The sequence below is a fragment of the Prunus persica genome, chromosome G8 (assembly GCF_000346465.2).
Source record: "Prunus persica cultivar Lovell chromosome G8, Prunus_persica_NCBIv2, whole genome shotgun sequence".
In the NCBI taxonomy this organism is placed as follows: Eukaryota; Viridiplantae; Streptophyta; class Magnoliopsida; order Rosales; family Rosaceae; genus Prunus; species Prunus persica.
In genome coordinates this window covers 4,743,974-4,816,062 of record NC_034016.1, presented here as the reverse complement: position 1 = coordinate 4,816,062, position 72,089 = coordinate 4,743,974, and the positions used below count along the sequence as shown (strand labels likewise).

At 37.7% G+C, this 72,089-nt stretch overlaps 2 protein-coding genes and 2 pseudogenes across 2 annotated transcripts; 2 read left to right on the top strand and 2 right to left on the bottom strand.

The window, feature by feature from the left end:
• Positions 38,562-45,073, top strand: LOC18766179 (sphinganine C4-monooxygenase 1). The gene is made up of 3 exons (XM_020570597.1): positions 38,562-38,927; positions 39,204-39,568; positions 44,150-45,073. The coding sequence occupies exons 2-3, from the start codon at positions 39,338-39,340 to the stop codon at positions 44,729-44,731; spliced, it is 813 nt and encodes a 270-aa protein (XP_020426186.1). The 5' UTR covers positions 38,562-38,927; positions 39,204-39,337; the 3' UTR covers positions 44,732-45,073.
• Positions 45,469-47,433, bottom strand: LOC18768505 (pentatricopeptide repeat-containing protein At1g34160). The gene has a single exon (XM_007199210.2). The coding sequence runs from the start codon at positions 47,387-47,389 to the stop codon at positions 45,659-45,661; it is 1,731 nt and encodes a 576-aa protein (XP_007199272.1). The 5' UTR covers positions 47,390-47,433; the 3' UTR covers positions 45,469-45,658.
• On the top strand, positions 60,327-61,068 carry LOC109950793 (annotated as a pseudogene).
• On the bottom strand, positions 61,571-68,584 carry LOC18768648 (annotated as a pseudogene).

Genomic DNA, 72,089 nt, shown 5'->3' with positions numbered 1-72,089 from the left:
AAATCACAGAAACATAAATACAAAGCTTAACCATCCTCGAGCCCGAGGAAGTGAAAGAACCTAGTCAAGAAGAGGTTCCTTGCTTGGCCGATCAATCACTTGATCAGAAGTCAGAAGTGTAACACATCAATCTACTCAAATTCCATTCAAACCCAAATTCGTGGCTTGATGATGGCACGCCCCGCACTCAAAAAAAGGACCAAAAGTTCTTCCTTCCGTCGCCTCGATCGAAAAAAGGGAAACATAATTTGGCATGCCCGATGGGACCACTAGGTTTTGTATGGTTGTAAACACTAGGGGAAATCCTAGAAGAGATCAAGAATTTGAAGAATCTAGACTTCAGTAGGAATCAAAGATAATCATGGCTGGTTCACTTCCTATGAATACTCAGCCACAAAATGTTCTGACCGCTCAACAAGAACAATATGGCTTTGGCTGGGCCACGGTCGTCGGCCATTACCACGTGTTAATTGAAGATGTTACAAAAGTCACTGGGGGACTAGTCTTGAGGCCGAATCTGGCCACTTCATTGGAAGTCTAACAACTCATCCTTGCCATAGAGACTTCGAACAACCTCCACCATTAACGAATGAATGAGATGGCCCGAACCATTGCCCAGACAATGGCGTAGACGATGGCTACTCAAAATGCTCAAATCAATGAGAGGTTTGATCGATTGCTAGGGCAACAAGATGGCCAAAATGGGAACCAAGTGGTGCCTAATTGAGTGCAAGCGGCGGGGCCTCAAGCGGAGGCCCAACCAAACATCTTTCGAGTAAATCCGCCCTAACCTAATCCATCAGCTGGGGGCAACCCAGCCCCAGCAGTTAATGTTTCACCGATGGGTAACAACCCATATGCGACAGCCAAAAAATTCAAAGTGTTCCAGCCATATAATCAATTCCGCCCACAAGCTCACCAGAGGGTCAGAGTCAATTTTGTTGGGCCTCATGTCAACCAATTCGTCGGAGTCAGTGGTTGGAATAATCCCGGCATAAATGCAAACAATTCGTTGCTAGGAAACCAAGTAATCGACTGAGGTGCAGTCGAATATATGATTCAAGATATGGTACCCCATGCTAAGAGGATTGGTAGGCCAGTCTATCGGAGGCCATATTCGAAGCATTTTGATCAAGTGGAATTTCTAAGGGGTTTCAAGGTTCTAGATTTTGCACTATTTTCGAGAGATGGGCTCTAGTCGACTGTGGAGCATATTGGCCAATTCACGGCCCAATGTGCGGAGATTGGGCATTACAAGGCCTTAAAACTAAGGCTATTTCCAAGTACCCTCACTGGGGCAGCTTTCTCATGGTATGTTAAGCTTCTGTAAAACTCCGTCCCGAATTGGCAAGTTATGGAGCAAGTCTTCCACAAGCAATTCTATCGGCTGGAGCCGGAAGTTTCGATGGCCGACTTGGCGAAGATAAGCCAGAAGCCAAGTGAGTATGTCCAATAATACTTGGGGCGATTTAGAGAAGTAAGGGCTACGTGCACGTCACTACCTCATCCAAATTCTGTTAGCTTAAGATAACGATGAGAAGAAAGAGTAAGCGGTACACTACCTCAGCCGAATTCTAACGGCCATTAAGAGAAAATACTCGTCGGTGGAGAAACTTTGCTTTGCCTTATACTTTACCACGACCGAGTTAAGCCATTACATGTGTGGTACATATAATCGCCAAGACTAATTTGATAAAATACATGCTCACTCGGCCAATCATTAGAGGGTGTATAGGAAAATGGACGATGGCATTGGTAGAGTTTGCTTTCCGATACGTGCCCCAGCAGGCCATTAAGGGGCAAGCTTTGGCTGATTTCTTGGGCGTTCACCCTTGTGTTGAAATAGAGGAGATGGATTTCCTCGAGGTGGGCACGTTGAGTTTATTTCCATGACACATCTATTTTGATGGGTCTCGAACATCTAACATGGGCGGGGCAGGTATCATCATTGAATCACCCCAAGGATTCCAAACTCGTTATTCGTTTCAATTAGACTTTGATGAGGTGAGACTCACCCACTTACTAAGAGAGCATAACTCTCAGGCCAACGCTATGGCCCAATTAGCATCTGCAGTGCAAATCTTCGAGGAGCTTTTAAAAGTAGAGAAACGATCCCTCACCTCCGTCTTTGAAAGAGGAACTTCGACGAAATTTGTGGTGTTAACTATAGCACTGAAGGATTAAAGGCACGATGTCATGTAATATTTGAAAACTCCAAATGGGTCACATAGCCAATAAGTACGACAGAAGGCCTATTATTATGTGATAAGGGATGAGGTATTGTTCAGCATAGGTTCTGACGATTTGCTCATGAAATGTTTAGGCAAAAAGGAACAACTCGTAGAAATAAGTGAGGTCCACGAAATAATATGCAGCGCTCATCAAGCTGGCATCAAGATGAGGTGGCTTTTATGGAGGCACGATTATTATTGGCCGACCATCCTCAAAGATTGCATTGACTATGCTAAAGGATGCAAAGATTGTCAAAACACGGGCCGATCCAACATATTCCGGCTGGACCAATGAACCCCATTATCAAGGCTTGGCCTTTCAAAGGTTGGGCAATGGATGTGATTAGCTAAATCCACCAAAAGTCATCCAAGGGCCATAAGTACATCTTGGTGGCCACTGATTTTTTTTCACAAAGTGGGTGGAGGCCGTCTCACTTAAGAAGGTTACCCAGGTCGAGGTGACAGACCGAGGAAAGGCTTTCATGGGCGAGGCTGTTCAAGTCGTTGCGAGGAATTGGGGAATTAGGATGGTTCAATCCACTCCGTACAATCCCCAATCGAATGGCCAAGCAAAGACTAGTAACAAGGTGATAAAAGGAATTTTGGAAAAAATGATCGACAATAATAAAAAAGAATGGCACTAGGGGTGGGCATGGTTTGGTTTGGACCAGTTTTCTTAAAAAAAAACTTGAATCAAAAGTGTAGACCGGTTCGGTTTCGACCAGTTCTGTTACAAATCTATACATAAATCTGAACCAACTCGGACTTGTCCGGTCTGGTTCTGTTCCTGCGATTCCGATTTGGGCTTGACCCAAAATTTTATTTTATAATTTTTTTATAGACCTGCCCAAAATGTATTTATATTACTGACATACCCCAAATTTGAGCTTCCAACAAGCTTTCAACACATCAAAATGAATCCAAAATATAAATTACAATCCAAATTCAATCCAACTTCAATAACATATAAATTATAACCCAAATTCAATTCAACTTCAGCAAAATAAGTTCCAAAATAAATTACAACCCAAATTCAATCCAAATATATATTACAACCCAAATTCAACCCAACTTCATTATATTCCTCATAACATTGAAAAGTCGCTCGAGTAGACTTGGTAGGTGTGGATGAACTCATAATATCTACATAAAAAAAATATAAACCCATTAAAATATTAGTCAAACATACATATTATATAATTCATTAATAAAGCACATAAAATTACAAAGACATACATACTAGAACAATAACTACTACTTTAGTGGATGGTGGTGGTGGTGCTGGCGGCGGCGGCATGGCATACTCCTCATAAAGCTTCTTCAAAATTTCCTTGATCTCATTCTTCTTCTTAACCGCATCTTCCGAATTTTCAAACCAGCTCTTCAAGATAAACTCCAAGTTCCCCAATTTGTATCGAGGGTCAAGAACAAGAGCAACCATCAAAATTTGGTTCAATTTATCAAGGTCACCTTAATACTTTTTAAATTTCATCTTCATGTTAAGTGCCATGTCCTTTAAAACCTTAGAGGTTTGGGTTTAACTTAATATCTCATCCTCTTCCATCAATAAATCCTCAATTTCTTCTTCCATTGCAATCAAGTCGTGAAATGTGGTGTGAGAAGCGGGATGCAAAGTGACACTCATCTTCAATGTAGTATCATAAAATACCTTTAAAAAATTCACAAAGGTACGAGCATTGTTCCAATTCTCATTAGTTGGTAGCCCTTCCCTCTTTCTAGAGTAATGAGACATAACCACCTTATCTTCGTGATTCGGTTCATCTTCACTAAACCAAGAAATATATGGGCCTTCATGTAATAACCCAAACCGAAAATTCATATTTAATTAGTAATTTATTATGAGGAAAGACAATTTTGCCCTTGGAATAATTTATTAACGAAAAGTTAACTTTTTGACCAAAAAGAAATTTGACAATTCCACACCGTTGCGTAGAGCACGACGAAATGAGTTCATAGACACGAAGTGGGCTCGAATCGGAGCTTTAACGAAGAAAATACGATTAAAATATCATGAGGGGCAAAATGGTAATCTGAAAAAAATTCATATTAAAACCTCATCTCTCTCTCTCTCTCTCTCTCTCTCTCTCTTCCGTCGACATTGCTCCAGCCAGCACCTTCCAAGCGCCAGAACTCCCGCCACCGACCACCCTTGCCCCTGCCGTTGGTGCCGAAAGGACCAGCTCGGTTCCGTCTTCAAGCCCCGACCACTCTTCGTCGCCGTCAGCCACTCCAGCCGTTGAAAATTGCAAAAATCCGAGCGGGTGTGACTGAAACTTCAAACCGTTCGTTCTCCCTCAATTCTTCTCCAAATTTGTCGAGTAAGGTATGGATTTCTACCTATTTTCCATGCTCTATCTGATGGTTGGGTAGGTTTGCATCAATTTTGACCGTAGATAGCTCGGTTTTCAAATTGGAATTCGGCCGATTTTCGGCCTCTATGTTCGGCCACTTTCGGTCAGTTTTTGGGGTAGGTCCAAGAACAAAAGTGGTTCCAAATATGGTGTTATACCTAGGGTAGGAGTTTGGAGCCGTGGTTTTGAGATTTTCCGGCGATGCGTAATCACTTTGGACACCCAGCGCTGCCGGCACGTGAGGCGGCGCGTGGGTGAGGGTAGTGAAGTGGCACTGTATCTTGATGTGATCCTCAGATTGTCACGAGCACATAGGAATTTGCAGATCTCAATTTGGATACCGTTTGAGCCTCGAACGGATTTTACATATTGTGCGATTTCCGGGTTCAATACGGTTCAGCCGTTGGATCGTAATCTTTTTCAGATATGCTACTCTAGATAATTTCAGAATTGTGTAGGATTCGACGGATTGTGAATCGGAGTCCCGGATACTCTGAAAACGCGAACCCTAAGGCTAGGGTTTAGAAATTATGCGATTACACGATTGTGATCAATCCGACCGTCCGATCGATACCAATACTTTCTGGACATGTGTCCTAGACATATTGGACATTCTAGCGGCTTCCGGATCATATTGTGAGGTCATGAACCCGTGGGGTCCCAAATTGATTTTTTGGGACTTTAACGCTTTTTGAGTCTCAAGATACTGCTAAACTATCCCAAGTGGAAGGAAAGCTTTTATGGGCATAGGGATAACTTTAATTTGACGCACGTACTTTTAGGAGCTGGGGGTCAGGGTTTTTAAATTAATACTATATGTATTAATAGAATATTTTGGTCATTTAATCAGGCACCTGGGCACCAGTTGACCCGCAGGAGGGACCTTCAAGAGGTCCAGCGAGCTCGGACTATCAGTGAGTGGACTCTTTGTTTTAATAAATGAATTTAAGCAGTTCAGTTTCAGTTATAAGCTGTTTTATTATGTTAAATATTTGATGTTGCATGCTGCCGAGTGAAATCTCCTTTAAAGAATATAGGAAAAGATATTCTCGTTACTTATCAGATAAATGGCAGCAGAATTTTGAAAGTTACAGAAAGTTAATTATTCAACAGTTTTTCTTCAGAAACTTTATATTTTCTGAAACCACCTTGTATCCAGATATTAAATGTTGCCTTCAGATTATATTGGTTGCCTTCGGTTTAGTCAGCATGCTTGACAGTTGCCCCAATAGTTCCTTGGTACTCAAACTCGTGTGGAGCGAGTAATGCGGATAAATGTGGACTACGGTCCCCTGAATCCTGCGAGTTGCGGCTCGGATTGACCTCGTGTCACTGAGACCTGCGAGTATGTGTCACTGAGACCTGCGAGTATGTGTCACCTATGGTGATGCAAGGAATTGACGGAAATAAGGGTACATCTAGGTGATAGATTTAAACTGTTTTCAAAAGTGATGTTGACCATGAATATGATTGGTTTATATACATGTATAATTGTATACGTGCATTGATTTCATAATTAAAGAGAATAAGTTAGTTTGTATAACTGTTTTTACAGTGGGGTTAGTATGTTCATATGTTATTTTCTAAACTATGTTTTGGGTCCACTCACCATTTTTCATGTTTTGCGCCTCCAAGCAGTAGACGTGCACAGGAATCCACCAGCGGACCGTTTTCCATCTTCCGCGCCTTTTCTTTGATGTAGGATTTTTGTTTTGTAAAAGGATTAACTCTTTTGTAAATTCTTAGTAGTTGCTCTGATGTTTTGCCCTAGACTGAGAATTGAACTGTTGCAATGTATATATATGTATGCTGGCCGTTGGTTGTATATATATATATATATATATATACTTGTTTTGGCAAGTGTAAATGATGTGGTATTGAGCCAGTTACAAGGGAAACTCTGCCGGTTTTTCGGTAGAAGTCAACCTTGTTATTTTATCGTGTTTTGTATAGAAGGGCAAATAGGTCATTTGTGCCCAACATTTGCCAGGTATCGGACACGCACAGGGTCCGGCTCAGATTCCAAAACGGAATTTGGATATGGTCCTGTCACTTCATCATCTTCTCCCATTCTTCTTCATCATCTTCTCCCATTCTCCAAAAGGCTTTTTCAAACTTTAAAGCGGCTTCCAACATCATATATGTGGAATTCCACCTAGTTTGCACATTTAACACCACAAGCTATTTGCATTCAATTTGCTCATTCTTAACACAACTCTTAAAGTGCATGTACTTTCCCTCTAATATCACAAGATCTTACATACTTTACCGCATTTCTTATACACAATATGCTTTTCTCCAACTTCTTCAACCCATCACAAACTATCAAATTCACAATATGAGCACAACACCTAATGTGCATATACTTTCCCTTTAATACAAGACTACCATTTCCCCAATGACCCATTTTCGACTTCAAGTAATGTATAGCCTTTGTGTTTGAAGAAGCATTATCGGCCGTGATGGTTAGTATCTTCTTCATACCCTAATTAAGCAAACATGACTCGAGGAGTTTACCAATTGAGTTCCCCTTATGATTGAAAATGACACAAAAGTTCAAGACTCTTTTGTGCAAGTTCCAATCGCTATCTATGAAGTGTGCCATGATTACCATGTAATTTATGTTTTGAACACTTGTCCAAGTGTCCGTTGTGAGGCACACTCTACGAGACGCTAATTCTTCTTTCAATTTTTGTTTCATAGCATCATACATTACCATGAAATGCCTCACAAGTGTCCTACGAGATGACACTTGGAAATGGGGGTTCAAAGAATTACAAAATTGCCTAAACCCTTTTACTTCAACCACACTAAACGACATCTCATCCATTACTACCATATCAACACATGCATTTAACCATTCTTCTTTACCATGCACTGTTGATGTAAGAACCTCATGTTCTTGGTCAAAAGATAAGAGATTTTGTCGTTTATTTTTAGGAACCCTCCCCAGATATTTCTTACATAGGTTTTCAATATGCTTCCTCAAATTTAGCTCTCTTCTTAGTGATTGCATATTTGCTCCCATCCTCCTTCACTGTGTCAACCACATTTTCATATCTCTCAAAGTGTTCCCATACTTCCGATTTTTCTTTCCTTGGGCTGGAATAGGGTAATGGTAGAAGACCACTCGGTTAAGGTGGTGTTTGGGCATGAGGTGCACTTTGAGTTGGTGTTTGAGGGATGGGTAATGTGGGTAAAGGTGTTGATGCAGATGTGGATGATGAACAAACTTCACTATTAGTAGTGGCATGCACCTCTCCAAATAGGTTTGACTCATTCATGATTTCTTTATGTAACAAAAAACAACTTAAACATGATATTAACAAAAAACAACCCTTCAATTTAAAAAAAATAGAAAATTAAATATTATACAATTGAACTAACAAAACAAAACACTTAAGTAAATAAATAACTTTGTACATCATATTTATATTTACTTTCATTTCCCAATTAAACATGATGCATGTATCACTGTATGACCGAAGTAAGGCCTCAACCCTGAATCTGATAAGGCCCAGCTGTGGTAGAGGAAGTGACAATGCGAGTGGAAGCCTTTATCGAAGATATAGATGCATCCCACTGATTGAGGAAATCGAAAAAAGTCATCCAAAGGCTGCAAGAAAAAAAATGGGCATTATATTTTTTCAAGTCAAGAAAATAAATTTCCTTTTTCATACCTGATCATGGAATGGTAGAGGGGCTCCATCATGAGGGACCATGGCTAAGCCTCTTCCATCCTTCGTTGGTGGATTTACGATAATCTAGGCGATGATAAGAGATGAAGATTCTCCAACTTGGCAAAAGAGTATAAGAGTTATAATAATGGCCCATCATTTGAAACAAGTATGAAGACATTGGGGCTTACCTCAAGTTGATGTTCTGGTATAATAGTATCGACCACCAAGGCGGGAGCTCCCAAGGTCAATATAAGAATGGGTTCAAGTGTTGGACTTCCGTTAGTGGGAATAGTGGAAGGCGCATTGCTGGTAACGATCGTTTGGTTGATTGAGATGGCTGTAGACTCCACCATATATGCCTAAAAAAAGGAGGATATAAGTTTTTTGACAAAATGAAAACTTCGAAAAATATTAAGGGAGAGTAAGATCACCTGAAAGGTCGGGCCACTTCAGGGCACCTCGAGAGGGCAAGTCGAGGGAGGGTTCGAACTTATGGCAAAAAGAGGCTGAAATGTGACCTCAATGGCTGTCGTATTGGCCGAAGAAAGTTCGGGACCTAAAATGGCCTCCTTACATGTTCAAGCATTGAAAGTGAGGAATTGGGGGCAAGTGTAAAAGAGATTTTGAAAATACGAAATTTCAATGAACCTAGGAATTTGGAATGTGAGAGAAGTCTTCGTCAACCAGCACGGCCACAGGCTCTAGGGCGTGATCCTCGGCCATGGGAATCATCTCGTGTGACTCCATTGAAACCCCCTCCGGGTGCCCCGCGGTATTAACCTCGACCGATTAAGTTTGAAAATTTAGTGAGCATAAAAGAAGTGTTGCGTAAAGGAAAATTCAAGCAGCTAAAGAGATGAGCTTACCTCGTCCTTGACCGCTGGGGTCATAACTTACGCCCTAACTCCCATCTCAGGTACGGAAGGTTGAGCTTCCTACATTTTTTAGCGCAAGGGTGAGTTTTGGCCCTTCAAAATTAATAAATGAAAGTAGAAAGATCTTGCAACAAGTTTAAGTTAGTTTATTTATAAAAAAAATTAAAAGAAAAAAGAAAGGGTGCATGGCCAAACCTTGGGGCGAGAGGTTCCACATAATTTTTCTGGGCTGAAGGAACAGTTGTGGGGGCACGATATATCCGGCCGGGGTATCTCCTAAAAAGTTGGGGTTAAACTCTCAGTGGTGCCCATCAAAAAATTCAGAAAATCAAAAGTGCAAATCTTTAGACGGGCAAAAATAAAAGTGTTTTACTTTAACGGATAGGAAGTTCAAAAGTCCCTCCAATTTAATTGGTGTCTTCCTAAATTCCAACCCGATTCAACATATTAAATAATGTGCAAGGCAAGCAAAAAGTCTCAAACTTCAGAAATTGATAGGTCTCGGGTTTCGATTTGCTTACCTCTACACCAAATTCGAGCTAAACAAGCGAGGGGTCAATGTTTGGGGGTGGTGAAAATTCATCTAACTCGGACACTTTTCGAAAATACAAGCAGCTCAACTCTATGAGTTACGGCCGGATGAGAGAATACCGTCGGGGGTGTTGAAATCAAATGGCTCGGGGTGTTGAAAGCTGGCGACCCAGATTTTGAATTTGGCAATCGGGTTTGACGGATTCGAGTGGCTGGGAGTCTGCAGAGTAATCCGGGTTGCACTCGAAGGCAACTGGATTGGTGGAGCTGTGCGGCCGGAGTCAAAGCTATGACTGTGTGGATGGAGGATGCGACTGGGCTGCGTTGGAACGTGGCTGGTGAATGTGGCCAGACTGCGTGGTTGGAGGATGCAGCTGGGCTGGGAGCTCGAGATGCGACCGGGACATTGAAGCTTGACGGCCGGGCTAAAGCAATTCGGGCTACACTCTACTACGACCGGATGGAGCTTGAACGTAGAACTTTGCCGAAACTGCTGGAGGGTTTGGAAAATTGATGTTGGGTTTGGCGGTCGGTGCCTAAGGGTGCGCGACTGAGTTTTAAATGGCTGAGTTGCGGCCGGGTTTTGAATGGCTGAGTTGAGGCCGGGTTTTTGGGCTGGAGTGTTAAAGTTGTTGCAGCTAGAGTATTTTAGTTTTGGAGAGGTTTTTGCAGTTGCTCATTTTATTTTTATATATATGTGTACAAGATTAAATGGTTTAAACAATAAAACCCAAGTGGCTACCTCCACACACATTATATATATATATATAATTCATGTTCTGTGAAGGTGCGATCGATGACTTTAATAATCGAGGGGCCCGCACGCATAAATAAATAAATAAATAAATATATATATAAACGAATATGAAGATTAAATGAGGTTCTTCGGCGGACCAATTTTAGAGCTCCAGGAATTCAAAGGTCATGAGGGGCATCCCTATATCATTCCAAAAGCTTGGAGGTCCAAGCTCAAGCCACGGATTCCAGCCCAGGATTTCAGGAGGATATATGGACGTGACGGAGGCTTCAAAAGGAAAGAAATCATGGAGGTTGATAATAATTCAGAATATTCCAAAGCAAGAAAGAATCAAGCTGATTAGAATATCTCCATCAATGCAATACCACATATTTAGGGGCCTCGAAAGGAAAGAATTTTAGAAGAGTTGACATTTGGCCATTCAATGGCCAGCCCATGGGCCAACGGACGCCCTATATAAACCTCACCACACGAAGGCAGAAGACACAGATCATCAAACACACAAACCTATTTTTCGTCTTGTACTTTTCTTTCTCTAGACTTAGGATTTTACTTTTCAAGCACCTAGTGTAGCAAGTTCTTCCCTTTCCTAGTGTAAGTTTAAATTATTGTTCAATTTACATTTTCTTGTCATTTAAATTCAAGTTTATTTCAATTGCTTTACTTTTAATTGTTATCGCATTTTAATTAAGTTTAATTTAGTTTATTGTTCTTATCATTATTATCGCTTTTATTTCGTTCTTGCTTTATTTATCGCTTTGATATTTTTTATCGCACTTTAATTCTTGTCTTTACGTTTAAACACACATTTAATTTAATCGCACGTTTTTTCACTTAAAAACCTAAAAATCACAAAAACATCCATACGAAGCTTAACCATCCTCGAGCCCGAGGAAGTGAAAAAACCTAGGTCAAGAGGAGGTTCCTTGCTTGGCCGATCAATCACTTGATCAGAAGTCAGAAGTGCAACATATCTATCTACTCACATTTCATTCAAGCCCAAATTCATGGCTTGGTGGTGGCACACCCCGCACCCAAAAGAAGAATGACCAAAAGTTCCTTCCGTCGGTCTCCTCGGTCGAAAAGAGGGAAACAATACCATAATCTAATTCTCTCATCTTCTACTTTTTATACTTTCTCTACTTATATTATAATTTTGGGCAATGGTTCTGTGCTCATAGCGAATCTTGAGCTTGTGTGGTCATATCTTGGATTCTTGCAGACCGCTAGTACCTACATGTAGGGAGGCTACAAAGGCTTTAGGACAGCGTCTTTGACGTGCTTCACCGTACCAAGCTCACCTTCTTACTTATAATTTATTTTGCTTTTACTTACCTATCAATTTGTTTTTCTTCAGTTTCATTATACTTTAGCTTTTCAATTTGTTTATATGTTATTTATAATATAAAGTTTTTGTATTTGTCTTTACGGAAAGAGAAAACCTATAATTTTTATAACAATCTAAAACCTTTATAAACGTTTAATTTATTCTGTTTCAGTGCTATTCTTTGTAGTTTACAATTATTGCAATTGCATATCTATATTTATGTAAGCTTAGCACGATTTAATTTTATATCACATTTATTAAGTGTGTTTGGTAAAAAGCGTGTTGATTTGAAAATGCTAGTGTGATGATTTGAATTTACTGTTTGAACAACCAAACATGTTCTCAACCTTTTGCTCAAAGACCCGTTTATCCATAATTTTCAAAGTTCTATCAAAATATATTTTTATTATCTTGTTGGTTAAATAAAATTATTGGTTTGTATAATTTTGGGGAAAAATTGTTTGTTTTGTTGTATCGTTGTCATGGTATATATATTGCACTGTTTATTTTGTATATTTGAAACTTTGTACAATTCATTTTGTCGTTTGGGTTTTAGCCCCTTTTCAGAAGAAAAAAAAATTAAAAATTAAAAACGCATTTGGCCGATTTATATCATATAGATGCTATATAATTTGAATTAGTGCATTGAAATTGTCACTCTTATAATTATGATATTATTCCTCTAAATTTTTATTAACATTATGACATTATAAATTTTAGTTACATATGTGATTTGTGATTCGCAATTGTGTACATTATTCAATAAACACTTGTATTTTGAAATTGAGAGTTTGCTTTGATGAAATTTAAGAGCCAATTAATAATTTACGTTGAACTTTCACATTGGCCATTCATTTGGAATGACTAATTGATATTTTGAAAGTTCAGACTGCAACTTATTTTATTAATATGTTTAATTAATGACTTTATTTTAATAGCGTTGGTATATTAATATTGTATTTATATTATTGTTGATGTTGGATATCAACTATCTTTGGCTTTTGGAAATATAGATTTATGTTATGTGTGGTGTCTTTCAAGTATTTTATATAACTATTAGGGATGGCAATTTTCCCCGTGGGTAAGGGTCTTCGCTGGGATTCGACCTCGGGTATGAAGGACATAAAACGGGTATGGGAAATTTTTTGGGTACGGTGTTCGGAGAGGGGCGGGGATGGTATTTAATCCCCAACCCGGACCCTTCCCCGTTTAGGATATATATATATATTGATGAGGTATATACATTATAGTATATATAAATATGCTATTAAAGTGATTGTACCGAATTAGTTTTATATTTTATATTGTTATATTATATACTTATATAATTTATACAAACCTTAAGCCACACTGCTTATTTATTTAGTTAACTTCCAGTACATATATAAACATTCTTATATTGTCTTATAAGTATATATTATATATATTCATTATCTTGCCTTAGTACATTTTTTTCTTTCGACAAAGTCGTTATATATTGGTTTTTACTTCTGTAATGGGGCGGGTCGGGGAACCCATTCCCCAACGAAGGTGGTGATGGGGAATCCCCGATATGAATATTGCGGGTATGAAAGCAGGGATAGGGGAAAAAAGCTTAATGGGGATGGGGATGGGAATGACATACCCACCCCCGATTCGACCCATTGACATCCCTAATAACTATACATATATATTGCACTAATGATCTTGCCCAAAGCTTATTTTATTTATGGGAATAGAGATTTACGTGATTTCAAGTGGGAGTTATGAGGGAATCGATATATCAGGGGTCCAATATCTTATACAGCAAGATAAGTGTTACCAATTAGTACTCTATCTTATGCAAGTGTGAGTATTGCTATAAATGTATGTGACTCCAGGAAAATAACTTAGTTTGAATTTTGTAAAATAAGACAGTACAGAAACTTATCATTTTTCACTTGTTTAGTTTTGTCAAATTTTAAATAAATAAATAAATAACCTGAAATGGAAATGAAAAATGGAAATCTATTTCTTGATCTTATATACATTGTCTTTTGTTATTTACAAATTAGAGTTTGTGTTGTGTTTGTTTATTGTTTTATTCAATCTAATGTCAATTCATGGAAAAATGCCTTCTTGATTACATACATATTGGTATACAAAAAATGCCTGTTCTATTTTACGTGCATATGCATATAATTTTTAAAAATACAAAAATAACTTTTTTGTTGAAATTAATTTTCGAGATTTGGCCTAATGGTCACAGATGTTTTCAATTCCTATATTTATTTTTGGCAATAAAGTTGTTAATAATGTTGGGTGATTATTGCCCTTTGCCCTTTGCCTTTTTGCCCTTGACCTTCTTCAACTCTTCAACTTTCTCATCCTTTTCTCTGCTTCTACTCCTATTCACATTCCTCTTCTGCTACATCCCATTGTAGTCTACCCTCTCTTTTGCTACTTTCGCCCTTACCTTTACTTATGTTATACCCTATTACTAGTGCCATTGAGAATGAATCATGGGTCTTTGCGTATGAAACAGCTTCCCACGGATACCGGTTCCATATTATCATATTTTCTACGAGCTTCAAATACTTCAAGTTTATCTAATTAGTTATTTCCTGACCTAACAACACTACTTTGACGAAATATAAAAGACATAAATGCAATGATCGGGCTCTACAATGCAAGACTTAAATGTAACCTCTACATCACCGATAGTATTTTTCTTCTTTAGTTTGAAGTACGTGTCCTGCAGCCTACCATGATCATTGTCTGTGTATATTTGGGAAACTTCACACAAGACAGACATGTTATTAAGCAAAAGTCATGCTTGGTGAATTATATGACACCTTCCCCAAGAAGAAAACTAACACCATCCATTTCTTTGAAGGCCTTTCTGGTAACTTTTCGAACCATTAAACCATGCACAATGGAATTGCTCCACTTCAACTCATCTATATGAAATAGATGCCCAAAATACGAAGCTTTGAACTGTTTTAGCAACTGGTCAGTAAGCTTATTATGAATAATTGGGAGCACGCGATTCACTTGGCTTTCACTCTGTATCTTCGCACAAAATACTTGGTCTTCGGGAATAACTGACTTCATATCCTTTTGGTGCTCCATGTTTGTGCTAAAACACCATCGATCTCAAATTGCAATCTCTGCATGTCAACATGTAAGGGTATTACATTACATCATCGGATGAGTACAGATATTGCCAAAGGAAAATTCAAAATTAATAGAACAATTAATTCAATAAGTTAAATGAATCTTCAAGCTCCACAAATGGATCTTCAGTTAAGTTTGGTCATCATTATGCTCTATATCAAGTTCCATAAATGAATCATCAATTCGTTTAACAACCACAACACCTAGAATTGTATCACTCCAAACTATATCAACGCTCCACATGTTTACTCCTACGCCAAATTTAAACGGGTACCCAACACATTAATATGCCAAAAATTTCCATTACAAAACCCTAAAAGGAATTACCACACCCATCCCTAATCATTAATGGATAATAAGGAAAATGCATTACTTATGCTTCCATATGCTTCAATCCAAAATACTCTACGCCCTTATTTTACCTAGAGAAATAATGTGTTCACCTTCGATTTCGCGACACCCCCTAGGTGCTGTAGGCATCAGCAGACTCAAACTCGTTGCCTATCTCTTCCACACACGCTGGAGAAATAGAGGTATCGCGAAACTCTCAATTGTTATCAAATTTAGGTTAAGTTTAATTTCAATTTGAGATTACTTTATTTTATCATCTTTATCATTCTTATTTTGTTCTTGCTTAAATTTACATTTGTTATCTCTTTAATCTACTTTTTCAAACTTTACGTTCTTGTCAATTAGTTTAAATCACATTTTAATTAAATTTTAACATTCTCACTTAAATATCCAAAAAAAACCCGAAAAATATACCTACAAAACCTAGGCCAAGATGAGGTTCCTTCCTTGGCTATTTTTTTTAATAGCTAGTATTGAAAACTGGAAAGAATAAAAAGCATTTTCCCCTAAACAATTGATCACAACTTCACTACTACAAAAAAGCAAAAAGACGACGGTAAATCACCGTCGTGTATTTGGTTTTTCAATGGTCGTGGAATCCACCGTCATCTTTTCCCTCATAAACCACGACGCTAAATAACCGTCGTTGTTAAACAATACAACGTCATCAAAAAATACAAAACGACGTCTTTGTACTGCAAAAAGATCTAAAAAAAGCAATCGAGGATGATAATAGACGACCAATTCTCTAAAAACACCGTCGTTAAAAAGGGAAAATATGACACATATTAAGAGAACAAAGCCGCAAGATAGACATACAACGACGACAATAAAAATACGCCGACGTTAAATATAATTTTCACGACAATAAAAAATATGACGTCTTTAAATACATTAGAAGACGACGTTATTGATACCTACTACGTCGCACATATAAACACAACCGTCGTACAATTAATTTTCCACTTCGATTTTTCGATAAAAGATGACGTGGAAATAGTTGTCAGTGTCATTATTTACGACGTATGTGTTTCTATAGTAGACGTTGAAAAACTAAACAACGTCAGTTACAAATATATGAGAGTCGTATTAAAAAATTTATACGTCCTATTTTCAGAAACAAACAACGACCATAAATATTAGACGTTGTTAAATACAACAACGTCGGAAAACAATAAAAACAGACGTGTTTAGTCTGCTAAAGTTCTACAACGTCTCTTATTTACAAAAAACCGTCGTGAAATAAATTTTCCACTTCGATTTTTCTAAAAAAGATGACGTGGAAATAGTTGTCAGTGTCATTATTTACGACGTATACATTTATATAGTCGACGTTGTATTTATATGTATTCATTACTCACGACGCACTTAATAATATAGACGACGTTGAACGTCTAAACAACGTCGGTTCCAAATAAATGAGAGCCGTATTACAGAACATATAGACGGCGTAGATTATGATGGGAGCCGTATTACAAATAACGTCGTTTAATTGTTATTAGACGGCGGTTATAATGAATTTCCGTCGGAATTAATTTCGTTCCTCTTCGTTTATAAAAGAACTTGCGACGTGGAAAATGTATGATGACGTCGTATTTTTTAACGTTCAGATTATATATCTCGTTTTTTAGACGTCGGTATTATGGGATTGGAGTCGTGTTATTTTGAATTACATGGCGGTTCTTTATCCTTCACCGACGTGATATCCTGAATAATTGCTTCACAATAGCGTCGTGGTTCTTCATTGTTACGTTGCTTTAAGACGTCGGTAAATATGCTGAATAACTGATTCACAATAACGTCGTGTTTTATTTGAACGTAGAAAGTGAAGAAATCACATTACAATATATTACAAAATTAATGTCATACACTGCCAATTACATAAGCATCATTCAATCCATATATCTTCACACCCATCTCGAATATTTTGACCGCCTAACTCACCTACCAGTTCATCAAATGTGTCAACATTTGGCATCCCTCTAGTAAATGGCTCACACTCAATTATCACATCACCTAATACTTCATCACCAATAACATCATTATATTCTCTACTAGGCATTGATAACACTACCGACCAACCACGATGCATCGGGTCGTCAACAAAAAATATTTGTTTGACTTGAGAAGCCAAAACAAATTGGTCATTCCTATATCCAATTTTACTCAAATCTACAAGGGTAAATCCAAGTTCGTCGACTACAAGACCAGAACTATCTATCCAATCACACCTAAAGACTGGGATTGTAAACTTTTGGTAGTCAAGGTCCCAAATTTCTTGAATGACACCATAGAAACCCATATTTGAGAGAATTGGGTTTTTATCCTTGGCACTAGCAACTTGCATGGTATGTGCAAGTAAATAAACTCCACTATTTTGAGTTGTCCGCACATCATCTTGTGCCTTGATATTGAATTTAATACCTTTAATAAGATAGCTCCTATATAATGGCACTGACATGTTTGGACCAGCTGCTAGCCACCTTAAATTTTCTGATACGCCATGATTGTCTTCCTCAACTTCACTTTGAACCTGCAAATTAATCATATCTTAATTCATCCTAACATATAAATAAGAAGAAAATTAAAAGAGAAATACGTTATTCAACAACATATACCTTGAAGCGTAGCCATTGAATGAAAGTGCTATTGTGCTTATCCTGCAGCCACTTTGTTCTCTTTCTAAATTTTGGATAAGCAGTCTTGATGTGGATCATATGTTGCCTACATGACACGAAAAATTCAAGCATTACGGTCCCAAATATATAAGATAAACATAAGAAATAATTTTAAATGGAAACTTAAAGAATAAAACTCATACGTACTCGATATAAGGTAGGACTTCCTCCGTATTCTCCAAGACATATAGATGTGCTTGATTCAACAGGTCCTGATCAACTACGCTCACTGTGCAACCTGATAATGGCTTTGAAACTCCCATCTTTTGGCTTGAAGGCACTCCAACTGTACTAACATCAGATAAATGCTGAGTACAAAACTCTACCGCTTCTTCAGCTATATACCGCTCAGCAATGCAACCTTCGGGACGAGTACGATTCTGAACATACCCCTTCAGCACTTTCATATATCTTTCAAACGGATACATCCACCTAAAATATACTGGCCCACATAGACGAACTTCTCTGACAAGATGTACTACTAGATGAACCATGATATCAAAGAATGAAGGGGGAAAGTACTTCTCAAGCAAACACAGAGTAACTACTACATCTTCTTCCAACTTATCTAGCTTGGAAACATCAACAGTCTTTGCACATATAGCATTGAAGAAGAAGCACAAACGAGTTATTGCATACCTTGCAGGCTTCTCCAAAACAGAACGAATTGCCACAGGGAGCAATTGTTGCATTAAGGTATGACAATCATGTGATTTAAGGCCAAGAAGTCTTGAATCTTGTACAGATACAAGATTTTTAATATTTGAAGAATAACCTTCAGGGACCTTCATACCATAGAAAGAATTGCAAACCTCTCTCTTCTCTGCTCTTGACAAATTCCAAGGCCCAGGAGGCAAACGAGTACGTCTTTCTCCATACTCGGGTTGCAAATCAGTTTTGACCCCCATGTTCAATAAATCTAATCGAGCAGCAATCCCATCTTTATTTTTTCCAGGGATCTCCAGCAATGTACCAATGATACTATCGCAAACATTCTTCTCAATGTGCATAACATCTAGGGCATGCCTCACAGGAAGGTATTTCCAATACTCGAGATCAAAGAATATTGATTTCTTCTTCCAACAAACTCTGTCACCATTTTCAACCATATGCAGCACTTCTTCTCCGGTTAATGGCTCTGGAGGTATGCCATATTCAGGTTTCCCATTAAAAGCTGCACGTTGCCTCCTATATGGATGATTGATTGGTAACCATTTTCTATGCCCAATGTAACAAATTTTGTGGCCATTTTTCAACCTGTGACTAGGTGTATCATCGCCGCATATTGGACAAGTGCATCATACACTCCTCTAATCCCAACCCACAAGGATTTTAAATCATCAATCAAAGGCTCCAAGTAGACGTCTATATCATTTCCGGGTTGTTTAGGACCGGAAATCAATAAGGTTAACATCATGAACTTTCGTTTCATGCACAGCCATGGAGGGAGATTATATGTAACTAAGATAACCGGCCAACAACTATATCTGCTACTTAGAGAACTGTGGGGATTGAATCCATCAGATGAAAGAGCCAATCTCAAGTTTCTCGGCTCATTACCAAACTCAGGCCATTTATCATCAAGAAGTTTCCAAGACGGGGAATCCGCCGGATGAGACATCTGACCGTCAATTGATTTTCTAGCAACATGCCACCAAGTCAAACTCTTAGCTGTCTCATGTGATTGAAACATCCTTTTAAACCTTGGAATTGGGGGAAAATACCACACCACCTTCGCTGGCACACCCTCTTTCAAGATTGCATCTTTGCCTTCCTTCCACCTTGAGATACCACAAGTAGGACAATTAGTTGAATCCTCATACTCCTTCCTATACAAGATGCAATCATTGGGGCATGCGTGCATTTTCTCATAACTTAGCCCCAATGCACACAAAGTCTTTTTAGCCTCATACATGGAGGTTGGTATTGTATTTCCTTCTGGAAGCAAATCGCCTTGAAGTATCAATAATTCTGTAAAACAGACATCACTCATCCCATGTTTTGCCTTCAAATTATACAACTTCACTAATGCCGATAACTTCGTGTACTTTCTACAACCAGGGTACACTGGTTGATCTCCATCCCCAATCACATTGGCAAACTCATACGGATCCGAACCAAAATCACCAAAATCATTATCATCCATATCAATTTCTTCAGACACAAAACTGTACCTACTATGGCCATCATCTTCTTCAACATTTCTGCTAGCATTAGTAGTTGCTTCCCAAGGTTCTCCGTGAAATGTCCAATTCTTATAGCTTTGGTCAATTCCATTAAAGTATAAGTGATCCCTTATAATTCCAACCCCAAACAACTTCAAATTAACACATTTAACACATGGACAACGGATATGTGTTGTAGTTAGAAGATTTTCTACAGCAAAGTTCAAAAATGCTTCCACCCCAAACTCATATGCCTTCGATCTTCTATCCGAGTGCATCCATGACTTATCCATCTTCGACACTATAACCTATTATCTATAATAAAGTGAAAATACAGGCAATGACCATCACTATAGCAGATTATACAATGATCTAATCGCAAGTAATAAACAACAGAGACGACGGGTTTTAATCAAAAACAGACGTATTTGGCATATATAGACGACGGATTTTCAACAGACGTCGTCTATTATACGTAATACAAACGACGGTTTATGAAAAAACCGTCGTGTATAAGTAATACAACGACGGTAGTTTAAAAACACCGTCGTGTAATCGTCGTCGTACGCCTTAAAATTCGTCGTGTCTCAGTTTATTTTCAAGAACACAAAACCCATTAAGAACACAACATATATATGAAACCAAGCAAGAAACCAACATATACATGAAACCAAGCATGAAAACAATAAATCCATTCCCAATTCAACATAACATAGGGTGATTAAAAGATACGACAAAATTAAATCCATTCCCAATTCAACATAACAGATAATGTAATCCATGAACCCATTAAACAGAAAATCCATGAACCCATACCTATAAGCATTGGTGCACTTTGCACCTTCTCCAGAGCGGAAAATGACAAGATCAAATAAAGGTGTCCTTTTGCTGGAAATCATTTGGAAGTTGGTGATGTGTCTTTTTGTGTTGATTTCCAGCAAAAGTACACCTTTATTTGATCTTGTCATGAACCCATTAAACAGAAAATCCATGAACCCATACCTATAAGCACATTATTAACAGATCGCAAAGCATATACCTAAAACCCTTTAACAAAACAACCTAATATCATTCAATGAATTTACAAGGGGAAGATAGGGTTTGTACTTACAGGTTGGACGAGCTCACAGATTCGACGAGCCTGGAGAGTGCAACTTTTAATTAGAGCAGAAGTGAGAGAGCGAAATGTTATGTCGCGTGAAATCTGAAATTTTAGGTTTCAGGGATCAAAGTATAAGACTAAGAGCCAAATCTAAAAAAATTTATGTCGCGCGAAAATTTTTAGAGCGCGCGCGTTATAAAACGTCGAAAGAAAAACCAAGGCGAAAGTTCTACAAGTACCGACGTAAATTTAATATTCCACGACGGAAACTTCTTTTTTCGGATTAAGAACGTAAGGCCGTTCATTTTTCGGATTAATTTTAAATTTATTTTGAATTTTTTATATAACGACGACTGAAAAACCACGTCGGTGTTAAGAAATTAAAGACGTTGTAAATTATATAAACCGACTTACATATTAAAATAACGTCGTTTAAAGCGTAAACCATGTCGTATGTTTTACTGTACGACGTAAAATATGTATTCCACGACCCAACCACCGTCGTTAAAAATTAATACACTAAACCCATAAAATTAAATTATACAATTTAAAAAATTAAGTTTATAAAAGGTTTTATGGTTTTAAAGCCTAACATATAACATAGACTACCCAAAAATTATACTTTAAAAATAAACCCCAATAAATAACAACCCTAATCTCTAAACCCTAGACTCTAAACCCTAAACCATAAAACTAGAAGTGATTTTATGACTCATCAAAACAATTTTGTTTTGGATGGTCATTTTAAATTTTTGTTATTCAAAATGAATTTTTTCAAGGTTTATGTGGAAGAAAATATATCAATGACTTCATAGGAGTTGACTTTTCAATTTTCTGATTTATTTTATATTTATTTTGAATATTTTGATATAAAAATAATAAAATATTCTTACCATACAACAAACCACGTCGGTGTTAAATAAATTGTAGACGTTGTAAATTGTAATAGACTACTAAGTCGTTAAAATGACGTCGTTAAAATGCGAAACCACGTCGGTGTTAAGAAATTAAAAACGTTGTAAATTATATAAACCGACTTACATATTAAAATGACGTCGTTTAAAGCGTAAACCATGTCGTATGTTTTACTGTACGACGTAAAATATGTATTCCACGACCCAACCACCGTCGTTAAAAATTAATACACTAAACCCATAAAATTAAATTATACAATTTAAAAAATTAAGTTTATAAAAGGTTTTATGGTTTTAAAGCCTAACATATACCCTAGACTACCCAAAAATTATACTTTAAAAATAAACCCCAATAAATAACAACCCTAATCTCTAAACCCTAGACTCTAAACCCTAAACCATAAAACTAGAAGTGATTTTATGACTCATCAAAACAATTTTATTTTGGATGGTAATTTTAAATTTTTGTTATTCAAAATGAATTTTTTCAAGGTTTATGTGGAAGAAAATATATCAATGACTTCATAGGAGTTGACTTTTCAATTTTCTGATTTATTTTATATTTATTTTGAATATTTTGATATAAAAATAATAAAATATTCTTACCATAAAACAAACCACGTCGGTGTTAAATAAATTGTAGACGTTGTAAATTGTAATAGACTACTAAGTCGTTAAAATGACGTCGTTAAAATGAGAAACCATGGCGGCTATTTAACTATACGACGTAAAATATATATTTTACGACTTAACCGCAGTCGTTACATAAACGTCGTCGATTATACCCTGAACCCTTAAGAAATTGAAGATATTGTAAACCATTAACGACTCAATTGTTCAAAGAACGTCGTCTAACTATTTTTTTACGTCGTATTTGTTTAAAACACGCAACAACAAAATACGACGGTTATTGACTTTATTAGGTCGTTGGAAAAGTATTACACGTCGGTTAAGCAATTTGTATGTTTGTTTTTTTTTTAATTTAAGAAAACCTCAACAAATTTTTACATTACATATTATAGAGAAAATTGGTACATTATACATAAATATCAAGTGTTCAATAATTGCCCTGTTTAATAATTTGGAAAACAAACTCTGCCCATTCATTCCGGACTTCATCAATGGCTTCTTGGGGGTATGAAGCTTCCTGGTTTCCCTTGGCATACTGCATAAACAATGACTATTAGGGTTTATAAATAAAAAGAAATTCAATCACAGACGACGATATTTTTCATAACCGACGTAGTATATCCATTCAACGACGTTAATTTTACACGACCGTCGTTGATAATACAAAAAACGACGTGAAATGTATGAAGGTAATTTCTTCTTACCTTATTCTCAAACCCCAAGGAAGGATCCATGATGATGTCCCTCATGAAGCGCATCACATAATACCCGCATTCGACATTGCTGGGTTGCTTTGGTGTGCCTGAGAGAGTTTTCCAAATTACATTTTTACGTCCTGCTCGGCCTATGTGGGTATTATATATTTTTAAAGCACTGTTCACGATGTTTTTCGCCTCTTCGTCGACCACACGATGACCTGGCAGAGGATCCAGAAAATAGACGGTCTCCTTCTTTGCTCTTACAATCAGCAAGATCCAATGACGGCTGCACAAAATTAATATAAAAACGACGGTTATTTACAAAAACGACGTATTATAGTATTTCACACGACGAAATAAAGTAGATAACGACGACATTATATATTTATCACGACGATAAATAAATACCGACGTGGTTAGTAGTTTCAAACGACTAAATAAAATAAAACACCGACGTGGTTAGTTTATAAGCTGTCATTTATTGAAAATCATAAAAACAAAATCCTAAGGAGACTAACCCTGGATTGTAAGGCATCATGAAAATCTGTTCACCGTCTGTCTTCTGAAGTCGAGCTGCTACAAGTCGTGATCTTTCAGTTATTGTGCCAGAGTTGGCACTAACTGTAGCAGGGTCGATAAAGCCAACCATACTGCACATATTGGCTTTTTTCAAAACATCGTGTAAGTACCTAAACAAATAAAATAATATAAACAAGTCAGCACACAAAACACGACGGTTATGTATAAAAAAACGACGTATTATAATATTTCACACGACGTACTGAAATAGATGAGGACGTTATAATATATTTATCACGACGGTTGTTAGTTAAGACGACGTGGTTAGTTAGTTAAGACGACGCAATATATAAACCAACGAGTTATTATTTTAGAAGTACAAACCTCATATATACAGCCAATACAGTAGCTCCAATTTCTTCCATGCCTGCAAATTGTGTAATATCTTCAGGCAGGAGGAAGGTATCGCGCTCACCACCAAACACCTCCTTATCAATTGTAAATTGGACTGTCTTATCCTCAGGCAGGAGTGTCGTTTCCACAAAACGACAAAGGGTTTTTAAAGAAGATGGCGCCTCCATTTTTGAATAAGCACCAACTTCAATAACCTGTTTAAAGAAATAAAAAAAATGACGTGGTAATTCAATAAAGACGACGGTTTAAGTAATAAAACGTCGTCTTAAAAGTATTTAAATGACGGTGAAAAAACTGTCGTGGTAATTCAATAAAGACGACGGTTTTATGAATAAAGCGTCGTCTGAAACCATTTAAACGACGGTGCAAAAACCGTCGTTTAAATATTTTATTACGTCTTAAAAAAATTCCGCCGTCTAAGTTTTAAACAAACGACGGATTAAATAAAAATATCGACGTCTGAAATTTTGAAAAACAAATAAAAAAGGCAAAGTTATGTGAACATACCTTGTCGTCATGCTTTTCTTCATCTTCTTTCTCCTTTTCTTCTTCCTTCTCTTCATCTCTTTTTTCTTCTTCCTTCTCTTCATCTGGCTGATGTTTCCCCATTTTGGCAGTATCATCCTCCAAATGTAGGGATCTCACATCACCTCCAGAGCAGCTAGCTTTGTCAGACATTGGATTTTTGGGGCTTTGGCTAATTCTTGGTTTAAGCATGCTTGGATCAAAATTGGGAATTAATTGGGAAAGCTGACTCAGGAAATGCTCCCTCTCAGCCTCTACCAATTGTTTTGTCCTAGCCTCCATCCTTAAGGCCTCTTCCCTTGCCTTAGCCTCCATCTTTTTAGTCTCTTCTTGAAGGAGAACTCTTAAACTGTCCTTCAAACGGTCGTCAAAGCTCACCCTCTGTGGTTTGGGCAAATTGAAATATTGCCTTGGGGAAACACCAGCACCAACTCCCCTCAGTCTGCCTGGATGCTCGGGGCCCAAAGCCATGGTCAGCACATCATTGCTGCCATCTACTCTGACTTTGCCTTCCGAGACTTGTTTCTGCAATTCATCCTAAAAAAAGATAAACAAAAAAACACACGACGGTTATTTATGTACAAACGACGTATTATATAATTTCACACGACGCAATAACGTATAAACCGACGTTATTATAACTTATCACGACGGTAGTTATACCGACGTGGTTATTTATTTAAAACGACGAAATGAATAAACAACCGACATCTTATGCTATAATTAAAGATAACAGAGTAGTGATTCCTATTTAGACCGTTAACGACGTTTTTAAAAAATTTTCGACGTGGTAATATCATTCACACGACGCGAAAATGAACCACCGACGTCTTATGCTGTAATTACAGAAAACATAGTAGTGATTCCTATTTAGACCTTTAACGACGTTTTTAAAAACTTTTCGACGTGGTAATATCATTCACACGACGAAAAATATAACATACGACGTAATAAGAATAATTCACAGTTTAATAAAAATTTAAAACAGAGTGATAGTAGGCTTACAATTAATTTTGCTTTCTCTGCCACCTTTGGATCAGGGATGTTACCATGTTTGTCCTGTCTAGCTCTCTTCCATAAGGTAGATCGATCAATTTCTACCCCAGGCATGGTTTCCTCCAATTGATCCTCCAATCCAGCATATCCTTTTCGAGACAATCGATGATTGTACTCGAGTTTCTCCCTAATCTGTGCATGTTGAGAATGCACAGACTCAAAATCTTTGGATAGCCTTGAAGCTACAAAGGCATCCCATTGTGCTTTCTCTATGAATTTATATGTTTCAGGGGGTTGGCTTAATTTCTCCCTGTCATTGGTGTATGGAAGGATATAATGCCTCGTTAGTGTAGACTTGAAATCCTTCCATTTCTTGGAAGCAGAAGCTAAAACAGAGGTCTTGCCCCCTTGGCCTACGACAAAAGCCATGTCAACTGCTTCCCAAATCTGCTCCTTTATATCCTTGGGGATTTGGGACCATTTCTTGTCCACAAGTGGGATCCTGGAGCGTGCCAACACACCAATATACGACTGCATCTCAATATGTGCTTGGCCAACACCTTTCCCCCTTTTATTGTACTCAACAATTGGCCTCAGTTTCTGAAGCTTTCTCTTCACAACACGAGGCATTGTGCTCATACCTCGACCAGTCTTTGAATCATCTGAGATTGTTGTCTGGCTGGTTTGTTCTGTCTCAGCAGATGATGAAGCAAACTTCATCTTCTTCGAAGACTTCATCTCCTTCGAAGACTTATCTTGAGGAGCTACCATTCCAAGCTTCTTGGAGCCAGAATCCTTAGTTTGTTGTTGAGAAACCATTTTAACAGACAAAACTGCAAGTGAAAATATTTCAGGAAAACATTAAGAACACAAACGACGGTATTAAAAAAATACGACGTATGATATGATTTTAGACGACGCAATGAAATAATCTCAGACGTAATAAATGTTTAAAACCATTATTTATATAACGTCGTGGTATATATGTTCACACGACGTCAATAGTAATACACCGTCGTGGTAAACTATTATTTATATAACGTCGTGGTATTTATGTTCATACGACGTCAATAGTAATACACCGTCGTGGTATTAACATTCACACGACGTAAAACAATAAGATATTTTGTCGTCTATATTAGATACCAACCCTAGTTTCTTTTTCTTTATATTTTATCAAATAAGGGAAAAACAAAAACCATTGTTCAGCGAAATCAAACCTGCAATTAAACAAGCATATAAAAAAAGACTATTATTTTAAAAACAACTTTGTCAATTTTCAGACGACGCTAGAACAACTGACGAACCGTCGTGGTCTACCGTCGTCTTATTTAGTTGATGTAGTTGTCTTCAAAGTTGGAAACTTTCTCTCTTTGTCTGTATATTTTATCAAACTTGGAAAGAAGTAAAATGATTTTGGCCAGAAAAAAGGTAAAAAGATTTTTCAAACAAAAAACGTATGAGCATGCAAAACAGTAACCAAAATAGTGAAAATGAAAGCTTACCTTTTGCGTGCAATGAAAGCAAGAGGAAGATGATCGATGTTTAAGTTCAGAGACGACGAAGAAGACGAGAGGAAGACGATGAGAAACTCTGACAATGCTCTGACAAGGAAAAAAGACGAAAAGGTTTCTCTGGGAGATTGAAATTTTTAAGCGGGTTTGGAAACAGTGCATGTGTAAGTCGAAAAGTTGCTTACATATAAAACCATTTCAAAAAAATAATACGGCGGTTACATTTAACTACGTCGTTTTTAACTAAAACGACGCAATATTTTTCATTCGACGTGGAATCATTTCATTTAACGTCGTTAGGTTTAATATAACCGACGTGGATTTTAATTTTTAAATTATGAATAGAATTTTTTTTCCCGTGACCTTTCAGTTTATTTTTCAATTACAGTGCGTTATAAATAGAGTTTTTTTTCCGGAGGAAATTTAAAACGAAGGAAATTAATATTCTGCAATATGTAAAGTTTCTTTTTTGGATGACAGATTTAAATAAAATAAGAATATAAAAACAACAAATGTGTAAGTCAAGTAGACGAAAAGTTGCTTACATATAAAACCATTTCAAAAAAATAATATGGCGGTTACATATAACTACGACGTATAAATTACAAAATACGACGGTACATTTAACTTCGGACGTGGTAAATAAATACGACAGTAGTTTGTAGGTACCGTCGTAGTAAACTCAAAAATTAAAGTACATAAGTAATAACTCGCGTCATGGTATATTATTTAACACGTCGTTTTTATTAATTTACCGACGTGGATTTCTGTAATATACGTCGATCATACCGACGTTGATTTTACAATTTAAACGGCGGTTTTTTTGTAAGGACCGCCGTTGGTTTTAAAAATTTATTCTATAAATTTGTCGCTTTCATTCATTTTCGGTTTACATTTAAGGTTCCAAGTTCTTCCTCTCTCAATCTCTCATGTCTCAAAGATAATAATTTGGATGTTTTCTCAAAGAGAAATTGAGCTTACTCGCATCAAATATATGTCCACAAGAAGAAGCTTGTCAACTAGCCTTCTCACTTCCTTGATCAAGCCTGATAGGACACTTAGTGCTTCTGAATACTCCTTGCTTTCCATCAAAAGAGATGCAAGCCTGGCCTCCACTCGCTGTCGAAGGAAAGTTCGCTTCTCAGGGAAATCTGAAGATCAGATGTGCCTGATCCTCTGCTTGATTTTCTTGCCTAAGAAGATCCGTCGGATTTATTGTGATAGCCTCTTCCTTTATCCGTAGAGCTTCAGAAGAAGAAGATGGGTTTCAAGAATGCGATAAAGAATAGAAATGGCTTCAGATGGCCTCTAAAGCATGAGCAATTGAATCAGTAGTTTCTGGGAGATATGATGAAGACATTGTCAATGCTTTGAACTACACAAGTCCTGCAGAAAGATATGTTAAAGAAATTGAAACAACGGCGGTTTTCTGTTCTACCGTCGTCTTTTCTCGTCGTCTATATTAAGTTACGATGGCGGTAGATTTATAATTACCGACGTAGATTATTTTGTTAAACGTCGTTAAGTGTACTACAACCGACGTGGATTTTAATTTTAAATTATAAATGGAGTTTTTTTTCCCGTATTCTTTCAGTTTTAGTTTTCAATTCCAAAGCGTGATAAATAGATTTTTCTTTCCCGAGGAAATTTAAAATGAGGGAAATTAATGTTCTAGAATTTGTAAACTAACATGACGCAATATTTGCAAATCTGTGTCATCTGTTAAGATTATGATGTGGAACAGAGTTCCATCTGGTAAGATTTCGTAACCCTTGGGATCTCAGACAAAACTGATTATGTCGGCGGTGTTCTATATAAACCGTCGTGGTTATTTCAATTCTTGTCATTAAGTAGATCTACCGACGTAGGATAAGAAAATCAAAGAAAAAAATTGTTAACAAAAATTCTTATTAAGACGACCGTTAAAATTAAAGGTACGACGTATAAAATGAATAAATACGACGATAAATTTTATTGTACGATTTAAAGATAACGTAGTAGAACTATACGAGAATGACGTCGATATATTTATATTTTCCGTCGTTGTAAATTAATTTAATACGGCGATATTTTGTATTTTAAAGCCGTGGATTTGTTTGTAATTATACGGCGTCTTATACGAAAACCTCGTCGTCTTATTTTATGAGTAAAAACGGCAGTTTTTATTGAAATCGTCGTCTTTACTTTCTACGTCGGTCGATTCATAACTTCTGCCGTTCTTTGTTGGCATTGATTTTACACTGCGGAAATCTGTTTCAAATAGACGTCGGTTGTTTAATTATGTACGTCGTTGTTTTTGAACAGCCATTTGAAACTCCATTTTTTAGTTGTCTAAGGTTGTATTACACGACGGTGTTTTTAGAACCGTCGTCTTTTTATAAACCACGACGGTTTTCACTTAGACCGTCGTTGTTTTCTGGTCGTCTTTTTCACTTTTTGTAGTAGTGCTTGATGGTGGCACCCCTACACATCCAAAAGAAGAAGGACAAAAAAGTTCATTCCATCAACCAACTCGGCTGAAAAGAGGGAAACACTCGTTTCCATTTTATGAAAATATTCATTGAAAAAGTTACTAGACAAGCCCTTAGTTATTGGAATTTGAAGTTTTATGACATGTTGAGTTTTAAGATGGCTTGATATGCTAGGAAATGAAAGAAAAAAGAAATTATGTAGCAAGTTGTGAATTTTTTGTTGTAATTGCGCTAACAATGTTTTTAAAAAAATGGGTAAAAATATTTTTTGGTCAGTGGAGTTGGGCTTGAAAACAATTTTTGTCATTGAAATTCTAATTTTCCCAATTTCGTCATCTCATTTGCAGTTGTTAACAAATTAGGTCACATCTCTCAATTCCGTCATTTTGAGTGCACGTGATGTGTGTGTGCATGGTCAAAATTGTACTTCCACCATTTAAACAATTAATAAATAAAAATAAAGCAAAATTGTAAGCTTTGGGCAAGGGGTGACCATTTGGTCTAGAACAATGGCCATATCTGATAAGGGGATGTTGTTATTGTAATTGAATCCATGAGATTGATGTGGGGATTTGTGCATCTACACTTAACATCCAAACCAAGCTTCTCAACCACCTCAAACCTCACCATTCCCCTATCCACAAGCAGTGGCAGATCCATTATGGGGTCAATGGGGTCAGACAACCCCATGGCAGATCTGGATTTTAGTGGTAGGGACTGGTTTTTGCCCTTGGCAGCTATGGAAGTGACCCCATGGAGAAGAAGAAGCTTCGGTGGGCAGCTGAGGTTCTTTTTTTATATTATAAATTGCTTGCCAAAACGACGTCGTTTTGGCCAATGCAATTTTTTTTAACTAACCTAGCCAAAACGACGTCGTTTTGGGCCAGGACTTAAAAATTAAAAAAAAGGGGTTGCAGCTTCTTAACAGCACAAACTTGAAAATAGACCTTCAAAATCCCATTTTTCATATTTCTCCTCAATAATAACACTAACCCCAATCTCCCCAAGACCTCCACTAGCACCATCTCCTCTCTTGCCGATGTCGCCAAGGGTGCTAGCAGCCGTTCACCACCAGCCGTCCCCGTCCCCACCACTATTTTTGTGAAAATTTACAATTCAATTCAAGTAAGTTCTAATTTCTAAACCCTAAGTCTAAATTAATGTTGAAGTATGATATATTTAATTAAATTGAAATCAAATTCGTAATTATTTAGGTGAAATTGATGGTTTGAACTTTGATTATAGGTTACAGATTTATTAAATGATGTATGTATTGATTTGTTGAATAATTGGTTATTTTTACATATATTGGTTTAATTTATGAATTTTGTTGTGGTTAATTGGTATAGGTTTGGTGTGTTCTTTAATTGATTGAGTTTTTATTTTGATTAATTTATGTGTAGAATTATGGAACGATTTTATAAGAGAAAATCATCTTCGATTAGTAGTTCGGATAATGTTGGTACTTTGGGTTCAACTTCAAGTTCAGGACAAAGTGAGTTCGATGAAGTTTTGGCTAATCTTCAGGCAGACCCTGGACTAAGAACTCGAATGATTGATTATGATTCTAATATTAGAGATGAGATCCGAAGAGCATATCTACAAAAAGGACCTTGTCAACCTAAAGGTCATAATTTCCCACGAAGTAATATTTTAGGAATTAATAGATGATTCATTCCTAAATGGTTTGATGAATTTGATTGGTTGAAGTATAGTATATCTAAAGATGCTGCATCTTGTCTTTATTGCTATCTCTTTAAGTCCAATTTTGAACAAGTGGGTAGTGAAGCGTTTACTGGAGCAGGTTTTAAGAATTGGAAGAAGGGGAGAGAAAGAATGAAGACACATGTTGGACCGGTTGGTAGTGCTCATACTCAAGCTAGAGAAGCAGCTACAAATTTGATGAATCAAAATGCACATATTGAAACGGCCATGAACAAACACTCTGAGCAAGCTCGTATGGCTTATCGCACATGCTTGAATGCATCAACTAAGTGCACTAAGTTTTTGAAGACATGAAAGTGGCGATGGACAAAGATTTGGGCAAGCAAGTATTCGCCTACTTCTTCAATGTCTTTCCCAACTTCGCCCAATATGTCCTTGGCCCATTTTTCTGCACCTACCTGGAAGAGGTGGCAAAAGTGTGGGCAGCACAACTGAGAAATCGCCCAAATTACTTCTCAGACTTTATATAGGCAACTGTTTGGGAGAGTTCCAAGCCATTTAAGGGTTGGCCAATGGGAACCCCCATCAAAATGGATCCCGCCACAACTAAAGAAGCCCCATCAAAGAAAGCATCATCCGCACCAGGAAATCTGACCACTCAAGCTCTGCGGAAGGTAAATTTGATTGGTATCAATGGTTCAAAATTTTAGAACCAAAATTGTATCATTGGTTATAAATTTTAGAACCAAAATTGAAGGATCATTGGAAGAAGGTCGGAATATATGATACGTTGCTCCTACGGCGCTATTCTTTTGGTCTTCATCCACCAATTGCATAAGGCTCCGCTTCTGGATGATGACACCCAACTTGCTAGACTTGGCCTCTATCGTCGGCCTTTGCCCTCATATAGATGATTTCTCGACCGCTAACCATGCCAAGGTGGGCTTAGATTTCCACAAGTCAAATAAGACTTCCGGGAGTTGGGTGAAGACATATCTTGGTCATGGTGGAGAGTTCATTAACCCCCTTCCACCAATGGCGTATCTTACACTAAGCATGTGGATTTTCTTGTAATGTGGTTGTGCAAGTTCTTGGCTTGCCCAAGATCCAGCGAGATTACTAAGGAATTCCAAGCCCTGGCGGAAGTACTTATGAATGGCCATCAAGTGGCCATGGGCCCTATCTTTCTTGCCTATCTTTATATAGGGCTCAGCGAGGTAACCACTAAACCCATGGATTATCATGCTTCTGGCCCTATATGGATTTTTCAGTTGTGGCTCCAGATCTTTTTTTGGGATATGAGTTCCACCAATATTTGCCCCAACGACAAAAGGCTCCTTGGCTCACCCTTGCTAAACACCCCACCCCGAAAGCATTATATCAAGGATTGCTTTCGATTCTTCAATGAGTGCTAGGAGAGGACTAGGAAGCATCTCTTCATCTACCTAGATCATCGTTTCTCAGACTGTCTAGCCTTGGATCTCTCTTTATTTCCTACGGTGGAGACGAAAGAGGAAAGGCATAACATGTGGGCAAGCATTCTCATCAGCCAAGATCTTCCATACAGCCTAATGGTGAACAAAGGTAACAACCATCATTATGATGGTGAGCTCTATTATCCCGCCGTCGCCAGCTACCAACTTGGTTTTATACAGAGCATCTAGATACTTCCCATGGATTTCGTCAACCTGCTTTCCTGTTAGCATGCGGAATTTAAAGAAGTGAAAGAAGTCACCACCTTTACGAATTTCAACCAAGAATTGATTAAATCTTTCAGTATTCCAATTAGAGATTCCTCGGTTTGGTGACCCTAATATTTTCATCAACATGAGGAAAAAGATGTTGGTCGATTGGTTTTCTCATCCATGCTCAAAGATTGAAGATAGGATCTTCAGGCATTGCCCATGCTCATTGATCTATCAATAATAAAAAGAAAAGAAGAAAGCCCAAGCTAAAGGTAAGATACTTCTTTTTTCCTAATTTTGACTATCTTCTCTTTTGTTCTTACCTATCAAATCTCACAGCCGACACTGCGGAGAAAGAAAATCCTCCTGCCAAAATTATTGAGAGAGAAGGCTCTGCGAATCCCCCCAATGCTAACTCTGGGCGGGGCAAGAAAATGCCCAACGTCCTATCCAAAGTAGGTTACTTTCCATTATTGCGACACGGTCTTGCTTTTTGTGGCCATGATGAAAGCGCCACTTCAAGCAATAGGGGAAATTATTTGGAGCTATTGCAATTTCTTGCAGACAATAATGAGAAAGTTAGGGCCGTTGTGTTTGAAAATGCTCCGGGAATCTCAAGTTAGTAGCTCCTTCCATTCAAAAAGATCTTATCAATTCATGTGCCTTTGAAACACTTGTTGCTATCATGAGTGATTTAGATGATAGATTCTTTTCTATATTGGTGGATGACGCACGTGATATTTTGGTAAAAGAGCAAATGGCTATGGTGTTGCGTTATGAGAACGACTAAGGACATGTAATTGAAAGGTTTGTGGGCATCCAACATGTTATTGATACCACTTCAACTTCATTAAAGGATGCTATTGACACATTCTTTTCTTCCAACGGTTTGAGCTTTTCCAAGCTACGAGGACAAGGTTATGATGGAGCGAGCAATATGAGAGGTGAGTTGAATGGCCTTAAAACGAAGATTTTGAGAGAACAACCATGTGCTTATTATGTTCATTGTTTTGCTAATCAACTTCAACTAGCTTTTATTATCGTGGCAAAGAAAAATATTGACATTACTTCTTTTTTTGCAACGGCTAATAGCATTGTTAACTATGTTGGAGCATCTTGCAAGAGACGTGATGCACTAAGAGCTCAACTCCAAAAAGAACTTGTGATAGCTTTTGAAAATGATTATTTTATAATGGGTTGAGGCTTAAATCAAGAAACAAGTCTCAAACGTGCCCGTGACACATGATGGAACTCACATTATGGTACCTTAATTAGCATCACTTCTATGTTTTCATCTGTGGTTCATGTGCTTCAAATGATTATTGATGATAATCCCAATGATATTGCCGGTGAAGCAAATAAATTAATAAGGGAAATGCTTACTTTTGAGTTTGTATTTCACATTTTCTTGAGAAAAGCTATATTGGGAGTGACAAATGATTTGTCACAAGCATTGCAAAAGAAAGATCAAGAAATTGTGAATGCGATGACTTTAATGAAATTATGCAAGGAAAAGCTACATTGGATGATGAATAATGGGTTTGATGCATTGGTTGATAAAGTATCTTCATTTTGTGACAAACATCATATTGAAGTTCCTAACATGGATGAGGCATTTGTACTTCCCGGAAGGTCAAGGCGTAATGCTCCAATTAAGACAAATCGTCATTATTATCATGTGGAGCTCTTTATTTATGTCATTGATGAGAAACTTACGGAGTTAGATGATGTTCACCCGTTTTATGTTTATTCCTGTGATGGTAGGGTAAAGTTCTCCATTGCCTTGAAAGCCATTGACTGGTCAACAAGTCAACTTTTTTAGCGTGCGAGCGTGCCACTACTAGCAATGAGAATTCTAGCAAACTTCTTAAAAATAGATAACTTGTGCCCCAAGTTACTAATTTCTAAACAAGTGATTGTAAATTTGGGTGAGGAATATCTCCCAAGTAAATTCTTTTCTTGCCTCTGACTGGTGAGGACTTCACAATTTTTCACAGTATAAAATTGGTAGTTCTGGGCAGAATAAATGATAAGAAAGTGAAATGTTTTTAGGTAGAACTGCCTTTTACAAAGCTCAAAAAGGAAAACCAATTATAAAGAAGACAAAAAGGGGGCTGGACTTCCATTTCTGCCTGGGTAGATGTTTCTGATCTGGGCTGGATTGGGTATGCCTGTGCTGGACTGGACTATTAACACCTTCAACTGTCAAGTTTTAGCTGTAAATCGATGCCAACGTTCGAGTTTGGCAGAGCTTTAATCTATTTCAAGCCCTGGAAGGCTTTTGAATGGGCAGAATGGGAACCTCTTCAGTCTGGAAGGGACATAAGTGGCTAGACTTAATGATTACTGAGCTGGAACTGCACTGTGGTACCTGTTTTGCCTTATCAGGGCTCTCCATAAATTTGTTGAGGTTTTCATATTTGATAAAAACTTGAACTCTGCTTGACTTGGCTTAAGCTGAACCGAATTTGTAACGAGAGAAATCTCGCTTTGAATTACTATTTCTCTGAAATTGAATTGAAGTTAGAGATTCTGGATTATAGCTGACTTGTTTCTTGTGGCTCAATGAGCTTTTGGTCGCTTCAGTGTTTTGAAGGCTTTTGAGATCAAGTGATCATTTTGAGTTTTTGTTTTTGATTGATTTTTTGGTTGTCCTTTAATACGTTCATCTCCTCTTACATTTATAGAAAATGCTAGGGTGGGTTTTTTAATCTTTAAAATGGGCGACAGATTTTCTAAAAAACAAGATCTTTTATTTTTTAAGTAAGAAAGAAAATAGAAGTTTATCTATTCTGGCAAGTAAACTGTCAACAGTCAGTTCTAAGGCAATCACTTCCCTGTTTTTCTTTAAAAGAAAACCTAATCCTTTCTTTTAATCTTTAATTGCTTTTTGCAAGAGTTCGAGACTGCTGGGATGGTTAGTTTGATTTTCCAGATGAACAACTCCATGCACCCTATTTATCTTTTTAGAAAATGTAGTCTGCTTATCCCTTGGGAACGATGCCTACCGAATTTTTCTGTATATAGAAAAGGATTTTGATCTTTTCTTTGTCTGTGGAAGATTGGAGAAATCTTTCTGCAAGAGTGCATTCATTAATTCCCTGTCAAATTCCTTTGTGACTAGTTGAAATTGCTGACTTTTCAAAGTCAGGTAGTCACATGGACTTCCTTGAGAATAGGTTTTTCCAGAAAAAATCTGTTGACTTGTTCCTGGGCTTTTTGAGAGAAATGAGAGGTTTTTTAGAGACTGGTCCCAATTCAATTCTTTTTTCACCGATCTGCTTAGTTGTAACTGCCATTTAATTTGGCATATTTTACAACTCTGCCATTTCGAAAAAGACGTGGACATCTGACGTGGATTGGTCTTTCCCTTTTTTGGTAATTAAAGCCCAGTCTTTTGTTCCTTTTTGTTTTGTGGGTCTTTCCCTGCGAAGATGGGCTGGTGCTTTTTTAGATTTCTTTTGGCCCAAACAAATGATCGATTCAATGAGGTAAATACCGAGTTGCTTAATTGTTTGGCATGTTTGAGTCCAGATGATTCATTTGTAGCTTTTGATAAACAAAAGTTACTTCACCTTGCTCAATTTTATCCTCAAGACTTTTCAGATAAGGATCTTTTGGCCCTTGAAGATAAACTTGAGCTTTATATTCATCATGTGCATTTGAGTAGTGATTTCTCTTAATTGAAAGGGATTAGTGAACTTTCAAAAAAAATGGTGGAGACAAGGATGCATCTAGCATTTAATTATGTGTATTTGCTTATTACATTAGCTTTAATTTTACCATTTGCAACAGCTTCAGTAGAGAGGGCATTTTCCGTCATGAATATTATTAAGGGTCACTTCGGAACAAAATGGGAGATGAGTGGTTGAATGATAGCTTGTTGGTTTATATTGAGAGAGATGTTTTTGCTTGTATTGAAAATGAAGCTATAATGCTACGTTTTCAAATTATGAAACCTCGTCGTGGACAATTGTAACTTGTAATATTGTTTTTGACATTAATTATGAATGAAAGTACTATCGTTTCATTTTCAATATTTTTTTTTCATCTTAAAAAATTATTGGGTAGTTTACACTATGACCCCATGAGTGGCAATTCCTGCATCCGCCACTGTCCACAAGCAGTTGATCCCCCACTTTCACATCTGCCAGCATAATATTACATCAAGTTTTACCATTTTAGATGAACTTGGTGCACCACGTGCTACAAAAGCCGTTCTCTCTGAGGTTAGCTTCAGTGATGGAGTCGACCTCAATAGAGCCCCAAAAAGGAAGTGCGGTTTTTGGTGACCAGAATGGAACACTCACGAGGTTGGGGAGGTTTAAAGAGAGGTGGGCGGAGTTGTGAAAGAAAAGAGAGAGAGCTTTGGAGGTGTTTCAGGGTCAAAATATTTTATGGTGTTTTATCAAAGGCAAAAGATTTCTGGATTTTGATTCAAAGTGCAAGATTTATGGGTTTTTATTAAGAGATTATGGAAGAGAGAGAAGGGTGGTCGAAATTGAGGAGGAAAGGTGTTGTCACCGGTGAGGTTAGTTGTGACCTAGGTGGATGGGTGAGGATGTTGTGCAGGTGGCTAACATGGGAGGGAGAGAAAGAGGGGGATTGGCAGCGCTGGGATGATGATGATGATCAAGATTGAATTGGAGTTCCAATTTTGCCTCTGCACACACGCAACACGTGCACTCAAAACTGATGGAATTAGGGGATGTGACTTAATTTGTTAACGACTGCAAATGAGATGACGAAATTTGAAAAATTGTAATTTCGGTGACATTTTGTTTTCCATCCTAACCCCAGTGACCAAAAATATTTTTAACCCTAAAAATGATGCACAAGGAAAGAAAATATGGCTTAGGCCAAATCGGCCATTTTAAAGCGAAATCAATCCAATCTGGACTATGCCCACCCTTATTTTTATCTACTACAAAATCAGATCCAAAAAATAATTTTATCAAAGCATTCGTAATGGACTTCCTAAACCACATTTTTAGATAAAATTTAGAAAGGAAGTGAGAAAACCTACCTCTAATTATGCTCCTTATTTAGCTTTTAAATAAGAAGACCTCTAAGAGCTTCTAAATCTGAGGAGAGAGAATGGACTTTTAGTGACTATCTATAATTTAATACTGTCTCATTTAATGAATATTTTAAATCTTTAATGAATATTTTAAATTTTAAATTAATATTACTTATATTTTATACAATTTTTTTATAATAGAGATAAATCATTTATATTGAATTAAAAAATAAATTTTAACTAAAAAATAGATATTACGTGAACATATTTTCAGGACTTCGTGCGCAAGCTAATGGCCAGAATTAATTAACTGAAGCAACAAAAAAAGTGGGCCTCACAAGTATCAAAGCTTGGGGATCCTGGCGGTCCTTGCAGAACTCAAAATTACTGCCTACGCGACACCACAGAAATCATACGTGGCCTAAAAGTATTTTAAAGCCAGGATTATAAAAAAATTCCTTAAAAAAAGAAAAAAAAAAGGAGGTATAAAAAGAGAATGACGGGAAAAAGAGAGAAAATTCAATCATTAATTTTCTTGTCTCCCAAACAAGATCACAGAACCCTTTTTATCGTGTTTAATTTTTTGGAATCTCACAACTGTCACCGGAAAAGAGTTTCGCATTGCTGTGCGCCAAACAGGGCCTTAGATCTGAATGAGAACCCACATTCTCTGTAAGTCGTAGCAATTTCTTCTGCTGAATTGTTTCTGAAAACATTCATTTCATTACATTTCAATGTCTTTATGTTTTTGTTTTGTCTAGTCTTCTAGGAATACTATTTTCCTGCTCTGTTTGGTTTTCCGAGAAAATTTGAAAATTGTGAAAATAGTAACTTCTGCATTCTTGATTGATTATTATGAAATCATGTTGGTTTGACTGAAACCGCTCCTGATTCAGAAACAATGAGAAACTCTGGCATTTAGTTATTCTTCCTTCGTTTCCTTTTCAGGGTTCAGAGAATGTGCATTCGAATTCTAGATCTTCAACTGTAAATGTAGTGGATTTTGTTTGGGAGTAATATATGATATAAGCTTGAATTGGATTTGACTTGCGAAAGAAAAAGAAAAAGAAAACAGAAAAAAGATGGTGTTTTGGGAAGGATATGTGAGTGATGAGGCAATGGGGACCTTTGCCCCAATTTTGGTTTACTGGTTGTATGCGGGGTTATACCAGTTGTTGCCGCCTTTGGACAATTACCGCTTGCATACAAGAAGAGAAGAAGATGATAAGAACTCGGTTCCGCTTCCCTCCGTTGTTAAAGGTGTTTTGCTTCAACAGCTTGTCCAGGCCACCGTTGCTCAGGGCCTCTTCTTGGTCAGTTACTTCAACTTGTCATTATATCAATTTATGGAAATTTATGCCCAATGTACTTCATTTTCATGCATTCTCGTGTGTATATAAATAAATTGTGTACATATGCCTACCTAATTATTGAAATCTGTATCAAGTGACCGTTCTTGAGAATAAGACATGACTCAGTTGGAGGCTTTTTGAGAAATTGCCTTTAGATACACTGACGTAGAAAGTTGCTCAGAGAGATCTCTATTCATTGTATTTTTGCTTTCATAAATTTTTTTTTTTGGGTCTACCTTGTGTATGCTGGTCAAACTTTTTGGCCTCAATAAATTGAGGGCATCTTCTTTATTTAACCAAACAATTTATGTAGGTTTGTCTTTCATTGTCATATTTTTATTTATTTTTCCTCAAAAGAGTCCTAGAAATGTTCTCAACTCTGTAAACACAACCTACCTTACTTGAAGTGTTCTGAAGGCCTGACGATGTCCTGATCTTGTGTTCACTGTCTTGGTTCCATCTCGACTCTGGCTTTAGTCTTAATGCTCTTTGAGTCTCCAAGTGCCCCACTCATGTGATGTCTTTGAATAAGTACTTGACAGAATAGGTTCTTTTCGACAAAATAAATAAACCTTTGACAATAGGTTGCTCTAAACACTAACTGCATTACATACCTGCCAAATGATACTACTGAGGAGACCTGTTAATTCTACAATTTCAGTGGTTAACTTGGAAGAGAAGCATAACAAAGTTGAGTAAGGTCTGAAAGGTTGTTCCTTTGGATTCTCCATAACATGCATTCATGTGAGACGTTCTTTCAATTCATAACAGTTCCTAGTTCAAGTCAAATTAATGTACAAATTTATCTTAGCATGCTCATGACTAACTTGGAAATTTTAAGTCGTCATTTGTCTCATCTACCTTCAATCCTGTTTGCTTCTTTTTTTGTTCTGCCACACAGAAGGCTGGCATGTTCATAGTTTTGCATCATGTTGTCAGTGTCACATAATCATCTTTTACTGAATACCCACCTTCTGGCCCAAACAAAAGAAAGAAATAAAATTGAACAAAAAAAGCAAGGTTTTTTACCTAAACGCCTAGTGAAGAGAGAGAGAGAGAGAGAGAGAGAGAGAGAGAGAGGGGGGGGGCTGGTGTTGTAAATTAAAAGGCTTCCTAGGAAGATCACCAAAATCTAGGTGGTTCCAGATTCAACTGTATGCAATGCAGTGACCAAAAATGAAAAAAAGAATGTGTTAATTCTGTTGGGCATATAATTTATACTCGTAGCAGCAGTTTCTCTCAATAATTGTTCAGCCTGACCTAGTTGATCGTATTGGTTGCCATCACTAAGCTTTATCGTACACTACTGAAGTGATTTTGTGTAGTTGTACTTTTAAGCAAATGGTTGTAGTATGTGATGCTCTGTTATGTATTCAATTGCATGTGCCTGTAGGGTGTAGGCATCCTGGACATCTAGCTTGTTTGCCGCTTTGCTGATCCCATAAAAGTGTCAAGCTTTTCTGCAGTTAACTATAATCCTTTAGGCCTTGCAACCTAATGTATTGACTCTTTATGCGCTTTGCTACATTGCGATATTCGTAAAAGTAAACACATGATGCTGTTTAAGATATATCAGATTCTAGGTTATTGAATAATAAAGTTACTGCACACCATATTTTGGAATTTTGTTTGTTATTTATGAAGTCATAGTTTGATTTGCTTAAGAATTGAGATACAGCAGTGCATGTCAGGTTGAGTATGACCGTTGCATCAAAGCAGATACTCGAAAAATTTATTTTCTTCCCTCTTTCCCCCTTTTAATATATTGATTGGGCAGAACAGGTGCTGCACTTTCCCCAACTGACAAGGATTTGACCAGAAGTTGTGAACAGAGAGCTTAGGGTCTAACCTAGTCCTGTTTTCAAAGGGATAGATTCTATAGGTTGTTTTTCTAGCCTTTTTAAGATGGAGTTACTTTAGGCACCATTGTCTTAGATCAATTGCTTCCCTTTCTTATGGTTCAACCCTAAAGCAGACAGTCAAGCGCTATGAGATTTGTAGTTAGAATTGTCATAGATTAAATTGAATAGATGGTTTTCCTTAGTTAGTTAATAAGAAGGAATCTAAACTAATTGTTTTAGCAATGATCAAACGGGAAAAAAAAGGGTTCTGTTATATGAACATTTGGCATTTTCTGTTGCAAATAAAAGACAATTTATGTCAAAGAGGTTCAAAAAAAAATTTGGGTTGTTAGCATGATATACATTGTTGGCCCATTCCCTAATAGCTTAAGCTTTTGGTCTCTAGTGGTTGTCTATCATCATATGAATGCTCTTGTTGCAGGAGCTTCTGGGTTGGAACCTAATCTCAACCACCCACTTCTTTGTGGTTTGGAGGGTAGGGCTGCATCTATTTTTTTTTTCCCTCTTTGTCTTTGTATGTATCAAAAGCTCAGAGTACTGGTTGCGGGACGTATTGGGTTCAAAACCTCTAATCCTAATTCCCCACTTCCTTCTTGTTTGCAAGGTGCATGGTGGGATGCGCCTATAAGTTTCTTCACTGTCTCCATTTCTTTGCCTCTCCACATGCAAGATGGGGTTGGGGTGGTAGTGTGATCTATAGTGATGGCCCATTCCCTAAAAGTCTATGCTCTTGGGTTCTAGTTAGGAATTTTGGATTCAAATTCCCAGCCTAAAATCGTGCACACAAAATTCTGGATTAACGTGTTCGTGATGAATCTATTATTTAGATTTGTTACTGAATTGAATTAAGAGGATTTACATGTGCATAAAATAAATTGTGGATACAACAATTTTGTTTTAGAATTATTTCGTATACTTTACTTTACCCCAACTGTGCTACACCCACGAGCGGAGTCTCTTTCGATCGCTCACACTTAAGCAGTCTCACTCTTTCTCAATAGAGAACCCTAATTACATCCAGAAAAACTCAAATAACTCAAACTCATAAAGTTTTTCTCTTAGTCTATTTCAAATTTAGAAGAGGCAAAATACTCAAAAGGTTGAATGATCACATGCATAAGGCCAAGACCCTAGTAAGTATATAAAGGCTCTATAAATTCCCATGTTACAGTTGGAAAAGGAAGCGAAATCCCAATTAGAAACCAAAACCAATTATAACTAGGAAACATACTAAAAGGAAAGTTACTGAAAAAGTGATTCTCTCTTAATTGAGACCACAAGGAACCATGCTAGTGGTTGTCTAATATGGTATCGGAGTCGATGCTCTTTAACAAGGGAAAATCCCATTGCTGCCATATTTGTCCAACAAACTTCAAGTCTGCTATGAATACCCAATTAAATGTTATCAATCTGATATTCAGGATGATAAGTTCAGGGATAAGAAGCATTCTTTATTCTCTTTTCTCTCATCTGTAGGAAATTATGCATTTTGTGCATTGATTTATCAAAATTATCAGTGTTTCTTTTTAATAAACTATACGGATGGTTGTTTTCTTCAAGAAAAATCATTACCTCCTCGAACATAATCTGATTGCTTCTGCCTTTCTTTTGAGCAATGCAAACTTGTTCACGTGAGGTAATAGCATTTTTATATAGTAGAATTTTCAAGTTATTTCTTCTACAGTGTAATTTTCAATAACACGTAATTATAATTATTAGGAATAGCATGTTGATGAAATTTTGTAAAACCCACTTGCTTACTTTCCAATTAAGGAACTAATAATTTTTTTATTTTTTTATTTATGTTCTGCTTGCTAACTATGCTTTTGATGACCATAAAGCTGTTCAACATAGCTAATACGGAAGTTACCTGCAGCACATGTAACTTAGATCATGGGATCTCTTAGCATATGGTGTGACCTAAATCTTAACTTCTTAACCTCAGATCGGGTTGGGAATTTACTGGGTAATTTTGGGGTTGTATAGTCAGGTCTAATGTTTGAGAAGAAATCATATTTCCTTATGTTGTTTAGGGTGAAAAGGCCATTGTGTAGATGACTTGATGTTCTTTATTTATACGTATCTTAGATGGCTTTCTTTGCTTGTTTTTTTGGCCCTTTTGGTTTATCAGTTGAAGAGTTTTGAACTTCAAATTATGTATATGTCAATCTTGTTAATCTGCTAAAGATTTGAATTGAATGCCTTGGTTGGTTGTTTGGTTGATTCCATAGCTTTACTATCTTACGTGAGGTGTATGGTTTACCTGCTGTATAATTTGGACTAGTGATGTAACTTAGGCAGTTAGGCATTAACCAATTGATATTTTGTAATGATTTGTGACTCATGGTAGGACTTTATTCTTAGGTAGTATTTGGTTCATTGGAATCAATGAAACTGAAATGAAGTAAATATTCCTAGTCCATTGTTTTGTTGGGAAAAAGAAAATAAAGGAATGGACAATCTAGGATGTCAATTTCCCCAAAATGATGGATAAGACCAGTTACATTCCTTAGCAATTTTCTATGCTTCCTACTTTTCCTCCAACTCTCTCAATATTCCATTCTTGTTTTCATTTCATTTCAACATTTCGTAGTGAACTGTTACTCTTATGTGTCAAATTTGGAAGGTCCTTTGTATCAACTATTTTTATGACTAATAAGTTCATGGCTTTTTGCTACAGTTGACCTCAAAGGCAAATAGCTTGGGGATCACAGTTCAGCCCTCGATACCTGTCCAGATTGTGCAGATTGTTATCGCAATGCTAGTCATGGACACGTGGCAGTACTTTGTGCACCGCTACATGCATCAGAACAAGTTTTTGTACCGCCATGTTCATTCTCAGCACCACAAACTTGTTGTTCCATATGCCATTGGAGCCCTTTATAATCACCCCCTTGAGGGTCTCTTGCTCGACACTTTCGGTGGGGCCATCTCTTTTCTAGTCTCAGGGATGACGGCACGGACGGCGGTTATATTCTTCTGCTTTGCAGTGATTAAAACTGTTGATGATCACTGTGGACTTTGGTTGCCCGGTAATATCTTCCATATTTTATTCCAGAACAATACTGCTTATCATGACATACATCATCAACTTCAAGGCTTGAAGTACAACTATTCTCAGCCGTTCTTCCCTCTATGGGATAAACTTTTTGGGACCTACATGCCTTATAATCTTGTGAAGAGACCTGAAGGGGGTTTAGAAGCAAGGGCAGTGAAGGCAATGAAAGACTATTTGAATCACAACAATCTGTCAGTTAACTAATTCAAGCTCACTTCACGCAGGGAAATTATTTTGCTGAGGTTTTGTCATCCTTGGGAATCTGGATTAGAATTGTTATATCAAGTCTATGTTCTAGGTTCTAGCAGGAGGGTTTTGTGGTTCGAGTTAGTCCTTTTTTGGCTGTGGCAATATTTTGTCTTTGCTTGGTTGTGTTAATTCCACCAACCTGCCTTATTCATTGTAATTGTGAGATTCTCAGCTGTCTAATTTGTAGCATATTTGTTCATGGTTATGCAACAGTAGTTTTAAGGCAATTATTCAGCCTGTCAAAGATTGATGTACTTGGATTTGTATGTGGTGTGAGAAGTTCAGATTTTTTTTTTTTTTTAATAACAGAGTTGAACTAACACTGAAGATTAGTGTGATTATAGAATTCGTATATTTTTCAGAAATTACACTTTGCACATACCACAACAGCACCCTGTGGGTCTTAATTTTAAACAGCACCCTGTGGGTCTTAATTTTAAACAGCACCACGGGATAGATAGTAATGCTCTATTTTCATACAATTTGACTGTGTTATGTTACCAGCCAGTTTAACTTAGTAACCGGTTGGCGCTTGAATGCTCTTCTAAGTACAAATTACACATGAAGCTACGGTTCTTCTTTTCAGTACTCTAATCAACCATATATCCAGTTACTAGTTTTTTGGATTATATACAAGATGAATGCATTTCAAAATGTTTATTTTGGCTGATGTGCGTGGACAGATTTCTGCATTGGAAGAAACACGAAAGAGATGCTTGCACTGTACCTGTATCTGCAGATTTTATTTTTCAAATCATCTGTGTTTTCCTTTAAAAGGATAAATACATAACGAAATTGATCAACAACACTTTCTGTAGATCCATCAGAGAGGCTTCAAACCCTTTAATTTCATTCTCCTTCCGATGTTAGAACAAATGAATGTCACCAATAATCTCTGCAGGAACAACATCCTTCTTTAAATCTGTGAAACCGGGCTCGATCCCTCACAATTATTTCCCTATTATAAATCTTTGAAATAAGTTTGATCACAGCATGACAATCATCACATATTCTTAGGTTCTTAATCACCTGAATTGGTGTCCCCTCACTGGTACTAATCAAACCAAAAGCCACAGCCAACTTCTCACAATGATAACTCAATGCATTTTCTTTCTCCTCCTCCCCTATATCATGCAGCACATTATTAGTCTTGGCCACATATCCATAGGCTTTGACGCTCAACATAATCTCGTCTAGCTTTGCATAAATCTCACGCCATTTAACATGGCTTTGATCACCATTCACAAACTTGTGTATCACACCGTCCACTTCTATGTAACCGAAACCTGGTATCTTCTTCACATCCCTTCTCTTCATCGCCTCCCTCACCCTGCCTACGTCGTCCCATCTCTCATGAGCCGCGTAAACATTTGATAACAACACAAAATCACCACAACCCTTAGACCCCATCTCAACTAGTTTCCGTGATGCCATTTCTGCCATTTCCACATTCCCATAAGTCTTGCTAGCACCAAGTAAAGTCTGCCAAAGCACCACATCAGCAAACATAGGCATAGAATCTATAATCTGGTAAGCCTCTTGAAGCCGCCCCGCTCGTCCCAACAAATCGACCACAGTACCATAATGCTTAACATTAGGGGACACCCCTTGCACCTCCATTGAATTAAATAACCTAACCCCATCTTCCACCAGTCCTGCATGATTGCACGCACAGAGAGCAGCAAGATACGACACTGCATCAGGGCACACCCCACTTTTAGCCATCTCCCCAAAAAGCTCAAGCGCTTTACCACCATCGCCATGCATAGCAAACGCCATTATCATCGTATTCCACGTTATCAAATTCTTCCCACATTTCATATTCTTAAACACCCAATATGCTTTATCCACAAAGCCGCATTTGGCATACATATCAATAACCGCATTGCACACAATGACGTGCATATCAAGCTTCTCCTCCATTATATAGACATGTATTTTCTCTCCTCCTTTCACTCCACCCAATTGCGAACAGGCCGAGAGCGCACCCAGGACCGTGACTTCATTGGGCTTCAAACCCTCTTCTTCGCTCATTCTTTTAAACAGAGCTATAGCTTCAGTGGGCCGACTCCCCTGAGCCAACCCAGCAATTAAAGCATTCCAAGAAGCTATATCCCTCTCACTCATTTCATCGAACACCTTCTGTGCAAAACCCAGGTCGCCGACTTTAGCATACACGTCTAGCAAAGTGGTTTGCAGCAACACGTCGACCCCAAACCCAAACCGTACAATCTGAGAGTGAATCTGCATGGCCTCAGAGAAAGCCAATGCACGTGCGCACGCTTTCAAAGCGAAGGAGCACGTGAGGGCGTCGACCTTTTGGGAGGCTTTTGACATGGTCTTGTACCATGAGATGGCTTGGGTGGGTTGGAGGCTTTGGGCGAGGCCCCGAACGACGGCGTTCCATTGATTGGTTGAAGGCTTTCGCAGTTGGTGGAAGAGAGTTATGGCATGAGAGAGGTCGGCGATGGGGGAGAGGGCACAGAGCTCGATGAGTTTGGTGGTGAGGGAGGGGTAGAATTGGAATTTCCCACTTGTTAGGAGGTGGGATTGGAGCTGCTTGATGCGGGCGAGAGAGGTGCATTTCTGTAACAAGGACTCCAAATTGGCCATTCCATGCTCATTGCACCTGTTTTTCTTTTAAGCGCAATGCTGTTGAAAATAATAATAAATAATAATTTTAACTATATAAAACTCGTCAAACTTGGAGATCATTTCAAATTTGTATCCAAACCTGTAATACCCTACAAATTCATACAACGAAAAACTTACATGCAAGTCCCTCCATTAGTAAATCATTGGAGCATCCACAATGGTGGTTTGTGTAAATTTAAGAGTGTAAAGTCATTTTTACATTCACTTTACATTTCTGGAGATGTAAATGTGATTTTTGCTCTAATAAGAGCATTCACAATGGAAATGTGTAAATTTGGGGGTGTAAAGTCACTTTTACATTCCCTTTACACCTCCAAGGAATGTAAATGTAATTTTTGCTGAGGTTTATTTGATAAGTAAAATAAACAAGTTTAATCCTTTGTGTTTTTTTATTTGTTCATAGAGTTCCACCGTAAAACAAAAAAATATGCTGATTAGGGCCGGGCATACTATACTTAATTAAGCCGTCATTAACGATAAATAAATCAAAAGAAAAAGTAAGGCCATTCCATTTCGACAAAAGACCCACGCCCAAATTCCATAGCTTTGGGTCCGCTATCCCGATCATGATTTTCCTACCCCCAAAGGGAAAGGTCCTTCCAAAGGAATGTTGTTATGTTGCCTTGAACGGTGCACTAATCCTTTGAATCCGGTACCAATGGGTATCATACCCCCTAGAACAACGTTCTCTTTCAAACCTTTCAACCAATCGATACGACCCCGGAGGGTGGCTTTTGCTAAAACTCGAGCAGTTTCTTGAAAACTCGCTTCGGATATGAAACTTTGGGATAGTAATAGGGACAGCTATTCCATATATTTTGATATTGAAAATAAAAATTTTGAGATTGACAACGACCGTTCTTTTCTAAGTGAACTAACAAGCTCTTTTTATAGTTGTCAGACTTCTAGTTATATAAATAATGCACCTAAAAGTAACGATACTCGCCATGATCGTTACGTGTATGATACTAATTCTCATTATATTTGGAATAATCATATTAATAGTTGCATTGACAGTTATCTTTGTTCTCAAATTTGTATTGATAGTTATATTTTAAGCAATAGTGACAACTACAGTGACAGCTACATTTATAGTTACGGGGGAGATGTAAATATAAATATGTATATTTGATTTTCTTGTGTTAATTCGATTTTGTGTGTGTGTTAATATTTTGAAATTAAATTTGTGTGTGTTATATTTATTTTATTTTTCTAAACAAATAAACCTAAAAATATTGAAATTCGAATAAGTTATGAAGAGTGGTGATTTTTGTGAACAAAGGTTGTGCTTATATATAGAAAATTAGAAGAAGAAAAAAATTAGGCCTTTTTCGCATCAATTTCAAACAATTAGATGATTTTGGGGTTTGTATAGAAATTGTTTGGGCCTTTAGATTAATGATTTTGGGGTTTTTTAAAAATTAGAGCCATAGGATGTTTTATCTGTTGTAGCACCAATTCAAATGCCATTAAATCAAGTGCACTAAGGCACAAGTTGGGCCCTAACTAAGTTATGTTGGGCGACTGAAGTCGTATTTGCGAGTGTGGGGCTCGTAATTCCAAAAACTTTGCTACTCTTCTCTCTCCTCTCTCCTCCTTTATCAGTCATGGAACCAGCTTCTGGGATGTAAAAAAAGATGTAAACTTCCATCTTTTTTTGCATCTCAGCCTAAGAATGCAAATGTACAACCATTTACATACGACCATTGGAGTTGATTCTAGCTATAGGGGGTGTAAATATGATATACACCCCCTTTTACATGCGACCATTGTGAATGCTCCAAGGATGATGTAAATCGAAAGTTGTATATTCGATTTTTGTGTGTTAATTAAATGCAATTAAATATGAGCCATTGATTTTCAAAAATAAACAATTTGGGCCACTCATTTGGTGACCGTTAGAGGCTCTATTCAGCCAATTTGCACTTTGTCTTTCATGGGACCTGCTACTTTGCTTTTTATTGAGAGCATCATTCTACTTGCGCGTATAGGGAGAGTGGAATCACCTTTTCAAATGCTCTTCTCTCTCTTCTCTCCTCATTTCTTGTTTCTGGGGTCTGCAAAATGGGTGTAAAAATGGATATAAATTAGCATCTTTTTAGTAACTTTCGGTGGCAATATGTGTAAATTTAGCATACATCCACCTTTACACACTACCATTGTGGATGCTCTTAGGCATTGAAGTACCTACTTGACAAAAATGAATTTTCTTTTCTTGCAACGTTTTAGACCAAGTGTAGAAGTAAGGTCATCCCCAATGGGGGCTCTAAGGGGTGCATCACCACTTTTGGGCTCCAATAAATAGAAACCCATCCACACAAAAAAAAACCATCTCCAGTGGTCCAATTTTGAGGCCCTAAATGCTTGAGCCTCACCAGAGCTCAACCGGAATATAGGTACATGGTTGAAGCTCTTGAAACTTAGTAGGATCCGCATAAAAGGAAAAGCTACGAGCCCATGCGTGTTGTCGGTGACGCTCCTTGCGACTGTAGCATATCTACTCGCCCAAACAAAGGTTGCTAACCACTTTATTTATTTATTTTTAATAATTTGACCAGTGGCTACATGTAGGGGTATAAAAAGATCAGATTCGGATCACATACCTCAATTCAAATATGAAGTCATTTATAATCGGATTATTAGATTTAGATTGTATTCGGACTATCGGATTGTACCAATCAATCCATATCCATTAAGCATCGAATTCGGATCAGTCAGATTATTATCGGATTTATTTTGATATGTACAAAAAATCAAAATTTCATTAGTAGTCTCGTTCTTTTATTGTATTTATCTACTTTTTCTATCAACTTTTGATATTTTATCATAAAAATTAGTTTTAAGTCTATTCTTAGTGCATATAAAACTAAAATTACTCATTTACACATATCAAATATTAATATTAAGCATATAAAAATTAAATTGTACTTCATACTAAGTTGGATCGGATTGTAATCGGATTGTCAGATTGAGAAGTCCAATCCATCTCCTATTAATTACATCATATTTGAATCAAAATCTAATCCATTGACAACTCTAGCAACAAGCTCTCAACAGCTAGTTCCATTGTTTTTTTTTTGGTCAAGTGGGCCAACGGCTACAAGAGCTCAACGGCTAGTCTGAATTTTTGTTTTGTTTTTTATTTTTTTAGGTCTCATACCAATTCTTCCTATAAATGCCCACCAATTTTTTTATTATTATTTAAAATCTTGTCCAAATTTTGATTTTAAAAAAGAATAAGTTAACAAAAACAAAAAACAAAAAAAGCACATAAATCAAATTACATCATAAAAAAATATATAAAACCCAAGATATAGAGCTTCCCATTGTGAGAGAGATGGCTTTACAGCCCCAAAGATTCCATCAGAGTTCTAAATGAGGCTCTATCAACCTCTTTTAGAGTTCCAACCATTGGGGATGGCCTAACATGGCCTTTTGTCTGTGTGACTCACTAATTTTTTTGGGCCTTCTCTTTTAGTTTTGAACTTTTGTATTCGAAATCAAAGAATTGAATAACTTTTTACAATTAAAGACTAAATTTTTATTGCAGACACATGTTAGGCTAGTTGGTAAGGATAGCTTGGACTTTAATTATCTTTTTTGAAGATTATGGCAAGTTTACTAATCTGAAATTGGGTGATAAGAAATTGAATTAAGGAGAAGTTGGATTGAGGAGTCAGACTTCGGATTCACATTGAAGATGTTTTCTAACCTATCTAGAATTGGAGTATGAATCATATTGATTCCTACGAACTACTAACCCAAGTGTCTTTAGGCCTAAAGGGATTGAATTGTAACACCCCGACTCCAAATTTAATTCATATTTTAAATTATTTAAGTGAATTTACGAATTTACCCTTGGGGTAAGGGTACAGTGGTCATTTTCTTACCCGGAAAGTGTTTGGGAACATGACTGGTATTTTTAGGAAGATTGTACTGAGACGAATTCGTAGACACGCAGTAGGCTTAATTCGGAGTTGTAACGAAAAAGTTACGATCAAAACATCGACAATGGTAAAATCGTAAATATTTCAAGATTTGGGTTTAAAATATCTAAGTTCTCTCTCTCTCTCTCTCTCTCTCTCTCTCTCTCTCTCTCTCCGCGGCTGAAACCCCCCTCCCCGATTCTATTTTTCGCCGGAATTTCAGACGGCAAGAACTTCGCCGTCCGACCTCCATTTCAGGTGCCGTTTCTTGCAAAAGCTTCCTCTCTTCCTCCTCTACCCAGACCACCCTCGGCAAACGGCTGTGGCAACGACGTGAAAAACCAGCCAAAACTGCCGATGTTACCGGCGACGTTTTCGGCCATCGCGAGCTGTGCCGTCGATTGGAATAGGTAGCTCTCCTCCCCTTTTAGCTATTTCCTAGGTTATGCGACGACAATGGCGACGGTGGTTGCCGGATCGAAGCCGTGAAGTTTCGGGGTTAAACAGTGAGTTTTCGACGCCGATTCCGGCCACTTGTCGTCCGAATTGGACTTGGGTGCAGTTTAATAAAGTGTTTCACTCATCGAGTAGAACCTGTAGCCGGGAGGGTGGCTTGTAATTTGGAGATTTTCCGGTGAAGCTTTATCGCTTTGGACACCCATGCTCTGCCAGCGCATGTGGCGGCTCGTGAGCACTATAGCAGAGGGGCATTATTGTCCCAATGCGATCTCCTGGTTGTCACGAATGTGTAGGATTTTGCGGATCTCAATTCGGACATCGTTTGACTATCGAACGGATTTTCGCATATTGTGCGTTCTCCGGGTTCGATAGGTTCTGACCATTGGATCGTTTCCCAATTAAAATATGTTGTTCTAGGTATTCCTGGGATCATGTAGGATTTCACGGATCATGAATCGGCGCCCCGGATGTTCCGATTCAATAACTTAAAGTTTGCGGTTTATAATAACCGTCTGATCGTGCGATCGTAAGCGATCTAACCGTCCGTTTTGGACCAAACTTGCGAGACGGGTATCTTAGGCCTTGTGAAACCTTTAGGAACTGTCGGATTGTAAAAAGGAGGTCGTGGGTCCCGTGGGCCAGGTTGACCCGAATTGGAAAGTTTGACCGCCGATATCCTAGTGTCTCCCGAAGTTGTTCCATCGTCCAAATTGGGTAGTTGGACCTTAGAATGTCTCATTCCTAGTACACTTACTAGAAACCTGGGAAATTAGGATATTTAATTCAAAGTACTCATTCGAAACACTTCGTATTAATCTCGTATACGTGTTCTGAAATAGGTACTCCGACCACGCATAAGCAGCTGGGACCCTCTTAGGGTCAAGCAACATGGAACTACTTGTGAGTGGACTTTGTTTTCAAATCTTATGCATGGTTTTATTGATGAAAGATTTATGCATAATGTTTTTAATGATTTATTGAATATATTATAGGGAGACTTTGGAAAAGCCCAAAGGAGAGAGAAAAAATTTAAAAGAAGCCAAAATGGACAAAATTATCCTTATTTATTTTTTGATTTCCTAAGGAATCCTTTACATTTGCATGTCTTTGGTTTGAAAGTTGAGAGGTTTTTCTGTCTTTTTTGAAAAAGCTTTGGCTTTTTCCAAAAGTGAAAGTTTTTTTATGGGTAAAACCTAAATTTACTTATATTATTTATTTTATATTCATGGGTTGAATTTGATGTTTTTATAGCGCTTTGGCATAGTTGGGTATTGAAAGTATATTTTATATGGATTTTGGGAAATATTATGCATGATGTTTTAAATGGTATTTTGGATATATTATTTATGCAATTGTTGAAAGTGATATTTTTATGAAGCATTGGAAATATATTTTGGGTTTTGACATATTTGAGTATCTTGAGTATGACTATATGGATTTTGAAAATTTCTATATATGTTTGGCTATGTGTAGGGTACTTGGGTTGTTGAGCTAAGATTGTGGAAAGTGATGAGTATAGAATGTTAGTTTGGAGTGCTATAAGCACTACCCTATGTACCTCCCCGGATTTTGAACTTGGATACGGAAACTTAAGATACTTGGAATTGTCGGAACCCGAGGCATCCTTGACGGGATGTTACTGTAGACCCTTGATTGGGTAGTCTGCGCACGTAGGACTAGTCACAGATGTACGGGTTTTGAGGCTATCGACGGTACGTGCTGGCTGAGAGTTGGTCCCCCAGTTGGACGGCTCGTTCCCTAGTCACATGGTGGATTGAGGACTCTTCTTGAGGACTCTGCCAGGGTGACTAGTCAAACAATCCCTCCCGGTACAACTAGGTGATGGTCATATTTATATTATATATATATCTCTTATATTATATATTTATATATATATATATTCATTCATTCTTGTTTTTCGGTGAGGATACTTCCTTGCTGGTTGTGCCAATAGGTATGCTTTCGAGAGTTTAGTTATGGGATTTATAAGTTTTGGATGGTGGGTTTTGTAAAGCGTTCTTTATGGATTTCGGACTTGGCATCTGGTATTGATTTGTTTTGATGTATATATTATATATATATATATACACTTGAGTATGATGGTTTTGAGATGCATGGGATTTCTTGCATGGTTTTCTAAACGATGGGGTTATATTACGTTGGTTTATACGGAACTGAATTTATTTTTGTCCACTCACAAATTCCTGTTTTGCGCCCCCCAGCCAGTAGTTGATTGAGCTCCGCAGCAGAGCCGGATTGTGTGCTTCCGAGCCTTGAGCCTTCGTAGGACTCTTCCTTCATGTTATTCCCTTTGAACTCTGTTTTGTAGAAATTGAAGTTCTTAGACATGCTCTGTTATCGCCCCTGTTAGGGTTTGATTTGTAAAGCCGGAGGCCTTTATTGTAAACTGCTAATTCGTTTTAAAGCATGCTGCTGGTTGGGATTATTTTGTATTTTTATGCAGGTTGAATTTTGTTGGATTTGTTCAATTTACAGGGGGGACTCTGCCAAAATTTTAGTAGAAAGTCTTGATTTTTAGTAAGTGGGCCCGGCATCGGGGTGATGTCGGAACAAAGACGGGATTCGCCCCGGTTTCTGGAAAATTCTGGGGCGGGTCCTGTCACTTAGACACTTCTATGAACTACTAAAGAGAGAGTAGAGATTTCTTTATACCTTTAAAGCATTACCTTGAGCAAAGCTCAAGGTTGATCACCCATGGAGGGCCTTCACCAAATGATTCTCCATAGGAACTAAAAACCTGAGATGCTTGCCACCCAAATATTTGGCCTCTAACTTCATACACACCAAAGGAAGAGGATGGAGGAGGAGATGAAGAACCACAAGGAGGTGGAGGTGCTAGTATCCCTCCTAGTGGTGGCCGACCATGGTAGAGGGGAGGGAAGAGCATGGTGTTGCCTCTTTAACCTCTCATCATCCAAAATCCTTGAGAAAGATGATGCCCATCTCTATCTATATATAGGCTAGGCATTTCAAGTTGGGTCACCCATGACCCATTTCACTTGAAATTACCCGTGTGGGTCATCAAGTGGGTCAAAACCATGTTGGCTTGAGTCAAAGTCAAAGTTCCTATTAGGAATAGAATTGTTCCTATTAAGAATAGAATTTATATTTTATCGGAGCAGAATAAACATATCAGTTTAAACCCAGATTACTTTTGAGTTGGTATCAGAGCAGGTTTGATCTGTCTTTACAATATCAAAACCCTAATCCTAAAAATACTTATTTATGTTGCACCTAGCCTATACACCTAAAACTGTGTCGCCTATACACCTAAGCCTGAGTCATCTCATATCACTTACTATCTTTGTCGCCACCTAATCTTTAGCAGCCGCCGCCATCTATCACCATGCCGGATATCATTGAATCTTCTTCTTTTACCCCTATTGTGATGGTTCCTATTGAATCTTCCACCAATCTACTTATGGGATTCGAATTGAATGGATCCAACTATGAGATATAGGCTTCGATGATCAAACTCCATGCTACTACACAAGGCAAATTAGGTTATCTAACTGGTGACACTGCTGCCCTTTATTCGCAGGACCTACAATATAGGAAGTGGAAAATTACTGATGCTACTATGAAAAGTTGGATGCTACGAACTATGAAACCCAATTTGTTGAATATATTTCATACTCTACCTAATGCTAAGGAAATTTGGGATGCTGTTAATAAGATGTTTTATAATGGTTCTGACATATCCCAACTATATGAACTGCAGGGTCAGGCTACCCGTCTCAAGCAAGAGGGTCGTCTTGTCTCTACCTATTTCGCCGAACTTAAGGTAATCTAGCTTGAATTAGACAAGAGACATCCTTTTCAGATGAAGTGTGCTAATGATATGAAGACTTTTCAGGCTGCTGTTATGGCAGATCATGTGTATAAATTTGGCTAGCCTTTATGATACTTATAACAATGTCCACAGTGATATTCTACGGAGTAATAAAGGTTCAAGTATAGAAAATGTCTTTTTTATGGTCCGTCGAGAGGCTCAACACCAGATTACTATGCTTGGATCTGGCACCAAGATTGGGGAACCTAATGTTGTGTTTGCTTCTAAAAACACTACTTTGGTTTCTTGGCGAAAAAGGTCTGGTTTCTCGTCGCCTGACTTCTGCAGAAAAATACAAACTGAAGTGTGATCACTATGGTGAAAAGAGACATACTATCGACACATGCTGGGCATTGCACAGGGTACCATATTGAGAGAAGGAACGAAGGCGTTTAAAAAAGGAACAACTAGGTAACGAAGCTCATGTGGTTGTTGCTGTTGCCACTTCTATGGTTGACGTCACCACTGGGCACATCCACTTTACAGCTACTGCTGTTGTGGCCGTGACTGTGGTATCAAGCACTCCAACATCGCCGCCTCCAGGTAATTTTGGCTGGGCTTTCCATGCCCATGATACACGTGATACATGTTGGATTATTGATTCAGGAGCTACTGACCAAATGACATATAATTCCACTTTATTCTCTACTACTCTTCCGACTCATCGTGATCATTTCTGATTGCTAATAATGATGCAGCTCCTGTCTCATGGGCTATTTCTGTACTCTTGACACCTACTTTACTATTAGACAAAGTGTTACTGGTTATGTGCTCTTGACACCTACTAAACATGGCTTATTTCTTCCACAAAGGAAGTATGTCATGGACCTGCGAGCTGTTAGCAGATACTGAAATGCTTGACTGTAAACCAGCTGATACACCTATTGTTAAGAATAATAAACTTTGAATTTATGTGGATAAGGTCCCAACTAACAAAGAAAGATACCAAAGATTGGTTGTGAGATTGATCTATTTATCACTCACATGCCCTAATATTGCCTCTTTGGTAAGCGTTGCTAGACAATTTATGCATTCACCTAATGAGGATCATATGGCTGCTGTGATGCGTATTCTGATTTACTTAAATTCTGCTTCTGGGAAAGGTTTATTATTTAAGAAAAATGGCAACTTGGATCTAGAAGGTTACACTGACGCAGATTATCTAGGCGTATTACATATAGACGTTCTACATCAGGTTACTTCACCTTTGTTGGTGATAACCTAGTTACGTGGCGTAGCAAGAAGCAAAATGTTTTGTCTCGGTCCTCTATAGAGTCTGAGTATAGAGGGATTGCCCAAGGGGTTTGTGAAATGTTGTGGTTGTGGTGGTTATTTGCTGAAATTGAGTTTAGACTGGATGCTATTACAAAGCTCCACTGTGATAGTCAGTCTGCATTTGAAATTGCTAACAATCTCGTGCAACATGATTGAACTAAGCATGTAGAAGTTGATCGGCAACTTGCAGATATGTTGCGGGAGCATAAGTTAATTTCTATACCTTTTGTGCCTTCTTTGAAGCAACTTGCAGATATGTTGACCCATGCCATGTCAAAGCGCCAATTTGAAGACTCACTTGACAAGTTGGGTATTACCGATATCTATGCACCAACTTGAGGGGGAGTGTTGGCGAGAGTCAAAGTCAACGTTCCTATTAGGAATAGAATTTATATTTAATTCTAATTATCTAATTTGAGTAGAATTAGGAGATTTTGTATATATTTCCTATTTATACTCACTTTATATATATATATATATATATATATATCCCTCCTTGAGAAAAGAATAAACATATCAGTTTAACCCCTAATTACTTTTGATAACCCACCATCTCTTCCATGTGGCCAAGATGATCTCCTTATTGGGCCTCTTGGGCTTCATCTTTTAAGTTGTCATGTAGAACTCATCTTATAAGCCCAATGGGTCCAAGTCCAATGGGCTTTGAACTTCTAAAACTAATTTTAGCCCTAATACAAGTCCCGAGCATTGATTAATTAATTAATCTTTATTAACTAAATAATCTTTGTTCATCATCTCCTAATTAATTTTCCATCTCTTACCTTTATGGGTGTGCAATCCATTAGGTTCTAATCGGCGAGGCAGTAGGCAATTCGAACTCTTCCGTAATTGATTGTGAATTAAAACCCCTTTTTAATTCTCCCTATTATGAGGACCCAATTATGGCATGTCCTCATGGCTTCCACAAACCGTAAGTGACGTCTAGCAACATGTCACGGTTACCCAAACCAATGTCGAATAAGGTGGAGAACCTATTCAGTTGGAATTACAATGTATTACGGTCCTTCTCTAAAATAATGTTTTCTCTATCACATCATTAGAGCATGGAAAATATGTCAAGCCCCTAATGTGAACTTTAAGCTGATATGACTCATAGAAGTATGATTGAAATCATCATTCTCAATCATACCAAATGCTTCGGCCGAAGACTCCTAAATCATATCGTCAGAGCATTCTCCTTCTTTGCTAAAAGTAGAGATCCCTTGTTATACACTCACATGCCTCCATGAATTGATCATGAACCCTAATCGTACAGAATAAAGGGTATGAAGAGTGCAAAAAAGAGAGGGGAATAGTTTTGTGTTTATTTGTTCATTCTAACTGTAGTCCTAACAATTCTCTATTTTGTGATCCCTTGACAACTACTTGGACTTGGAAATGGTTGAGTTCACTTTGCATGAAGTACTGCTTGCCTCAGTCAAGTCATGATTAAGAACAATGCCAGGAGTATCCGAATTGTCCATGACGCAGCAGAAGAGATCATGAATGGGACCTTAGGCTTCAACAAGTGTTAGCTGATTTCGTAGCCGTATCAATTAATGTTATGCCAACCGGAGGGCAGCTTACTATTGCAGCCAATTTGACCAAATATGAGTTAAGACAATCCGTTCATCTTGTGCATTTGGAGCTCAGGTACAGCTTAGTTGATTCAAAACATTGATGTGTTAGCAGTGGTGATTCTACTGCAAGGGCGGGTAGGCAGCTGCCTACCCAAATTTTTTCGCAAAAAAAAAAAAAAACCTTATATGTAAGCAAAGGTAATCCTACCCATCCCATATAATGGTGTGAACCCATGCCTACCCAAACTTAAAAGCAACCCACGTGTTATATGGCCCAGTCAAACTTAAAAAAAGAAAAAAGGGGGGGGGGGGGGGGGGGGGGAGCGGGGAAGCAATATAAGTAAGCAGCCAATTCCCTTTCGGCTGTGCAATAGTCGACAGTCCCAAATCATTATCTTTTGCAGCTTCTTCTTGAGTTTGGACATTCTCTCTTGGTAGCATTTTCTCATATCTAAGGCCAATAAGTATTCTTCTATTGGCTATTCCCTAAAATAAATGTATGCATCTTAAGTTCTTTAATAGTTTAATTTAGTTTTAGATTTAAATAGTTTAGTTCTTTGTTGCATTGCATTAATTTGTTTTTTTTTGTTTTTGTTTTTTGTATTGTTAAGTTTTTACATTTGAGGGTAAATCTTATTATGCTCTTCCCGACTACGTGTATATTTTTATTTTTATGAATGAAATTCACTCGTACCATCGAATTTTTAAGGTAAGTTTCAACTACCTGACCTTTGAATCCTGAATCCGCCACTGTGTGTTAGCATGTATCTTGTACAAACAACGGTTCTCTCTAGTCTCTACTATTGATTTCATGTATAAGTGGGTTGCTTGTATTACAACTTAAGCAATTATCATGAGATATTGAAGAATTATTATTTTTGGATCAGGATAACACGTGCGGGTGGTGGGATTCTGGAAGGATTGCTGAACCAGATGTCTGGAAACGACGTGGGCATATCCGAGGAGAGCATTGGCCTGCTCGTGAGGAGTAAACTGGTGAAGCATGGAGACGTAAGGTATCTTAGGGAAGTAGGCAAGGCAACCTTCATGATATCCGTGGAACTTGCTGCTGCACACAAGTTAAGGTCCTAATCAAGACAATTTTGGAAGGGAAACAGCACAGATTCTCAAGTGTACGGCCAATACAAGGAATGAGAGTTGAGGGTTGCATCTTTGATATGCCTTGTAATTTCAATTAACTTTCTTTTCTTTGTAAACTTTTGCATTGCTTTTTGTAAATATGCATGTCTCAGTCTTGTTCTTTAAATGGTCTTACCTTGTGATCAGTGGCGGACGGATACACAGAGGAGCAAGAGTGGTCAATTGACCCCTGCAACCTCGAAACGCCTGCCTGGTCTCAAAATTAAGCAGACTGGTCATGCAAAATGGTAGCTATAACTAGTATGTGAAAATGGGTGCTTCTTTAAAATCAAGGAAGGAGCTTTCGATTCCACCCACACAAAAAATAAAACTGAGATGAGGAACAGGTTGTTACCTAAAATTAGTATTAGCTTTTCTGGTTACAATTAGACCACGATGTGCCTTAATTTTGTAGGTGCAAATACAGCGTCAAGGTTTAAGAAATAGAATGGTAGCCTTTAGCAAGCGATCCAGTTTATACTTTGGGTTGTGTTGTGGCCTACACCTTGTTCGTCAAATTCACTCAACCGAGCTCTCATCACTTTTGACTGTTTTTTTTCTTTCAAGCGTTGTGGACTACCCCTGTTTTTGGCATAGGAACAATTGCCCTTAGTGCCTCTGCATTGCATAAGGCCCTCGGATTTGGGGAGGTTCTCTCCTAAATGAATCCCCTCTTAAATCCATTGCAAGACCTCTGGCAAGCCTTTTTATGCAATAACCCGGGCAGTTTGATCATTGACTTCTTCGAGCCGGTGAAGCCTTATGAAGTCCCTATGACTGCACTGCTGCTGGGGCCCTGCAGTCATACAAGCTTGCAGCTAAAGCAATTGCCCGATTGCAGTGTTTGCCTAGTGGAGAGGCTTTGTGATACAATGGTCCAAGAGGTTTTTGAACTCACCGGTTATGACACGATGATGATGGCCTATAAATTTCATGATGATGATGATCATGGAGAAGTGGTCTCCGAAATTACCAAGCCTGGCCTGGAGCCATATCTGGGTTTGCATTATCCATCCACTGACATACCTCAGGCTTCTCGGTTCCTATTTATGAAGAATAAGGTCCGAATGATTGTTGACTGTTGTTGTGCAAAACAGGTGAAGGTGATTCAAGATGAGAAGCTTCCATTTGATCTCGCATTGTGCGGTTCAAGTTCAACCCTAAGAGCCCCACATAGTTGCCATCCACAATGTGAGTCCTGTTTCTGTTCAACCTCAAAAAAAAAGGAGACATTGGGGTTTGGTAGCATGTCATAATATAGACAACTGCCAAGATTTGTTTCCTTTCCCTCTCAGGTATGCCTGTGAGTTTCTAGCTAAAGTATTTTGCATCCATGCCAATAAGGAAATAGAGTTGGAAGATCAGATGGTTGAGAAGAACATTCTGCGCACCCAAAATTCATAGAGAATCTAAAAAATAAACCGAAAAATGCTACAAACTTCTTGTGATATTTTCTTCCTCTTTGAAGCTGTAAAATATAATTTTGAATTAAAAATAAATCAAAGAATTTCTCAAACTCAACTATGTGAGATTAAGTTGGACATTAACCACATTATATTCGGGTTTGAGAGATGTTGCTCCTTCTAAATGCACCTACATTGATCCATTGGAACAAGTTGGGTTTTTCTAATTTTATATAATTGAGTTTGCGAAATAATTTGATTTTTTTTAAAATTCAAAATTATATTTTACAGCTCATAGCAAGTAGACCAAACAAACCCACTACACCACAATGCCATCTGATTATTTTTTTTAATAGCAATGAGCTAAAAGCACCACCACTCATAGGACACTAACAATTCCATACATCTCTTCCCTAACTTATTCTTGGGTTGGAATCTCTTCCCTAACTTGCACAATGTTCTAATTGTTACTAAATCATTACAAAAAATATCCAAAGTAAATATGTACGAAAATTTCATTTTTATAATACAAACAATGTTAAAAATAATATTAAGTGTAATACGTTAATGTAAAAACATAAGGCTCCATAAGTAAAATAGACGTCTCATTTCTCTTTACAAAACTCTAATGTTTGGACCTAATAGTAACAAGTAGAAGTAAACTGATTTCCTAGTTCTCCCCAAAAGCCATGATCTCCAATTAGCTGACCGGTTGCTCCGATCTGCCAAAAAATTTCATTGATTCCCAAAATATAGGATATTGATGAATTAACCAAAAAACAAGAAACTTTCAATGACCCAATCTACCATAACGTCATAGACAAATATGAAGTGCCCAGATGAAGCAATAAAGTACCAAAGCAAACGGAAAATGTAGAGAGACCAAAACAAACAGTTGCCACATTACAATTACACCAATGAGTGACCAATTGAAGCAATGAATTATGAAAGACATTAGCACTAGATTTCTGATTCTGAAAGATATTATCACTAGATAACTTACATAGAAACCACATACGCAATATTCTACGCATCCCCTTCTCAAAAATCAAAGCTCATATTCCCATGTCACAACATTTAACAACTAGTAAAAACAGGGTTGTATGCAGCACTCATAAATGAATCTGTTGGCATCCACCATGACACTAATCTAGCAGGCTCATCCAAACAGTGACAAGGGGAACAGGGGCAGCAGCAGACTGTAACTGCTATTTCTAACTTCAGAGTAAGCCCTGATCCATTTTGTCAAAATCTTCTTACACATACACAAGTATCCAGCAAGATTCATTTAATGAATTTGCTCAGTGTTTTACACTTATTTTATTTTTTATTTTTTGCAGGAAACAAGAAAGGGTGAACAATCAAAGGAAGGGAAAACCAGGATTAAAGATCATATACCAAAAGAAAAGTTGGAATTGGAACAAAAAGCACCAAAAGAAGAAAATATCAAAAGGGTATGACATGAACTCAATCCAACAATGATGAATCATTAAACCATATATAGCAAACAGTGCCAAAATTGCTTGTATTGAAATTTAGGATTAAATGCATGGTTCATCCCTAAAAAATGCAGATTCATGCAAGTTCAGACACATAGATTGTTGAAATTTTGCAGGTTTTCAAGCCCTTAAATGTTATATCCCTTTTCATATCTTATCCAAAAGCACTCAAAATGATCAACTCATTTTTCAATTACAGGGTCTGATTTCTTTTCTGCTGAATATGTTTTGTTTTGACTCTTTTTGTGTTCCTCCTGAAGGGTCAACTTATCCATTCTATTGAGTGTTGGAGGGTCAAGTTGACAATTAACTACTGACATGCATTGATATTCATAATTATTTAAGACCACATGGACTGTCCTATTTCCTTGGTGAATTATGGTCCATATTCGTCATTTCCAAACATGCCATTATCATCATGTGTTTTTAATTGTAACAACTTATATATTGGTCTGCGGAAAAATAAAGGAGGACAACTTATTTCACAGACACTAAGAAACACTAATGAGAAAAATTAATGAACTTTTAACTCAAAAATCAGTTGTTTACGTTGTATAATGGGCTAAATGTGGTTTGTGAAACATTTCTTGTGGAAATTTATTTCTATAGATATGAATGATTGATGGAAAGTACTTTCAGAATTTGATATATGTTGTTTGAAAATTGAAAGAAGTTGATGAATGTAACAATCATGTATATTAGAAGCCAGCATGAAGAGTACCCAATTATATGAAGTAATTAACGAAAGTAATTTACTTATTTGTGAATGGTCAATTATACGATGAGAGGTACCTCGTAGCTTTTCTGCTCGGTAGTCAAATCCCTCTCCTTCCATGAGTTGAATTTCTATGAACTCTTCCTTATCGATTAAACCCAGTATGCTGCCTGCCGTCGGGGATTGCAAAGAGAACTATAGGCTTTGAAGACCTGATGTAGGGAACATCACATCGGAAATATCCTTTCCTCTCAAGCTGCAATATATCTCCTCGCTTGAGATTTCGCAGTTGCAATCACCCAAGGCTGCAGTCTGCTTTTCCGTATATGCGTTAAGCACATCAAGGAAATCCTCTCCTTCAAGCTGCAATCATAAGTTAAATAATCACATAGCAATCACTTTTCAATAAATTTAAGTTCAATGTATTAATAAGTAATATGCTATGCTAAGGTGCGATAATTTAACACCTGCGGGACATACCTTCTTCTTTGTTATCAAATAATTGAACTCCATCAGTGAGAGCTTAGGTAGTTCATCTATTTGAGGTAGCCATGTAAGCTTCAATTTCGTCGTCTTGAAGGACCCCTCAAGATTCAAAACCCCTATGAGTTTGAGGTTTCCATCTTCATCTTTCTCAATCCCTTTGACAATGGCATTCCCCCAGTCCATCAAGGTCACTTCCTCATCTACCTTGATGGACTCTGCATCAACAAAGTCTAGCCATATTGTCCTTGTGTACTGCCTTCGCCCCAGCACGTTCGTACTTCTTGTGCCTCGGAATGATGCGAACAAATGACTTCTCAGGCCCATTGGTCAGCGTCAACAACACCCGCCCCTCTTCAATAACGGCGGTGTGTCTTGGGCATACTGGATCAATTATCTTCTTATTAATTGTCCAAAGTTTGCCCCATTCCATGATATTCAGATTCTTTGAAGCTCCCTAAAACATAAAGAGTATAAAAGTCAATTAAGAAATTAAAACATTCAAAATAGTGGACATCGCATACAAATAAACTAGTAGTGCCAAGGAAAAACAATTGGTGTAAGGACATAATAAGCAGCGGGAAGACATTATATGTTATAGCCATAGATCATAACTGCTTTTGTGCATCTACAACACAATAGTGTCTTACCTGCTCAAGAATAAATTGTATTAAAGCTTCAACTTTAAGACCTCTGCGCACAATTCCTTGAACAGTTGGAAAACGAGGATCATCCCATCCATTAACCTTCTTATTTTGAATGAACCACAAAAGCTTGCGCTTGCTGAGAACTGTATAAACCATGTTCAACCTACTGAATTCATAGATGTGCACTTTTCGCAGTCCCATATCCTCTTGAACTCGATGGTACTGAGGATTGCGGTCGTGATACTCACTAGATCGGAGTGCATGAGTAATACCTTCTATAGAATCCGATCCTAAGTCAGGTATATCTTGTACTTGGATCCGATCCTATGATGTGGCATTGGATTGCAACGATAATAAACTGGATCACGAAGAGATTTATTTGGATCCTGCATATCCAGCTTCCCACGGACACAACACTGCAGACCCCTATCAGAACCAGCAATCATTTCCTTCCATAGTTTTAGATTCTCCTCTACATTGTTGTTTTTACATTTGGATTCAATGCCATCCATCCTTTCCTTCTGCATCTCCTCATGTGGTGTGTCATCAACATATGCTTTACCCTGGAAAATCAAATTCTCAGCCATTTCTATCAACTGAGGGAAGTAATCTGAAGTATAGGTAACCGTTTCATACTTGATACCCAAAGTCTCAATATCCTTGAGAAGATTGTCCACGAACTCATTGCTTTCTTTAGCAGGATTTGCATCATCAAATCGCACAATAAGCTGACCCTGATACCTTTGAGCAAAATACTGATTCAACAAAGCTGCTTTTGAGTGCCCAATGTGAAGAAATCCACTGGGTTCTGGCGCAAATCTCAGTCAAACCTTTCCAACCTCAGCTTCTGGAAGGTCTACTTCAAATGTTGGTCTGCTTCCTGCTTTACCTTTCTCAGACACATCTCCATTTACACTCATTGATTCCTGATTGGCTTGAGTGCCTTTTGATTTTGTTGTTGCTGGCTTTCCCAAGCCTCTCTTGCCAACGAAGGTAGCAATGACTTCATTCAGGGCACCACCGTATTCCGCTAATAGTGAATTGAACCACCGAGAAAGGTTGCGGTACTTTTTCGACTTCTTCAAACTTTCCCATCTTTGCCTAGTTTCTGCCATGCATAGAGCGTTAATTAAGCATCTCCAAAAAGCACTTCTATTTATGTTATAGAAATGTTTACACAAGAATAGTCCTTAGTTTAGGACCTTATCCTTCAATTTCTAATGCTTTACATAACCATGCCAAATAATGATAAAAACAATAGGAAAAGAGAGTGAGAGAAGCAACGCCATACCTAATAGACTTGACCAGATTAATACATCGGCAATGGAAAAAGAGTAATCAACGAAAAAACTACGGCTTCCCAAATAGTCTTCCAAATATTTGCATGCATTCTCAAATGCAGAACCCTGTGAAAGCACAGGTGCGCACTCATGCCACTCATCAATCTGGGCAGCTTGAATTGCATTCTCACCATACAAGTTAGCAATTGGACCGATATATCGAAGAAGCGCAAAATTTCCATACAATTTCAACCTAAAACGAAAGATGAACAAATGCATTTAATCCAACATGAAAACAGAGATGAATACAAATAAATCAATAGCACAACAAAAATGGGGATTAGGATTTAATCATTGGAGAAGTGCAAGAGATGAGGACAATCAGCAAGTAGAGATTTGTCGTTAGAGAGAGAAATGCCAGCGAGCTTGGCCACCACGAGCACCGGGAGAGGAGGGTTCTCAGCGGCAAATGAAAGCACCTTAACCTCCATTAAAATCGAAAGCTTCAGATTTTGCTCTTTGGGCTTGCAGTTGCTTTGCTACAAATCCTGAATGAGAGAAATGAAGGCGTTGTTTAAACTTCCACGATATAGCCTCTTAAGCAAATATAGCCTCTTAAGCAAGTATTTCAAACAACTTATTGCAAACAAAATTTATAAAATAAAATAAAAAATCAGTTAGACACAGGAAACCCATAACACAAGTCAAAAACCAAAAAAAGGCAGAAGCCAGATTTTTAGCTATCGATACCGCTTAAGCAAGTAATTCAAACACCCTACTGCAAAAAATAAAAATAAAAAAACAATTCTATTAGACACCATATTTTTGGAGGACTTGAGTCCAAATTAGTCTTCAAACTCAAAATAGCATATAGTTTCACTACTCATCATTAAACAAAAATTGTTGTAAATATATTAGGTGGAGCCCACTTGAAGCTTCCTCGAAGCTTCCTCCAAGTGGAAGTTTAGTCCAATTATTTGCCTACAAAAGGGTTCACACCCTTTCATTGTAAATACACAGAAAATATTCAATGAGAAACATCAGATCTCTATGCTTGATCTATCTCAATTCCCTCTCCAATTTCTCTTTAGTTTATAAAACGTTATCAGCACGAATTTCGCTCAAACATACCAACTGAAATCTCTGATGAAACCCGGATTCTTTCCCCTACCTTCCTCCCTCTCTTGCCATTTCTTCAGCTTTCCTTGTATGTCTCTGTGTTAGAGAAACAGAGGGAGATAATAGAAAATTGAAGCAGAGCAATAAGCCACCAAGTCTCCGACTCCCCCTGCGCCCAAAAAGGCGACCTGAAGAACACAACTGATGGTGCCATGAGCTCTAGCCTCACATGGACCACAGACGTCACCAAAGAGCACGAATCAGAGAAGCTGTGCATCGACGACATGCTCCAAAAATACTGCGGGCAGTTTGGCCCGTGGCAAATGAGGCACTTTGTGCTGACCAGCTTGGCTTGGGCTCTGGAGGCCTTCCACACCATGGTCATGATTTTTGCGGACCGTGAACTGGATTGGAGGTGCTTGGGGGGGAGCATCTGGCTCTGGCTGCGATGAAGATGTGAAGATCTTTGTGGGCGTTGTCTCACTGGTGCTCTGCAACTCCCTCCTCTGCTACTCCATTGAAGACGACCTCACTTGCCTTGAGGGGGTCAAGACCTCACTCACAGACCCACAAGGGAGGCTGAGCTAATGGGACTTGGGCAACAGGTCGGTAGCCTCCATCTGCAAATGGGACTCTTCCCCCAACCGGGAGCTCATCCACCAAGCCATCGAGGCCTTCACATCTCTATGCGCCTCCATGGTTCTTCTCCTGCAGATCTGTTCTGGAAGGATTGTTTTCTCTTACTTTGTCTCGGATTGGCGTAGGTCTTATCGAGATCTACGTTTTCATGATGATTTGAGGCTGTGAAGATGTTTTGAGCTTCTGGTTCATAACTGGTCATCCCAGGCTTTTCGTTGTTGAAAAACACAGCAAACCCACCTTGCTTTCTATTACTTTATTATTTCTCTACAGTATTTAATAAGCTAATTGGTGCAGGAATAGTGGTAGCAGTGGAAAAGGAGGGGCATGTTTTCAAACCTGGAAAGCTACTTTGGTTTAAAATATTATTAGAATAAGAAAGTAATTGGCTTGGGGACAGGATAAAGGCAACTGATTTAAAAGCCTGGAGCATGCGTGATATTCCACTAATCACTTTCCCTACTTTTCTTATTATATATTAATATAAGAACGTATCCTCCCCATCGTCCAGATTGAAGCGGCTGAGAACGACCCGGACAGCTGTAAGGCACTAGCAGTGAATCAGGTATATTTGAAGTATCTAATGTTAATGAATTGATTGGTAATGTCACTAGTCACAGCCACTCACCATTTGCTTTAATATTTTATTAATGAATTGATTGGTAATGTCACTAGCCACAGCCACTCACCATTTGCCTTAATATTTTATTTATGAATTGATTGGTAATGTCACTAAGACATATTTGAAGTATCTAATATTAATTATTATCACATAAGCACGAGACAGACAGAGAGATTACTTTAATTATATATGTCTAGTCTCTTCTAGCAGAAAAACTTCAGCAATAATGCAATGAAAAGTTATTTCTCTTGTCATTGTGCTATTGGCGAAAATAGCATTGTACGAAAATCTCTTGCTTAATATAAAGTGAATTGAAATCAATATATGCGGTTAGTATAGGATGAGTTTCATATATTATTCATTTCCATTTTTAATTCATAATAAATATATGTTCGTTTTGATGACGGATTTTATTTACCTTGGAGTGGTAATGTACAGCACGAGAAGCTCTCAGGTTTATTACCCATACAACCCTATTTATTTAAAGTATGATGCGGGTTTATCGTCCATACCAATAATTTATTTACCAGCAATTTATTTTATGGATTAAATGTGCTGTATGATGAGTTTTTACAGTAAGCAGATCAGGACCAGAAGTTCCTTGATCCTCATCAATACATTTACATCAGGACTTGAAGATCCTTGATGATGATATTAATATGAGAGCTGGCAGTCTCTCCGGTACTGTATTTGTAAACATGTGATTGGACTTAAAGGTCCTTGATCCCTGACATGTAAATAAGGACCTAGAGTTCCTTAATGATGTAACAGTACCGTATTGGTTCATGGTGCCGTACACATGGATGATAACTGTACTGGCAGATGAATAGATACGTATTCATGACTTGATGAATAGTAATATTCACATGAATAGTGACGTATACATAAATATTAACCATTTTGGGGAAACCGTCACTATATTCAAAAGGGAACCTGCAGCTATATTCAAAAGGGAACCTGCAGTTCCTTAAACTCATGGATAAGCACTTAAATGAGATGCCAGAAGTTCCTCAAAATATGGACAATTATGTAAGGGCTTGAAGTCCAGAAATATGTACAGAAAATTGTAAAAATGTCCATACCATGAGAATATGTGATTTTGGCCTGAAGTTCAAAATCTAACAGTGTTGAGAACCTAAAGTTCCAACAGTTAAATGGACAACCCTTGAGGTATTATTGCAAATGGTGGTACGCCACATATTTCTTTGGCATAAGAAAATGATGAATTTAATAAAGTTCGATTATGTTATAATCGACACCTCAAGGAAGAAATATATTTTGTGAATTCCGGTTGTTAAGAATACACCGTGAAATGGATAATATCAGTATAAACCTCAAATGATGAATTGAGGCTTCCCACATATTTTGTTATATCTGTGCCGGAAGCACATGGATTCAAATATATGAGAAATCCCGAACTTGAGATTGTGGGTATATAGTAGTTTTAACTACTATATTGTGATATTATCAATTCATATTTCATGTCCATTTGAAAAGGGCAAATAAATTCTGAGTTTGTGTTTAGCCCAGGCCAAAAGTTCCATACGTTGAAATATGAAATTTGGGAGAGGCGATGTGGTTATTTGAACCTATAAAGCACAAGGTTCCAAACCGTCATTTTGAAAAGACGTAAAAACCACAGGTGCAAGTTTAAGAATGTGCACAATTATTATTACAGGAACATACAATAGATAGATTTTTTCCTGCAATGAAGGTGCAGGCCCTGTAAAATCTATAAAAATACATTATGTTCTAGAAGCCTCTGAAGGAAGAGGACGGCGCCTCTTAAGCTTAGCCATGAGCTTCTCGTGGTCTCCCAAAATCCTTTCATTGGAGACCTGCAGCATGTCTAGCCTTCTCAGTGTATCAACTGAGTACGAACTCACCAGTTTCAACAAGGAATTATTCTCTCCTTTAAGTTTCTCAACCTCCTGTTGAGACTCATGAAGCATTCTTTGGAGAGACGAATTTTCAGTTGTCAGCTTCTCAACCTCGTTTGCTCTAACACGCAAACGATCAGCCATGTTAGAAACAGAAGCAGCACTCTGAATGCTAAAAGCCATTGAGTCATCAATAGCCTCTTCCTCAGACCTCCCTGTTAACAGCATTTCATCCATTGGAGTAATGAAATTCCTAGCTACTATGACAGCAGTAGCATCATTCATCATCACAGAATCATTAACTGTGAGATGACGATTTTTGGATACAAAGGATGGACGCCAAACTTTGGCGTCACTGTTTGCTGTTGGAGCATCATTTAAATTGAAATAATTTGGGCAGGAAGAAGAGGAAGCCATTTTTGAGAAGGTTTCGAAGAAAGTCTTAGGAAAACTAAAGTTTCAGAAAATGAAGAAATTTGAGTTGAAACGCAGTTGCTCCAATCAAGTTTTACAAAGGCCATATCTATAGGAGGAAATATGGCTACTGTTTTTCAGGACCCCAATATCTTCTCGAATCCCCATATTATCTTTTTCTTTCCTAGAGTCCAAAACTTCACGTGGCCTCTAATAATGCCTGTCGGCACTTTCGGCGTTTTCAAGTATTATTTTCAAAGCCGATCTTGCTTTACGGATTTCATGGAGCTACTTTTTCAAAAGTATCCCGAGAATCTCGCAATTTTCCTATGGTTAATTTGAAATTCACCGGTTCTACCTATTCATTGTATTTGTGTATAAATGTGTTACTAACGAAATTTTCTTTGCAGAAGACATCCAGTTGTCTCTATACTTAGTGATCCTAACTCTGAGAGTTATTTGTTTTTAACAGAGAAAGGAATTGTGATTTTTGCTCTTGCAGGATATAACAAGATTCATCAAGCGATACTTTATATTTACTGGGCCGATACGAGCTTGAATGATACTTGAGAAAAGTTTCTCCCACCTAAGGATGTAAGCAATACTTGTGTTATTTTATGCTTATATACCTATTTGATATTTTATCTTGAAAGGTAACCAAATGGGAAGATAAGTCCGTTCCAAAAGAATGGCTTGTATGTATCCATGAATTATTAACGCAAATTTTACAGATTGCAAGTTGGATACATTGATAATACACTGCACAGATTAAAGTCCCATAAGAACAGAATATGGGTATAGCAGTGATCAATATGATGCACGCCTGTTGCGTAGCAAATGATGTGGATTGAAGTCCCGAAAGGACAATCCTTTGACATGTCAATATTGATATTGTGCACGCCGAATGCGTAGCAAATTATATGGGTTAAAGTCCCATTATATGGGTTAAAGTCCCAGAAATTAATTGACATGTATGTATTAATCTGTGGCATGCCTGCAGCATGACAGATATATGGGTTCTAAATGTTCCAACTCCCTAAATGGAGATTATCCACGCCCTACTACTAAATAACGCTCCAATGGAGGTTATAATCCACATTCTCACATAATAAAAGCCCCATGAAGTGGCTTGGGTACCCAAAAGCAAAGAAATGCTTATAATTGATGCATGCGCATGCACGTGAGAATTGTGAGATCATAAATTGATGAATGACAATTTTTGGTTTTGGAGTAGCTACTCAAATCATCAATGGGCTGTGTTGATTGGAACCACGTTCAATTATTAAATGTCGACAATATCATTGGCCAAAATGGAAAGAGGTAATTCCATTATAGATGAGAATGAACGTGAAAGAACAAACCCACAGTACGAACCCCAAAAGATGTTAATACTGAAATTTATACTTGGGTGTTCGGAATAAAAGGGAATATACCTACTTTGTATGACACACTGTCTCTGGCAGAAACAAGGAATGTTGGGTTTTCTTCATATTTACAGATTAAATTGTGCCCCCCTTATTACACAATTACGGAGACCAACATATTATCTTTAAGGGTTATTAAATGCACAGAGCGTATCGCCAGAAGCGATTTCCTAAAGATGTATAAATAGCTGGGTTAAAGCTATATAATGTGTCATAAAGTTTAATCCCTTTTAAACAAAATCCGTTGAGAGGATTGACATTGCATAAAGCAAGTCCCTAAAGGACGTGTGCTTGAAGCAC

Excerpts from the sequence above, each read along its gene's own strand:
- LOC18766179 (XM_020570597.1), top strand. The coding sequence starts at position 39,338 with ATGGTGTTTTGGGAAGGATATGTGAGTGATGAGGCAATGGGGACCTTT. Across the intron at positions 39,569-44,149 it reads TTGCTCAGGGCCTCTTCTTG|TTGACCTCAAAGGCAAATAG; the intron begins GTCAGTTACTTC and ends TTTTTGCTACAG.
- LOC18768505 (XM_007199210.2), bottom strand. The coding sequence starts at position 47,389 with ATGGCCAATTTGGAGTCCTTGTTACAGAAATGCACCTCTCTCGCCCGC.